At 36.0% G+C, this 72089-nt stretch overlaps 1 protein-coding gene across 1 annotated transcript; it reads right to left on the bottom strand.

Annotated features, from left to right (window-relative positions):
* Positions 1 to 13286: 13286 nt before the first annotated feature.
* On the bottom strand, positions 13287 to 69776 carry LOC140326723 (melanopsin-B-like). Its single transcript, XM_072405572.1, has 10 exons — positions 69610 to 69776; positions 43686 to 43825; positions 40682 to 40815; positions 36744 to 36947; positions 35463 to 35634; positions 34274 to 34429; positions 32998 to 33105; positions 31353 to 31527; positions 19048 to 19191; positions 13287 to 17275 (listed from the first exon to the last, which is right to left on the bottom strand). The coding sequence occupies exons 1-10, from the start codon at positions 69634 to 69636 to the stop codon at positions 16865 to 16867; spliced, it is 1671 nt and encodes a 556-aa protein (XP_072261673.1). The 5' UTR covers positions 69637 to 69776; the 3' UTR covers positions 13287 to 16864.
* Positions 69777 to 72089: the final 2313 nt, after the last annotated feature.

The raw sequence follows: 72089 nt of genomic DNA, 5'->3' as shown, positions 1-72089 counted from the left end.
TTACCCCATCTATAGAATATAGAACTTTAGAGGCAGGTTCATCTTTACTATTTTAATGAAGCTCTTATATAAAGTATGTAAACAAGTCCCTTCCTTGTCAATTTTATGTGTGCAGAAAAGCATATGTAATGGAAAAGTTTTTTTTTAATGATTGTGCTGAGGTTCGAGTGTCTGATTTTAAAGGTGTTTATGAGAATTTTGTTGTGGCATAATAATAACGCATATTTTGTTGTTTCAAGGATTCCGCCTATTCTGTGTAGGCTCAAATTCTAGTAACCTATGTAACTTTTACCCCCCTCACACTTTCAGCACAATGTGTACTGCAGCATGCATAATGTATCTTTTCATTTGAACATTGGAAGAATACTTGGAAATATATTCATTATTCATTATAGTTATGTTTTATATATGTTTTTCATTATAGTTTTATTAACAACTACTGTTTACTTTAGGAATGAAAACAAATAGGATCTATATTTTATTGAAAACAAATATATATAAGTTTACTGTTTCTTTATTTGTTTTATCTTTATTCAGACTTTGTTATAGAGCTGCAGACATATTGGTGAAAATTTTCTTCTTGGGTCCCAGTAAAGCAACAAATTTTTCTGAATTACAAAGTTTGAGAACCTCTACATTAAATGAAATAGAAAGATATCTTCCCTTTAAAACATCTTGACACAATAATTTTTAGGATGTTTTGAACATATGGTGTTGGTAACTAAATGGCACTGCAAATTAGCCAGTTTCCCCCTAAAACCCCATTAGACAGATTTTAGATTTTTTCTTTGATAAGATATCAGAAGTACTGATGTTTGGCAACATTTGCACAGGATTTAGAAATCAGATGCACATAATTATACATTTTCTTATCAGCTAAATGTCTCTAGCAGATTCATTTTCCAAAATGCATTCTCTGGGCATATTTAAATCAAAATAGCTCTACTAAAATGTTAAATGTATAATACAAATGGTGAGGTATCCAGTACATCAGTTTGTTTTACCATTTTTAACAATATTATTTTTACACTTTTCTTCCCAAGGGCATCTTTGCTAATTTGGTGTAAAAGCTGACACATTTTATCAAAAATTCATAAAATAATGAATAAAAATTCATTATTTTACTATTTGCATTGTTTTTTTTCAATAAACATCAAAAGCCTGGTGACATTGTTTTTAACAGCTGTTTAAACAAAACTAGGAAATAACCTAAGGCTAACCTAAGGAACTTCAAAATACTTAGATACAATATCTTCCAATATTTACAGTCTAATAATAAGTTTTGCAAATGTTCTTCTTGACACTTTCTAAGAAAGGCCTTGTGTGTTATGTCTGTGGTCAGAGTTATAGACAATGTAACAGTCAATTGGGCAAGTCATCACCAAATTAACCACAGAAATCTGCTTGAACTGAACTGGTGTCCCTGCAATAGAGAATTATTATTACTTACCTCTTCTGCCACCCATACATTAAATGCTGCTTCGTTAAAGAAAAATATGTGGTCAAGTGTTTGCTAACACTTTTTGAGTGTTGATTTTCTAATTCTTCACTGCACCGACTAGCTCTGATCACTAGATTGCTACAGCAGTCATATAAGGGCTGCAAAAAAAACAACTCTGATGATTGATAGACAAGGAAATTGATACTTTGGGTAGTGTGGATCCAAGTGTCTTGACGGTTCCAACTATCTTGATATTGAGGTTCCAAATTTCTTGGTTGTAGGGTCCCCCTGCCTTGTTTTAGTTGTCCATGTGGCCAAGGGTCTGGCAGAACTCCAACAAGTCAAATTATACTTGTTTTTTAACAGTTTCCCTTAGGATTCATCTATATTTCTAATGTTATCCAATTAAATGTTGAAAACATTTATAAATAAATCCAATGTGTTTTACATTACTGTACAAGACATTATAAATATTCCCTTTCACCTAAACTTGCCAATACTACTAGCAGTTACTAAAAATAATTTCTACTTTTTTGTTCCCGTATCTATATAATCTGATGACGTCTTTACTGCACTGGTAACAGATTGCGGGATTTAGTTCGTGTTGAATATAGCTTTTTAAACTGTTTCCATTTATAGGATTAAATTAAGTTAAAAAAAAAACACAAGTCTCTCTCAGTGACTATGTATAATGGCATTCACCAAGCCATGACCCAGAAATGTTTAAAATATTTGCTTTTAACTATTTGTATAGCGACCACAAATTTTACTAAATCCAGCATAACCGCCAGTGTGGTTGCAGGTTCTCAAATACATTAACTTCACCACTATGGGCTTCCCATTGATATACCAGGCTCTCAGGCACAACCCCACCACCTTGAAAACTATATCAATTACACATACAATCCCCAACAAATTACCACTCACTTTGCTGACAAATTACACTCCTTAGGAGATCCATACCATAGATGGCTCTCCATACCACTTCATCACCTTCTCTACACACTGCCCTCAAGGACCTCGAACTGCCCACACCACCACAACGTCCATAACAGGGAACGAGGTTGGGAATCTTCTTCCCTGATGTCCAGACCTCTGACCTATTCCCTTCACCTCACTTTCCTATATAACCTATTTTCTGCCCTTTATTTATTTTCAACCTATCTCTTACCTTGCCCTCTCTCTGACCTCTCCCACCTTTGCCTTTAGACCCCCACTTGCCCATCTCAACCTTCACACCCAGCCATGATGGCCCTATTTCTAGCTCCCTCCTTTCACAGGCTCGTGGCCTTTCCTATAGCCACATAACTGCATAGATGTATACATGGCTGTAATATACATTAGAAAAACATATCTTTATTATCTAAATGTTTCAGCAAAACCTATTGTATCTCACTGCAAATCATCAACTTCATCCATATATGATTTCTTTAGCGCAACCTCCATTCTCAAAATCAATTTACCATTGGTTTTCAATTTTACCATTTTAAATAGTCCTGAAAAAACCTCTGCAAAACTATATATTTCTCTTTCCCTCTACCCCAACAACTCTACCCAAAAAGACTGATCACCATGTACACATGTTAGTTACTACATGATCAGTTACTACCTTTGAATCTAATGTTTCCTCACCTCTTTAATTGTAAACAGGGTCTCATTTTAGTTTTGTCAAGAGTCTATAATTTAAACCCTTCTATTATTATTATCAAGCACACACAGTGCTCTGTATAACAATGGCACTTTAGAAATAAACAATGTATTTAGGGTCTATTTTGATCTGTCACTTTTTTTCCTGCAGATTATAATATATTGAAAATAAAATTGAAAGCCCAGCACTGAAATACCACACTGATTAACATCTTAGTTAATATGCTGCCCCTGTGAGCCATCATATAGGCAACTAACCTTTACTGAAGGCATATTTGTAATTATATCATACAATGCTAGGTAATTGGGCTAGGCTCCTTTTTTAATATAGTCATTATTTTTACATTGTAATGTTTTTATTTTATAGAAGCAAGGTTAGAAGGAAATAGGAAACATCTTTTTACAACTCAACTTCTACATATTAATTAGGTGTTCTAGCTTGTTGAGAACAGCCAAAACACAATAGAGATTTTGAGATATCGGTTAATTCATATGATACAATAGGTAACTAAGTTGGTAAAATCAAATACAGAATGGTCTGTACAAACTGTTCTTGAGCATAAAATACTTTAGTGGTTAAGTTAAAATTATTACAATGGTGGAATAAGGTCAGGAGCAAATGGGATATTAATCACCACTGAAGAGATAATTTAGAGGTTGGGCTTTTGGTTGAGGAGAAGTGAGGCAGAAGGAAAACAATGACATAAGTTAAGAGGAGAAAAAGAAGACTGAATAAAAAACAAGAAAATAAAGGGGATGATAGAGAGAGGTTTTGGTCAAAGGAAATGTTTAATGCATTGGAAGGATCTCTTTTCCGTGTTCAGGAGAACATACTCATGACCTGGTTTATAGATGGTATATGGTATTTTATTTGGATGAACATAATTTACTCAGGGCTTCAATATATGGATAATTTTTGATAGAGGAATCCTTAAATCAACACTGCCTCTTTACCCATTGGCGTATTTTAAAATTTTCCAGGCCTAGGAATGTTGCTGGACGCCTTCATCAAGTATAATACATTAACAGCCCCAGAGAGAATGACTCTAAGAACCTTCTGTAATATTCCCTGCTATAATTTACTCTGTGTGGTGTTCTCCTGGTATCATTACATTTGAGGCCCCCTGAAAAGCATTTGATTTACCCGGTGACAAGGCAGGGAAGCCGATAGTAGATCCTTGCATACAGCAGAAAATGGAATATTACCAGAAGTGACAGCTCTTCCACTCAACACTTATTACAATCAGCTTTTTTCTTCTTACTGGCACTTCTGTTTAATTGCTTTTTGTGCACACAGATATTGTATATTCTCAAATATAAGCAATCTATATATAATACAGGTAACTGGCTGATTTAGGTATAAACCTTGATTGTTACTGGTAAGATTTAGGTAATCTAAAGTTTAACAGTAATCAACAGAAATTCCAGTAAAATTAACGTGATCCATATGGTGTTATTGGTAAAATATTTATTTAAAAGGGAAAAAAAGAACATCACATAGTCTCAGTCTTTATACTCTTTCCCTTTTATGCTTTAATGTATTTTGTACTTGGTTAGTTGTGATTAGTTCCCTGGCCCTTAAATGTAAAGTGTTTAACAAATTGTTTAATAACTCTCACTTGTTTCTGAAGGCAAGAATTTTGTACACTCTTTACATGAGGACAGAGCACTATCTATTGGTGTGATCCAAGTATAAACTGAGAATCTTTTTTTAATGGAATGTAAGGACAAAACAATGTTGGTATATATCTGAGCACAGTAATAAACCTTTGCCTGTCTTTTTAAGGTTACAACATTTATTAAGTATTTAGCTATGATGGATCAAATACCTTCCCATTACGTAAAAGCAAATAGTTTTGTGCTGAGCTGGTATTCATCGCTGAATATAGGAATGACTACTATCCAGATGTAGTGGATATATGTAGACATATTCATTCAACGTTAGTGATTATGATTATCGGGAATTTTTTCCATGCCATGCAGTGCTTTCAGACCACTGTGTGGTTTTCTCACTAGCATAATATTGCAAATGCTATACAGGAATGAATGTGTTTATTGCTTCTAAACATGTGTGTGACTTGAGCTGTTTATTTGCTGCCTATTTATACTTGTAGGGTAAAGCATGTATCTGAAAAGAAACAAATAGCTCATCCAACACCAACATAGGAGTAGACTTGTGTTCCATTTAGTCATTACAACAATGCTTTATTCCTTTTGTGTTTAGAGGTAAACATTACCTGATGGTAATGAATTTTTAAACATTAGATGTGCTATAAACCCGGGTGATGGCTTGTATTTCTTACTTTAAGTGTCACTAAAGTTAATCACAAAATGTTTATATTTGTTTCAGGTCTTAATAATACATCCCCTTTTTTGTTGTCCAAAAATATATGTTCCAATAGTCCCCCATAGCTGCGAATTCATAATTGCCTATGGCTACAATGTATGCTTCATTCAGCCTGATTTATTAAAGCTCTCCAAGGCTGGAGAGAATACACTTTCATCAGTGAAGCTGTGTGATCTAGCAAACCTGGAATGGATCTGGTCCAGAATTGAAAACAATTGCAAAAAAACAGCAAATTACTTTGACGAAATTCATTTCGGATTTCCTGGATCACCCAGCTTCACCAATGAATGTGTATCCTCTCCAGCCTTGGAGAGCTTTAATAAATCAGGCCCAATGTCTCCATTTGCATGCACTAAAAACATAAATAGCTAAGACTGCACCCACATCAATGATACACGATGAGCATGATTTAATAAAGCTTTACAAGAATTGAGAAAATTTACTATCTTGGGTAAACATGGGTGATCCAGCAAGCCTGAAATGGATTTAGTCCAGGACTGAAAATATTTACCAAATATTAGCAAATGATTTTAAGATAGACTATCATTATCAACCATAATAGTCTATCTTCTTTAGAGCTTTAATAAATCAGGCCCAATGAAAGAAATCATGGGACATGTAATTTTCCTATAGGCAGGAAGCTGGCAGTGCAGGAGCTTTGCTGCCCTCTAGTGTTTAGTTAGACACTACCACTAGCATTAGCACTGCCATCTACAAAGATTGACTGCATAAATGAACACAAAAAAGACAGGCTATGTTCCCTCTACAATGACCCTCCTACCTGTCCGATCGTGACATGGAACTTTAAAAAAAACCTTCGCATGTGCAGTTCAGCTTTGGTTACCAGGATATCAAGAAATCCTGGCTTGCCAGGACTGAATCAATTCCTGTTCCCCTGCGCAGGACTTTCACCATCCCAGTCTGGCCAATTAAGATGGCCAAAGAAAATTTTGCAGAAGAGGACTAATGATCTGCGATGGAACAAAGAAAGGTGAATATAACAGGATTATGTTCCCATTTACATTTCTGTTCTTAATATGTAAAAGATTAGTACTGCTTCAACTCCTAAATACTGGAATAGGTTTACATAACTAGGAATAGTAACAACTATTCAATAAACAAAATAGAAAAAGCAATGGTATATCAATAAAGAATAACCAAAATAGAAATATGAGTATCAAAAGCAAACAAAAATAAAGAAAAGAAGGGAGGGGAAAATAGGGAAAGGTAAAGCCAGGGAAAGGGCAAAAAGAAAGGGGAATGTTACATGTTTGCCAATGTAGGGTAGGTAACAGTATGGGTATTATTCTTAATGGGATTACCACACGGAAATATATGGTTAGTTCTGTGTCTGGAAACTTTTTGATCATGTGTTTTTTTCTTGATTTTAGGCTTTTATAGGTACTGTACTTCAGATTATTAAAATATAAAGCTCATGTGGGACATCTAGTGGTGTTTTTAGGAAAGGCATTTTCCTTTCCCTTTTTTATCCATAAGAACAGTAGACTTTTCAGTGCTCTTAGAAAGACAGATGAAAGACATCAACTTTCTGTACATGAATAACTGAATAAATGTCACATGTTTGCCATTGGATTGCTCATCGCAGTACAAAAAAGAGTGAGCCTCATTTAACTGACATCTGAATTTTACATTTTTCAAGGTAAATTTGGGGTCTCACTAAGCTTATTAGTATAGAATATGCTACAAAACCCTCCAACCAACAGGTTTTAGTGTATTTTGCACATTTATTATCTGTAAATGGAAAATTAGTGATGTTATCTGTGATTTGACATTGATTTCCACTGACGCCCCTTTACACTACCTCCTTCTCTAAACATTACCATATCATTATTAAAATAATCTAATAGAATTTTACCCATCCATCGTTTATGCCTATTGTAAGGATAGTTCAGAAGTTCTCCTAAAGGAAAGTTCCTGTAAAGGATAGCTAAAGTAGACATGTTGTAATTTGTACTTTATGCGACATTGGGATTCAGTTTTAAGGCTTACTGCCCTTGTGCAGCATGCTTTACCCTTAGGTATTTTTAAAATCTATGTGGAAGTACCATATTGGCTAATTCACAAATGCATTAGAGTCCTGGACACACTTATATTTAAATTTCCTGTGGTCCTGTGCTGCTTGTTTGTGCTGGTGGAGCCGCTGCATAATACCCTCCACTGCTGAGTATGGAGGAGTTTATGACCTTTCCAAGCAAAAACCTGGCCAAGCCTAAAAACTGTCCTGAGGTAGAAGGGGTGACCAGGAGATCGATAGCTGACATGAAGTTTGCAATGGGTTTAAACTGCAGTGCATTGGAGTAGTGGGGTAGTATGTAAAAAACAAAAAAATAACAAGTGGATATGGTGAGCACAGGTTTGAAAAATCTTTTTACACTTCTGTTAACAGTGCACATTTTATACAGTATTTCATCAGATCAAGTCATGTTTGTCAGGGTAAGTTAACCAAAGTACAAGCAATCATTAGGGAAATATACATCTTGCCATTGTTGACCATGTTCTAGAAATGCTAGTTATCTGGCTTATGTTGATCAACTGGCTGCAATATTTTCTGATTCATTTCCCAGAACAAAAAACATGTCAAACAAGAGAAGTGAAAGTCAAGGCCTCATTTAGACATGAAGTCTAAAACCTTGGTCACTCGTGGACCCCTCTATATGCACCCAGTTTGACAAACACTTTTTTTATGTGGTTCAGTTAAGTCTTAGCACACTTCACTGCACAGTGAAGAATTATGGGCCATCTCCAGTTCTCTAGCAACAAACGCAATGCAACTGCATTCAACCTCAGCTCACTGCGAATAAAACACAACCTCCATGATCAGTGGAAGTATCTGTGTGCTCCATGTTGTGCCCAGGAACTGCCCCACAAAATCCCACAATATAAATACAACCATATACAAATGTGTTCACAATAGCCTCTTCACCAGCACTGGCTATTTAGTTAGCTCACAGACTTGACCCCTTGCGTGTGACCTGACCTCTCTTGCTTGCTTCCTGCCTCGACCCCGGCTTTCCTTGACTATCCTTCTGCTTAATGATTTGGTACTGTGCTTTGCCCACCTTGGTGTGCCCAAGGACCGCAACCTGGCAGTAACCAGTGGCGCAACATCCTCACCATCAGAGGCTCTGGAGAAATCCTGGTTACTACCTAGACTCTCCGCCATGGCCCTTCTCAGGGCTCACACCTCCTCTGTGCAAGCCGTAGCACTCCCTAGTGGTCCTGTCTCTCCTTGCGTGACAGGTATGTCTAAATAAAAACATTTTTTATTTGACCTTGCTATCTCCCAGGAGCTCGGTTATTATTTTGTCTTTTGAAATGAAACTGTACAGTTCATGTATTCATGTTAAAATATAAGTAACATCAGTACAAACCTAAATACAAAAAATGTCAGCATCGTAAAGGTAGCACTTAGACAAAATGCCTGTGATGTCGGATAGATGTCAGATCACTGTTGCAAAAACATTTTTCCATGATTGTTCCCAGTAACTGATGAATTAACAAGTGCTGTACAAGCAGTGTTGTTCTGTTCTATGAAGAGGACGAGCAAGCGGCATTTAAAAGGATGGCTGTTCATCTCAGGAGACAGTCATCTGACGTATACATATCTAAGGCTCAGCACGCACAATACATAAAGGTCATTGAAAATGAACAATTACTGATGACTGAATGTTCTCTGCCAATGACTGCATAGCACACAACTACATACATGCAGTAAAAAAAAAAAAGAAGAGAGGACATTGCAGCGGCAGAACAGATAGCAATTAAAAAGAACACTGGCCGATTATAGACGAGTTGTCCTGCTATAGATTCTGACATGACACCAGACAGAGGCAAAGTTGTTACATGAAAAGAAAAATAGACACCTCTTGAAGAACATACACAAAACATGGCATCATCAAAAGAGGAAAACACTAACACTACCAAATGTCCTAGAACTGTTTTGGGTAATGACTATTAGTACAGCCATACATCATACGTATGTGCCCTTAAGTGTCCAACTGTTCACAGACTACACACGCTAGATACCAACAGATCATCGCATAAACAAATGGGTAAAATAATCATTCATTGTAAGCAAAATTTATTGTTTATTATTTTTTTTGGCTGTGGTTTTATATATTTGTTGCAAATTATTATCTAATGATATGTAGGTAATCATTCCTCTTCAACTACTTTTACCTAATGTGTGTATGTAGCCTGGGAGAAGTAAGAACAGAACTAAAAGCCAATTTGATTTTTCTGCAGAACTAATGCACTGACAGTAAATATGATGACAGTGGGAGGCAGCAGAAAAAGCAGAGAGTTAACCTTATCAGTGTGCTGCTGATTTTCTATTGTCCAATAAGCTGACAAAGTGCCTACTGGACAATAATGGTTGCCTAGTAGTACTTAGGGAAATACGTAGTAGTAGTTAGTGACATTTAACTTGATTTGTTCTGTACAGCTAAATTATAGAACAAGTACAGGTAAATAAGGATTAAATGAGGACTTTTACTTCCATTTGGAGTTTAACTGTATTTAGCCGGGGTTCTAAATTAGATCTGTTTATGCACAAAAAAATCTTTTTAATCACTTGTCAACATTGTTGAATATTTTGGGCTCTATTCATAAAACAGGGAATCAGACATTCCCTCAAACATTCCCTTGTGGGAATCTTCCAGGTCCATGCGTTTCATTGTCAGTAATTGATTCCCTCCAGTGAATGCCAGATTCCCTGTTTTATAAATAGAGCCCTTTATGTTGATGCAAATGTTTTTTTTGTGTGCTAATTGTAAAAATCTTGTCGATTATATGTATAAAGAGTAGCAGTTCAACAGCTCAGACAGAGAGATCCAGACAGCCTAGCTTAGCAGCAACATGTCCCCAGAATTTTCAAAAAAGTGACAACTTTGTCATATCTGAATATAGTAGGGTTATAATTTTAAAATAAATGGCTTGGAGCCAAAAATAGGATGTTTTAGATGTTTTGTTGTCAGTACTATTTATGTAACTGTAACCATCTGTATGTTGGAAACGTGTATCAGTTCATGGAGTTGACTTTTTATAGCTTTTTTATGTTTCTTTTACAGTCGATGAAATCATCTATCACATAGCTACATAGTAGGTTAGGTTGAAAACATAAATCCATCAAGTTCAACCACTAGGGAAATGATCATATCCCAGATATAATTCCAGATCTATTATTATTAGTGGCTTTACCTTTCTTTTACAGCTTCTTACAGCACATACTGAGAGCTATTTTTGAAAAAGGCAGTAAAATTTTACCATCGATTTTTACTTGTTTATTTTCGGGTTTGTACTTATTTTTGTAGGAGAAGAAAGCTGGAAAAAACTAGAAGTAAAAAAATCTATATGCAGTATCAACATATTACCTCTATGCGATGTATGCTTGTAACAAATTTTATAATTAAACAAATAAAAAAAAGGAGCATTTGACATCGTATTAGCTATGCCTTTCATTGTATAGGTCAGCTAATTATCTCTTTAATTATTAACTCGCAACTTTACAACTCCTGACTCTTAAGTTAGCCATACTGAATAACAAACACAAATCCCTTCTTATACTTATAGATCAAATTGGAGGCTGTTATAAGGAAATATACGCAGTAATGTAAAACTATTGAGCTACTTTTGTTCCATCTCATTATATTTAACTGCTGTAACATAAACAGTAATTAACATCAAATTTCAAGAGCAGAGCTATCATTCATAGGCACTTTAAAGTTGTTTTATGTATTATGCAAGTCTAATTAGATTATCCCCAAACTTACAAAAATAAATGAAACGTATCTGTGAAAATAAACTGCAGATGTGAATGCAATATTGTTAGCTTTACGATCACTGTGGTTGTCTTTCTTTCTGGTACTTCCACAGATGTTTAGCTAACCTATCATTACTAATCTAGCTTGAGCTGATATATCTATTATGGGTAAGCCAAACTATCATATATATGTTTTTACATTATTTACAGGAAATTTATGGTATAAATCTTCATTATTAACATAACTATTTTTTTCTTGAAAGTGTACATTACTAGTTTACCACATGTACAAATTTTGTGGTGTTTTATAGCAGGAACATACCTTTTTCCCATTAGAATAAGATTGTGCATTGCCTCTTTCTTCCAGTTTTTGAATAATGAAAAACATTAGCATTGGAGTAAATGTTTACATAGATAGATTTGATGATAGTTTTTTATATGTTTTTATTACTTTACTTCAAAATATAAGCCGGTGGCCTCCGAACACTTGTTTTCTTATTTTCATAAAGGAGGTCAAAACAGTGTGTGAACTAAATTAAAAAAAAATTAAAAATTAAAATAAAAAACTGCAAACTTTAGCCCCAGACAGATGTCCGATGGACATCAGAGAATTATTTTTGTAAACTATTTTTCGTGATCATTTCGAGTAACAGATGAACAAATGAGTGCTGTACACACAGCTGTGTTCTGGTCAATAGAGAGGAAGTGAAAGGAGCAAGCTATACTGTCCTCCATAGGAGTGTGAGGTCAACAGAGGTCATTCCCAATCAGTCATTTATCAATATGCCTTGGCAGATATATTTGAAAGTTAAAAAAAATGATTTGACATGTGTATGTAGCTTTTGACTGTGACTTTGATTATCTTAATTATCACTATTCATCAAATGACTGCTTTAGTTCTGATGTATTGAAGTAGCTTATATTATTTGTCTAAGAGTACATATGCAGTGTAAAATTTCATCAAGTATTGCAAAGAAGTATACTGCACTATCCAATCAAATTCAAATTACCTATTCTAGAACAGCCTGTATGTAGCACCCTTCTAGTAAAGAGGCCACCTTAAGGAGTAATTTTTTTGTTACGTTTGTTCTTGACTCTGTTCTTCCTGGGGTAAGATGGTTGGCTACCTTCTGTGGCAGAGGAGGAACCCAACCTTAGCAAGGTGGGGACCAATGACTACTTTGGTGCATTCCTCTGTTGGACCTATGGTGACGTTTGCCTCTTTTTTAGGTGGACACTAAGAACAGGTTAAATGTGTGGGAAACTAAGATGGGGGGGATCATGGACAACTAGGCTAGGTGAGACAGGGCAGTTTGGACCCAGTGCCTGGCTACCCATGTGTTGTCTGTGTTTAAATGTAAATATTTACCTTTTTGACATGTGCCGACATGGAAGGAAGACTGCACACTGACAGGAGAACAGCCGTGGGACTCCTGAAAGTGTGGGATCCCCTGACACCAGAGGGCAAATGGGGACAGGTGTCTCCAATTACCTCTAGTGCTGATTGGCTCAGAAAAGACTTGAGCAGTCATCAGTGTTTACCTTTATTCATACAATCAAGGTAGATGAGGTATGAGGACACTGCTCCCTGCAGCCTTAGCAGAGCATTCACACATGTTCTGCACCCAGGTGGGCGTAACATATGCTCTGTTAGTGCTGAAATATTTGGTAAAATAAAGGATTACACTATACAAAAGTTCCCATTTCACTGTGGGTCTCATGGCTCCAGGTATGTGATTTACAGTGCCCAAGGTGGGTGACACACAAAGTGACAGTGCACTACGAAGGAAGGCTGCAGTTTCTATAGATGTGGTTATTATTCTACTTGTTATACATTATATTGCAATACATTGCAAATTAAATATACATTTCAAAGTGAACATTCAATTTGCTAGGTTACCAGCTTGTACTTCTTGTGTAATAGGATGGCAATGAAGAAGCACAATTAGGAAAAAGTTGTCACCCCATAACAAGAGGCAACTGAACAAAGACTTTCATGATCACAATTGTTAATGAACATGTTTGAGATGTAGTGATCGAATTTTCAGACAGAACCACAGTAATCAATATAATGAAAAGTATATTAAGATTTATTAGAATTTGGCAAATCTAGTTGACAGAATATATGAACTTAAATACACTCTACAAATAAACAAAATATGCATGGAAGTGGCTAGTGCACACTAAAGTCAAATGCCACCTTACCATTCAATCCTGTCTTTGAAATAATAAATAAATAATGAATAAATTACATCTTTTAAACAACATTGTTTCAATAAATATGCGCTTGCTGGCAATCAGTTTGCTGGCTCATAACATTTCTATTCAAAAAACTATTCAGAAAAAGGACAAAAACCTGAGCATTTATTTTTCCAAGTAATTTTTTGAAAGGGTCAGTGATTTGTACATGAAAGTTCTATTACATACAAGGGATCAGACACCATGATGAATTTGTTATATATTAGAGCTGCAGGCTAAATAAAAGTATATAAAGAAAAATATCAGTTTAAGAGGGGGGTACGGTGTTTTATTACCAATGCACATACATTCAAGTGTTTAATTCATATAATGTGACATATTCATAAATATCTGTTTATTCTAACTTTTGATTTAATTCACAGATGTGTAGCTATTAGCCATTAGAGCCATGTGTCTGCTCATTGAGGTTGATTTACTAAAGGACTGTTACATTATTAAAATTAAGTGTTTACTTTGAAGAAGAATTAGGTTTAAGAGAAAAATAGAAAGTTTTCTTGCCATGATTAGATGATTTATGTGAACACAGCTTAATCTGATTTAATTATCAGTGAACATTCACTGTAGTAAGGAAACATTCCTTTAAACAATCAATCCCATAGACTTGCTTGGTAATAAGAAGCAGTAAAACAAAACAGTACAAAGCAGTAAGGAAAGCCTGCATTACATGTAATGAACAAGTATTGTATATGGGCTGGCTTGACACTATCTTAACTAATTAATCTACTTTGGCTAAATTGATTTTTCTTGTGTCTGTAGTTAGCTTTATAGTGTTCATACAGTAATAAGGCCAAAAGTAAGATTGGTCATATATACAATAAGGCTAACAGATTTGTTCCTTATCCCGCAGGGCCACAAGTGTCTCAAACTGATGCCATCAACACAAGCCCAAAGCTCATCTACACAGGCCCTCTAAACTGAATGTTTTAGGACCTTCTCTAAAATGTAATTATTTCTTAAAAAGAAACTAAACTCAATCAGCAAAAAAACCAATTCACCTACCTTCAATCTTGCAGGGCAGTCCGATCCCTCCAGGGGTGTCCCGCGTCGCCCCGGCATGCGTCCCAGAGCTAGCACTCCAGGCGCTGCCATCTCCTCCTCTTCTTCTCGTTCTTCATCAAACATCCCCCAACCCAGGCACGAAATTGGGTGATGTAGGATAAAAAAAAAAAATTATCTTTGCGCAAAAAGATCTTTAGATGCTCGGGCATGTGCAGAAGGAGCACCCAAGAGCCTCCTGGGATGACATAGGTATCCCGGGAGGCTTTGCGCTCCCATTCATTAGGGGGCGGTGCTGCATCCTTTTTTTTTTTTTTTTTTTTGAAAAGGAGTGTTGCACTTAAAAAAAACAGAACAAACGAACCAAATTTTTACTTTGCATAAAAGGGTTGCCTACCTTTTTATGTAAAGTGAAAAAAAGTGAGTTTAGGTACGCTTTAATGTGTTGAATTCTGAGCACCAATACCGATAAGGCATTACAAATAGCAATTGCTATAAAAGCAATTTTAATGTGTAAAGTACAGTAAACTATAGCAACATCCCCCAACTGTTTTTACTATGTACTGTATATTGTACAACACCATGGAAAACATTGGTGCTATATACATTTTTATCATTGTTTTTTATAATTATAATAATGAACTGTTAGACTGTTGGGCAGTATTAGGCTTGTAGTACCAAGTTTGCCTGCAGTGAAAGACAGTAATATACACAATACAATGCTAGTATACATGCTCTTCTAGCTCACTGTAGAAACATCGGAATTAAAAAGTGATCAGAAATTATCTCTGCACCACAGGCTTTGGAATGGCCTTATGGTATAGCTAAGGCCTGAAAATGTAGCAGAATTTCTGATGACAAAAAAGTAGCCAATATATATTTTGGATGTGTTGGGCGGTGGTTGATGTTTGAAGAGATATTTATAGGGTTTCAGTTATTATTAAATTATTCTTAATGCATGTAAGTGCACAGGCACTGCCTATTAGGCCCTATTTGGATGACTGCCGCCCTCATCCCCAAAACCACAACGTTACAGGCAACCACAGTACAATTTCATCTGTGCCTGGCTTCTCAAACAACGTGGTATAACTGTTAAGCAAGACACCAAAACATTGAAGGGTTTGTTAGTATAAAGAACTGAAGACTACATTACAGTATTAATGTTGAAGATAAGAGATTACATTGAGGATTTATTGCCACACCACTATCTTACTGTAGAAAGTCAAAACAATATTAACTGGAAATTTTCACACCCAAATAGCCTCTCCACCAGACAACTAGGAGAAGCACGTACATGCATTAGGAATTTGTTTATTATTAATTGAAACCCTAAAAAAATCTGTTCAAACATCTACCACCACCCAATATGTCCAAAATATATGTTGACTATTTTTTTGTCATCAGGAATTCTGCTTCTGACTAACAGAAACCATTAATTTCATGTTCTTTACAATCAAATCATCAGTAATGCATTAAGTCTTGCAATCCCCTGAGGAAGCCATGTTGGGCAAAACACGTTGGGTATTGAGACACTACTGATACCTCATGACATGATTCATTATTATTTGATTTCACTCAAGAACAGAGAAACTGTGTTAGCTTTAGGTCTAGCGCAGAAGATCTTTGTTTAGTTTAGTTTATTGATTAGTTTAGTTTATTGATGTACAATAAAGTACAATGATTTTATGAAACATAAATCTTGCCTACAAAAGCTTGTCTTTTCCCTCCTCTCTTCTCTTTCATGATTTACTGCAACTTATCAGGCTAAGCAACCAATACCTTCTGATTAATACAGGGTTTATCCCTCTGCTGTACCTTTGTCTTTATCATTATAAATGAATGTTAAAATACAGACATCATTGCATGTTCATATAAGAGCTGAACTGCAGGTGTATTCTTGTTTGTTTGATCTTAATTCTGTAGAGTACTAAACCATACTTAATGCCCTAAATAACAATGACACTGTCCTCTTAAAAAATATGTTTGTCGCTGCTATAATCTGTTCACAAATTTGCATTTCCCAAAATTTCCACCAATATTTTTCCCTGGTAAGATAAGCTAGCTTTTTACTTTGTCACCTGTATTTTTTTTTTACTGTTAATGATGACAAGACCTAAACATCAAGTCAGCATCTGTGTTAGAAGCACAGCTCTGCTAATAATGTTATTATTGATGTATCCCTTGCAAATAGTTCAGCACAGGCATACTGGACTTAATTATAAGGACTGGGATCATCATTAGCCACTTTAAATTGCCAGGATGTCTCCTTTTCCCAGTGCTTCCCCTGGTAAATCCTTACCGAGCATATTAAAATTTATACCAATGTGCTATTGCATATAAACTATTTATGGCAGTTGAAAATATTAGAACCATAATGAGTTTTATAATTTACCTATGACAAAAACTTTTCGACCACTTCATAAAGGTCTGCATTTGAAGAAAGTCCTTCAAAGTCCAGTAAACTGGTGTCAATATTAAAGTTGAAGAAGTCATCGTCGTCCAAATCTTTTTCATACTTCTCATCTAAGTCATTGTCTGCTGATTGCTCTGGACCCTCAGAAATGCTGCTTTCTGAGGTAGGAATGATGACAATACGTGGGATTGTGGCATTAATTATCCAGTCTAGTCCTCCACCTACATCAACTCCATTTACTTTTTGAGTATTTGCCATATGGTTTTTAACAATTGATTCTAAACCAATGGGATAGGTAACCGCATTCAGGGAATTTGACAGAAGAGTCTCTTTAGCGCTTGCTTTCTCTTTTTTTGATGGGCGCCCCAATGAGCGTATTGCAGGTAAAACCTAATAAAAAAAGGAAGAAATGGAATTAACTTTATGTTTTTCATTTTCAAGGCTTGCACAGAAATCTTGTGCAGAGGCGCAGAGTCTAAGCAGTAACCAGGTCTTCTCCAGAGCCTCTAGTGGTGAGGATGTTGCGCAGCTGGTCACTGCCAGGTTACGGTACTTGGGCACACCAGGGTGGGCAGGAAGGTACACTGTACCAAATTACTAAGCAGAAGAATTGTCAAGGAAGGCTGGGGTCAAGGCAGGCAGCAAGCAAGGGAGGTCAGGTCACAAGCCAGGGGTCGAATACCAGGGAACCAGGAAATGGACACCAGTGACACGAGGCCACTGCAGACAAAGGGAACACAGGAGGCACTGGAAGCAACAGGAGGCACAGGTGACACGGGAATATCCACAGACAGGGAGAAACACTAGAACAGAAGAAGGATATTTGGCAGGAAACAACAGACTGAGCAACAGGGGGTTAACACAGGAGCTGGACAGAGTAAACACTGAATTACCCAACAGGTGTACAGGAACTAGCTCAGCAGAGCTAGGGGCTCGGCACTAGAGGAGACACGTTGCACTAACGCTGAGTGCTGTGTCTGAGCTAGCTAAATAGCCAGGGATGATTAAGAGGCTATTTCCTGACAGGCCATCGGGATGGGCAAAACTGATAAAGTTTGGGAGTGCAGGTACGCCCGGAGTAAGAACTGGGGAGAGGCACCTGCGTTTTAGTAAGGAAGAGGTAAGTGTGACACAAACGGTATAGTTTAAAACACATTTTTAGATTTCAGAACATTTAACATCACCAAATCAGAAACATAAACATCTTCAGGACTTGTGACTCCAAATATTTGTAAAGTAAAGTAATGTGTCAACAAATAGAATTAACTTATAGTCATCACCAATGACTAGTTGACATGTATCTTTAACAACACCCAATGTTTGATGGTAATTACAACCCCTGGATTACTGACTTCATTTATGTCAGTGGTCCCCAACCTTTTGGAGCTCGCAGAGTACTAAATGCACGTACCTTGAACTGCGCAGAAACTTCCCCCAGAGTGATGTCATGATGCCAGAGCCCACCCACTCTCCCATTACAGGTCTGAGCTTGCGATGGGAGAGTGGGCCGGTTGTGTCCAGAGACAACCTGCCCACCGCCCTGAGCCTTCAATGCATACCGGAGACGTGGTTTGTGCCTCTGGCCGGTGCAACCCCCCAAGCAGGGTCCTTCTCCTGACCCCGCTGGGGGGTGCACTGGCCAGAGCCACGGCTTACCTGTCAAACGGCTATGGCCCACTAGTGGGCTGCGGACAGGGGGTTGGGGAGCCCTGATTTATGTCATGATATCTACTGTTCTTAATTGTTTCTCTCTTCACCCCTGGTTTTCCTATCTCTTCCCCTATTTCTTCCTTTACTGGCCCCTACTTGTCGCAAGTAAGGTCCTTATTTGAAATTGATATATGTCATACTCAACTTGTATTTTATCTCCTTAATGGCTTTTGTAATCTTGTTTACTCCACAACTACCTTTAATTTAATTCACATATTATTTGTATAATGGAAATGAAGTCAATTTGAATAGCTTCAGATTTTTCAGTTAATGGGCTTTTTTTGAATCTGGATTATAAAGGGAAATGCTTTAAGTATTTTATCTATGTTCTGTCTTTGTTTTTTCTTATTTACATTTTACCAATAAAACTATTAAGATAAAAAAATCTAGCCACCATACATTTTTGTATTTAGCCATAATTTAGGCATATTGTATATATAAACATACTGTACCTTCTCCTCTGGCAAAGCATTGCAGCTTAAAGCCTTTAACAGCATTTCACCCTTCTGTTCTCGTTTTTGGCTCAGGCAAAAAGAACTGCTTCTTTGAAAGCATGCATTCTTGTAAATTGCCTCTTGTTCTACATCACTGAGTATCTAAATAGAAAGCAAAATGTTGTGTTTATAGACAATAATAATTTACTTTTGATTAGGAAACAATAACAGAAGCTGAACAGAAGCTTCTATTTTAAGGAAGACATTGGGTGCTCTAAAATCCCTACAGGCAGACCCTGGCTGGCCAATCTAGGTGGGAGGAATTAATAGACCAACTGGATCCAACTGGATTGCTATTGTTCCCAAGACAGACTGTCTGCTCCACTATTTGCTGACATAAGCATTCATAATTATGCCATGAATATATTCTAAAAAGTTTGTTTGGGATTTGGATCTTCTTAACATCATCTGGTGTATTTGGGAACCTATATATTATTATATGTTTCAACATGAAAAAAAAAGCTTCTAATTATTCTAGTCAAAATAATAAAGAGAACTAATAGGGGAATGTGAACTATAATCACATACACTTCCTATGTGTGACTATGGTATGGTCTACCAAGTATAAAGCACCAACTTTACAGGTCAATACACAAAATTTGCAAACAAAAACACAATATCAACTTTGCATATCCTGCTAACTTGAAATATTACATAAGGGATGAAGTAACCAAAGTTCACACTTATCAAAAAACTGTCATATTTTGTGTCCATAATAGCAATCATTTTTTCATATGCACAACAAAGGTTGAGATCTGCAATAACATCATTATGATTAGGAATTTGGGTGGTCCTCCAAAGCTTGGTAATGTGCATTTTCGCTAATAATAAGATATGAATAGTGATCAATCTAATCTTAATGGGAAGTTTTCCAACATCTAAATGAATAATAGCCAATGCAGGTGTGGGTGATATTTGTGTGAGTGTAATTTCAGATATCAATTTAAATATTAGATTCCAGTAAGACCTAAGAGGTTTACAGAACCAAAGAATATGCGGTAATGATCCTATCACACTGCAGTTCCTCCAACAATATGGGAATCAGAAAATTTGGATAATTTATAAGGGGTCAGATACCAATAATTAAGTACCCGCTGAAAAAGATCCCAGTGGCTTTCTACATCTAGTAGCTCTATAGGTGTCTCTGATAGCTCTGGACCATTCCATAGAAGTAATATTTTTATGTAAATCTTTGGCCCATTTTTGCATATTAGTGGATAGAGAAAATTCCAAAGTATATTATAATATTTAGAAATGCTATTCTTTTGCGATATAGGTTCTTGAAAGTATTTTCTCAACGATATGTGCAAGTGAAACTTGTCTCCAGTAAGTATACCATTCATTATCAGGTAGCTGATATTCTGTCTGTAAATAAAAAAAGGCTTGATACCAGTTGAAGTGAACATATCTTTAAAATCACAAATACCACAGTCCACCCATCTTGATAAATCTAGTGGAATAAATACATCTAAGACTTTTAAATCAGGGTGTATTTCTTCACCTTTTTAACATGGTGGAATGCTTGAAATAACGTTCAGGTCTTCAGGGAACCCCTTCTATTTTTTTTATACCATATCCACAGCTCACAGTCCGTTATTGTGGTGGTCAGTAGGAGGAATGCTTCTTACATTGCTTGTCATTACAGCCAAATAAATCATTGTTGTCACTTAAACCGACCTAAGAGGCACTAACTGCTCATTGCTCAACCTCTGGAGGAACCCTGGTAGAGAAATTTAACTCTCTCTTTAGGATATTCATTTGGTTTGGCCTTGGATAATCCAATAACTATGAGCGACTAGTAAATAAATCAAGTATTGTTGGACAAAAAACTTGTGGACAGAGGCTACAGAGGCTCTCCATAGGCCAAACACTTCACTCTCAACATTTGAAGAGAATCTGTATTTTATAATTCAATATATCATTGTCCACCACATTTATGAACCATGCTAGAGGTACTCAACCTAAAATTCTGATGAGCAAAATGCGCATGTAAACATGTTCATTTTTCTTCAAGTAAGTGTTTACTAGGCTTATTAAATAAAGTTACATGCTGTCAAAAATAATGTTTTACCATCCCTTGAACTTAATTTAATATTTAATGTGAATATAGCTTTACATTAGTTACTAAGCTAATAGCCTCTACCACTTTAGTAAATCAACTCAACTTGTAACTAAACTAATATTTAGGCAATGTGTAAAAATGTCCTTAAAAACCAAATTTTCATTTAAATGAAATTATTCTAAATAAGTCAAAGTAAGCTTATTTAGTAAACATGTGTATAATATACAAAATGAGGTTGAGTTATTAAAGGAACGGAGACCTTGACAAGCTTTTGGCTAATTTAGAAAGTAAATATTCACATAGTTTAGTGAAAAGGGTGTTAAGTACAATTATCTAATCACTTGCAAGTAAAAGAATCCTATTTCTATGTAGCATGTTTAGTAAGTTAGGTAAGTAAACATAGCTTACCATGCTCACTAAGGTTACAGAACAACTATGCTAGGAGAATAGTTCTTATTAAGGTAAATCTATTATATATAATACACTCCTTATAAAGTAGTGTACTATCAATAAAAACACACACTACATTTATCTAAAAGCTTAAGTCATAAAAAAAAACCTTTAGATTTTGAACGATATTGACCAAAGAAATAAAGGGTAAACAAAAAAACAGGGTGCAATCTAACAAAAGACAACAATGCATGAAGAAATGCTCACCTTTGTGCAAACCTCACATTATAAAATGAAAAGAGAGAAAAATAAAAGGGCATAAGACAAAAAACATTTGGTGGTACATAGAACAAAATATTGGAAAAAATATTCATTCTGGTAGACAAATAACAAAGATCAGAGCAGCACACATTTTCTGTAAACATGTACAAAATGAAATGGAGTAAAGGAAAAAGAAAAAAAAAAACATTTCTTTTTCTATTTTGCTTGTTAAAGCCCTATTTTGGCATCACATTTTCAGTAGAACTTGTCCTTCCCATATAAAAAAAAAAAATAATATATATTTTTTTTTAATAGCAAAACTAGCACTCTCCATTCCCAGTGCTACTGCATGCATATTCATGCATGGTTCAGGGTCAGTCCTCTTCTAGTGTGAATGAAACCCAGCATCATGCAACACCATTGCTCACCATCTCCCCATTTATTCACAGACATGGTTCACAGGCATGAGGAAGATGTTACTACACTGCAACCTCCCTGTCCATCTGAGATTAGCTTTAAACTACCTTCTACTCCAGTAGTCCCATAGTCACCCTAGATGTGATGTCTCCGCTCAGCCTGGCTAAATACATAGCACTTGAGAAAAGGAATGAAAAGAGCCTGTAAAGTCTTATGACCACTGAGAAAAGCAATATTTGGCACCTTTTTCAACTTTTCAGTGGTGTTTGACATATAGAAAGCATCCTATTTATGACAGATGACTGATGTATTTGTGATTGGTTCATCTTGTTATGTAGTCAGAAATAAACATGGAACTCCAGAGTGTCAAATTGATAAAATGGCCCTTAATTATTAAAGTTCTCCACGGCTGGAGAAAATACACTTTCATCAGGGAAGCTGGGTGATCCAGCAAACCTAGAATGAATCTGGTCCAGGATTGAAAACCTTTGTTATCAAATAGCCTAATGACTTTTCAGAAATCCATTCCAGGTTTGCTGGATTACCCAGGTTCACTGATGAAAGTGTATTCTCTCCACCCCTAGAGAGCTTTACCAAATCAGGGCCAATGTGTGCTGAAACAATATTTGTTCATGGTATTTCTCAGAACTAAAGAGAAGGTATATTTTTCTGAAGACAGAGAATGAAATGAGAACAGACTGATTGTCAATGCCTCAGAAAAAGTTATCGGACAGGAAGAAAAAGCAAAAGAAATTCAAGTAAAAAAACCTAAATATTATTTTTCATTCTCTTTGACCCCTGGATGTCTATATTTATTTCCCTCTTCTGTCCACTTGCTTCTATCAGGAATTTACACATAGATAGACCCATTCACAGTAATATTTCATCAAAAGTTAGTTTTCCTAAATGTTTCTATGAGCTGTTTATTGTTCGATGGCTGAATTGGCTGAGCCCCACTATACCTGTCAGTGTTTGTCCTGGTATATCTTCAGTATTGTTCCTGCTTTCCTACTCAGCTCTCAAGAAGGAAATAAATAAAATAGAAACAATTATGTATTTTCAGTAAGGGACTGTTGTGTTATTTACCCGAAAATAGTTTGTATGTCTCTTTCTTAATATATATTCTTGCCGTTCCATTATTGAAATACAACATTTTATATACAGAATATGTTTCCTCCAATGGCTGTGTGCTTATTAGGGAAGGTGCCTAACATCCCTGCCAAAAGTGATTTAAAAAAAATGTTCCCCGGTGTCATTGGCATCTTAAGTAGGGCTTAGTCACTGTCAGGCATGACAGCTGTTATCATCCGGTGGCCTACTATACCTTTAATGACAAGAATAGAACTGTCAGATCAGATCTCAGAGCTAAGATCCAAATTGGGACCAACTATGGAACTATCCAACCACCCCTAGTCATAACAAGCATGTCAACATGCTCATACAGATACAGGCTTCAAAGATGTTGCCAAGTCCCAGGTACACACTACCAAACCTCCATTACGACCAACAAACCAACCACCCTCCATGTTCACTTTCACCCTAGTTTTATTTAAGCCCACTACTGAACCAGCCTTGCACCACAGAGTGCAGGCAACATTATCAGATTGATCATAACAGGTGTCACGGCTCCACAGGGCAAATGGTGGACCCTCTGTGTCACCCACCCAGTGGGTGAAGACGTGCACGGGGCACAGAGTCTAAGCAGTAGCTTGGTCTTCTCCAGAGCCTCTAGAGGTGGGGTTGCCAGTCACTTCCTTACATAGGGAGGGTCAGGTAATGAATTGAAGCCATGTGGCCTGCTGGCACCTTTCCCTACCACCAGAGGGAGTGCTGGAGACAAGAATTAGGTGACGTCCACATCTCCCCCAGCAGGGGGAGCACGCCTGCGGAACACTCTAGTCCTCTGAGGTAAGAGACCAGATGACTGGGAGTCACATGATCTGGACCAGGAAGTGAGCCGAGGAGAAGATCCCTGAGCAGAGTTGGTATAGGCAGCGGGGGAGCGCAAGGTGGGTGACACTGAAGGGTTACAGATCCCCTGGTCCTACAGGGATCTGTGACAACAGGTAAGGCAGTGCATAAATGAAAGAAATCTTACTTTAGGTCCCTTATCATCTCCCTCACGGATCACCTACTCAAATCATTATCTCCTGCACACAGGACTACAATATCCAGTGGCCTGTCCAACCGATCAAAACATTAGCCCTCCTTGTGCCCCCATAAACATAGGAATGTTCTACAATCCAGATCAGACAAAAACTAGTTCCTGCAAACAAGTAACCACAGAAAATACCTTAACAAAAACCCCCACACTCCCCCCCCCCCCTACCCCATTCTAGCCTCTGTAACGGTCTCCAAACAATTCCAACTGCCCAAACCTCATGACAAGTGAGGCAGAATCAACAATTTGACAGGATCAAACTACCATCTTCTCAGCTGTTGAATGAAGCAATCCCCCAAGCCCCACTGAGATGACTCAGCCCCTATCCAGAATGATTTGGAGACATACTCTTCAGGATCCAATTTTCCCACATCCAACTAATTCAGAAAGGAGCTAAACCTTCCATCTTCCTGTTCAACGAAGGAGGCGACACCCTTGAGCAAATCCCTGACAAACCACATACAAAACCAGGGAGACATAATTAGTGTCACTATGTGGCCTCCCAAACTCTTCACGACACCCACCACTCCCACCATACCACTGAATAGGCTGACCAGGTAAATACACTCACAGATCTTCCACAACTCCGGCAGGCAAGAGACTGCACTCGGATAAAAACATTCAACTGAAAACGCGATGAAACCAAATATAGCATCAATCTAATCATAGGGGCTTCGTGAAGCAGCACCTGCAAATTATCATCTGGCAACCTACATTCCACTGCCTCGTCAGTTCAGATACCCCAGAATGTCAAAGAAGTCACCCTCTTCTCCTTTGCCAAAGGGACCCAAAAAAAGCTCCATGACATATTGCAGCGTAACAAGCAACACCTCACAAATTCTTGAATCTGGGGAGCCAATGCATAGAAAATTATCAAATAATGTATCACTGAAGGCACCCCTGTCTTGAACAAAGCTCTGGATTGATCACTTCCCCAGTTCCACTTTGCTGATCACATCCACCTGTGCCCACGTCGCCACCCGCAGTCTTCGAGGTACTCGCCTCTGACATGACACCTCAACCATTCACTTCATGACACAAAACCCCCTGAAACACACTACTTCTTGTACCACCAGTGCTCCCTTCCCCTAAAGAGTTCCCAGAAGAACCTGAATCAACACTTCTTCTGACCTGCAAGTGGCAGCTATGCTGCTACCAGAGATGGCTTACCAAGGTCCCACCCTTTCATTCCCTGAAACAGCACCCTAAGACCCTCCAACAAAACATTGCCCGCTTGGTGGAAATACCCCATCCAGACACCCCCTAAAAGCGGGTTCCCCACCGTGCATCTCTGCCTGTGTATTCTGCACCACTGACCCAAATCCCACAGCCCATACAATGTCCTTTACCCTGTCACCCAAGACCCTAGCACTCTTACCTTAACTCCAAGGATCTCCTGACCCTGCAGCCATCACTCACATCCATCCAGTTGCCTGTTGCCCTCTCTGCTCCCACTCCTCCTGGAGTGCAGCTGCAGACTCTTCGCCTGAAGGGACAGCCTCCACCTCAGAGGATGTCAGCTCTTCCATTTTAGCCTATCCACAAAGCTTCTCTCTCCCTGACACCGCTGCCTCCTCCTGCTGCCCTTTGACGTTATCTGCTTGTGGCAGGCTGCTGACGGCACCTGCTGCAGCTACATCCCCATACCCTTGGGATTACACCACCAGCCACAGCTCTTTAGAAATCTGCTCAACTTCACTCATGCTGGTAAATCAAAGCAACATCTTTACTAAATTTCCCTAAACTGTTCTCTTCCCTGAACTTCTCTCTCTGAAACTTCTCTCTGACCTCCCCATTTACCCATGGCTTTTACATCACCTCTCTTACTCCACCCTACTACCACCAACCAATCCAACCTCTGACCTCTTTCTCACCTCATTGTCTCACCCTTAACCCCTCACCTAACCTCCTGCCATGCCGGCCCTCCAACTAAACTCCTTTGTTGCTCAGTTACGGGCTTAAATGTTTTCAATCCGGGACCGATCTATTCCAGGTTTGCTGGATCACCCAGCTTCACTGCTGAAAGTTTATCCTCTTCAGCCTTGGAGAGCTTTAAAAATTCAGGCCCATTGTATCGATGTAAGTTTATAGGTTAATATTAGGTATTTATGTGTATGTGTACCTGTTTTGCCCATAATGGGCTGATCATACATTCCATTGTAAGATGTTTATTTTTATATTTATTTTTTAATATTTACCTATTTTATATTATGAGGTGATGGAACGCACAAAGGTGAACAGTCACACTCAAAAGGTTCATTTCTAGAGGAAAAAAGGGAATGATTGCAGGGAATTCTTCTTAGAGGTTAGCACTCTGGCTTTTGCAGCACTAGGTCTCAGGCTCAACTCTCGGCCAGGGCACTATATGCATAAAGTTTGCAGGTTCTCCCCGTGTTGACGTGGGTTTCCTACCACATTCCAAAAACATGCAGTTAGGTTATTGGCTTCCCTTCCAACAAAAAAAAAATGTGAACTCCTTTGAGGGACAGCTAGTGACAAGACTGTGATCTTTGTAAAGCACTGTGTATTATGCTGGTGCTATATAAATACCGTGTAATAGTAATATTAATGAGGAAACAGATTTTCACATACATGGGCCTGCTTTGACCCAAGGATGCACATCATCATCTAATATGTTAAAGAACTTTCATACATGTGACAGGAATAGTGTAAAGTATCTTTCTATATTCCAGAATATATTACACCAGCGGTTTTACATCTTGTTTCACACCCGAAGGCATTCCTACTGACTATCAAGGATAAATGCAGTGCATAGTATTTATACTCCGCATTAACTAAAACAAAGTAATATGAGGCTAACATCTGGAATAAGTGGAGTACTTATCTTGAATAAGTGAGAATACAGCAACAGCAAAACATAACATTTTAATTAGATTTGACTTGGTGTCCTCTCTTATAAATCCAAAAATATCTCCACAATCTGTCTACACTATAACATGTTTTTTTCTAGCACATCTTTGGTTGGATGTCACAATATCCACTGTTTTAGCTTAGAGCAAGCGGCTGTTGATTAATTGCAATAGACAGAAGCTTTCTCAAGAAAGCAGTGCCTCCAAAAATTGAGTAACATGACTTATTCTCCTGAAAAAACTAATGCATCTGTATTTTAGTCTTAGGGGGACCATTGAAAAAACATCTACATACATAAATTTATTTAATCAGGGGCTTCATGGTCAGAAGCTGTAAATCAAGTCTTATGAAGATTTTACACTTAGTTTTACAATATTGGATATTAAGATACCATACTTTTATTATTAGTAAACAGTATATAGCACCAACATATTACACCGTGCAGTACAACAAATAGGGATTGTAAATGACAAACAGATACCGACAGTGACAAAGGAAGAGGAGAGGACCCAGCCCAGAGGAACTTGCAAATAATTCAAATGGGTAACTGCAGGAGTAGCGTTTTTAAATCTGTATCTCTTTGAAATGTGCTTCTTTTAGGGATATTGGTCCATAAAATGTAACTGTAAGGCCCCATATTTGCAGAGCAAATCTGCACAACAAACTGCTGCTATTTTCCCAGACGCTGTAAACCACACCAAAGGTTTAGTTGTGGCTGTCAGCAATTCTTTCTCCAGAGGAGGAAAAAAAACGTGGCCAAAAACAATTTCTTGCTTTCTGGAACCGGACCCCAAGTCACCCCAACTGCAGCCACAACTGCATGCAGATGTATGCTCAAAATGGTTCTCACTGCTATTCACTTTAAGGAGAGCAGTTCTGATAACAGTTTAGCTTGTGGCTGAATGATGTGGTCAACTGTTGTTTTGAAATGGTTTTAGGAGACCTGCTGAACATTTAGAGGGTCTGTTTCCCTGTGTACCACACAATAGATTAAAATGGAGGCTTAAAGGTCTGTTTATGGCAATACTTGTATATGAACAAAACAATAAAATAATATTTTTTATGCATTATCTTCTCTGCACTATCTGAAATCTGACTGATTTTTATAATAAATATCTGATCTTACATATCACATATTATGAAAAAAAAACGTGTAACTTAGTGAATAAATGTAAATAATCCTATTATAAGCAAATATTTATAATAGTAACCAAAAATAGTGCCTCAATAAATGTGCCTAAAAGTAAACAACTCAGATGCAGTTGAACTGCAGACTTTCAGCTTTAATTCAGTGTGTTGAACAAAAAGATTGCATAAAAATGTGAGGAACTAAAGCCTTTTTTTTACACAATCACTTCATTTCAGGGGCTCAAAAGTAATTGGACAATTGACTCAAAGACCTGGACCTGCATGAAAGTAAATACAGAGGGTGCACTGCAAGGTGCAAGCCACTCATAAGCCTCAAGAATAGAAAGGCTAGATTGGACTTTGCTCAAAAACATTTAAAAAAGCCAGCACAGTTCTGGAAAAACATTCTTTGGACAGATGAAACAGAAGCAGCCGAATGAATTCTGAGGTGTTCAGAGACATACTGTCTGCCCAAATCCAGCTAAATCCAGTCACATTGATTGGGAGGCGTTTCATAATACAGATGGACAATGACCCAAAACATACAGCCAAAGCAACCCAGGAGTTTATTAAAGCAAAGAAGTGGAACATTCTTGAATGGTCAAGTCAGTCACCTGATCTGAACCCAATTGAGCATGCATTTCACTTGTTGAAGACTAAACTTCAGACAGAAAGGCCCACAAACAAACAGCAACTGAAAGCCGCTTCAGTAAAGGCCTGGCAAAGCATTAAAAAGGAAATCTAGCATCTGGTGATGCCCATGAGTTCAAGACTACAGGCTGTCATTGCCAGCAAAGGGTTTTTAACCAAGTATTAGAAATGAATATTTTATTTTCAGCTTTTTAATTTGTCCAATTACTTTTGAGCCCCTGAAATAAAGTGATTGTGTTCAACCACATGAGTTGTTTCGTTCAAAATTAATTGTGGTAATGTACAGAACCAAAATTAGAAAAAAGTTGTCTCTGTCTAAAACTTTATGGACCTAACTGTATATATATATATATATATATATATATATATGCATAAAAGCATATCTAGATATATACAAAATTGCACCAAAGCATATATGTGCAAATAGAATAACCAATTATAAAAAAAATGTGACCTTATTACAACAATTTTACAATAAAAAATCCAATATTTCATCATAAACTTTATAGTTCAAAATTGGCTAAACATATATATGTAACAAAAAAAATCCAAAAAGATGTTATACTGTGAACATCCTAAAACAAGTAAAAAAACCCTTTCATATCTTAAATGTAATACCACTCCCTACTAAAGTTGTCTATCAAAGGTTAAATATACCTGATAGGACAACTTGAGTATCCATATATCAATGTTACATTGCTGCTTGATATATTAAATAAATCTAATAACAAATATTCAATTCCATCTCCCCACTGAACTTTCAATAAATAAGATTCACTTATCCCAAGAAATAGAGAAAGCAGCAAATAGGTAACTCCACTAATGTTACTTAGTTGTATAAATAAAAAGATGTCTGATAATAAATTGTTCTTAAGCTATTTATGAGTAAATATTTTTTCTTGATGCCTTGAAAGTCCCGCTATATTTGCTAAAAATTGTGACACACAATGTAATTGTATTATAAGATCTTCTATACCATGAAATATTAAGGGAATTTTAGACAGGTTTATTAGATACTCTGCACACACATATAACTGATATAATACATAAAAATGGGTAATAAAATGTATTAATAATATTACCTATTAATATCACTTTTTATAAATGTATAGCAGGGTAACATTATACATTGTAGGTAAAGGAGGTGACACGCACTGAGGCTGATGCGATTTGGGTACTCTATTAAAAATATTTAGAGTACAATAAAAGATGACTAAAAATATTAGGAGATGCATTTAAGGGATTGTTACAGAAGGTGTAAGTGAAGCAAAAACCTTGTATTATTGTTTTGGATAGAGTTTCTATTTGTGTCCCCAATGAGGGTATTTCTCAGTTTTGCAGATTTTGCTAGAACAGCATGCTTTTCATCCCTAATCTGCTCCTATTCTTGTGATAGCTGTATGTTGTCATAATTACACAGGGAGAACCACATTCTGACTATGTAAACTGCAGGACTGGGCTAACAGCCAAGGTCTAGTATTCACTGATGAATGAAACATGCTATTGTAACTTTTGTTTATACATTATGTTTATGTGAAAAAGAAAATGTTTTTTAATCCCCCTTATAATATATTTCAGATTTTCTGAAAAGATTTGTATGTAAACTTTTCAAAATAACGCTCTTTTACCAGAGACATAAATCTAGCACCTTTTTCAAAAAGAGAGAAGAAATGCAGAATTAAATTTGTAGCTAATTTAATTGTTTTAACCCTAAATTATATAGCTGCAATTGTATGAAACCTTTATTATTTTTATTACTTCATTTTTCATTATTCATTTTTAAAATTTGTTTTGTGTTTTTGTACCACTGAATTAAAGAGTTTGAGAAATTTGTAGGTTCACACTTTGGGATCATTGACTTGGGTACCAGAGGACTTTGTCCCAGCACCCATAGTATAATTGATATAATCCAATGGGTACAGTAAATGTAGGTTCTGATTTGGCCAGCAGAAATTGATGGCTGGGCAGTCAACCTTCAGCTTTTTATTTCCTTTCCCTGTCACACACTTGACAGCAATGGGGAGGGAAAGTTTCTTCTGTTAAAGACATGTGAACACAACCCATTTAAAGGTTTCCTCTCACCTCCTAAACCATTTAATAATTTTAAATTAGGATGAACCACAGCTTTGACAAAGTTTACCAGACAATAGAGAGGATGAATTTCTATAAATAACAATAAAAGCCACACAGGATTTGACTTTCGATAGGCCAAATATATATATATATATATATATATATATATATATATATTTATTTATTTATATCTGTTCATTCTAGTAAACCTACCGGTACCTACACAGTCCACAAAAAATGTAAACTCACTGTTTCTGCTGTAGAAACTGTAGATATGCAGCTGTTTTTTTTCCTTGATATTGTTGGCTGTCGACTGTAGACAGAACCCCTAAATGAAGACTCAAAATTTGATGTTGTCATACTGTCTTTTTTTGGTAGTCTGATGAAGAAACGAAGACAAGGTACCCTCTTGTGGATAGTTTCCCTGGAAAAGTGAATATTTTTAAATGCAATGTACAAATACAATTTGACTCCTTTTTCTATACAGTATATATACCGTGTTTCCCCGAAAGTAAGACCTACCCCGAAAATAAGACCTAGCACTTTTCCCCCAACCTGCCCTAATATAAGACCTACCCCGAAAATAAGACCTAGTAGAAAAATAAAAAAAATAAATAAAAAAATAAAAGCAAACATAAATTAAAACAGTACTCACCGAGCGGGAGACAGCGGGCGTACACACAGCGGGCTAACACACAGCCGCACAAGCCGATGCTTTCCTTGTAGTTCCGGCTCCTGTCACAGGCGGAGTGATATTACATGCACTTCGCCTGTCAGAAGCTGAAGTGCATGTAACCAGGCTTGTTCTAGTGAGCCCTTAAAAATGTGTTAAAAAAAAAAAATTAAAATAATATACTCACCTGATACGCGATCCTGCGTGTGTTTCTGGCTGCAGCAGCGTCTCTCTTCTCTCCTCTGCCAGCATCGTGTCTTTTCCTGTTTGTAAAGCAGAGTGAAAGAAACCGGCACAGCGCCACCTGCTGTTCCATGTCCTAACTGCCGAACAGTGGAAAAAAAGCACAGAGTGATCAGAAGGGGAATTTGTAAGGGGAATTTGGGAATATGGTGTTTTTTTTCATTAAAAAAAGTATATAAGACCTACCCTGAATATAAGACCTAGTGTGTTTTTGGAAGCCCAAAAAAATATAAGACAGTGTCTTATTTTCGGGGAAACACGGTAGTATATGGCAAATCAGGTGCTAAACACATTTAAATACCATTTAATCTACATCAGTGTCATCATTAAATGTATCCAAATGTAACTTATGCAAGTTTCTAGTTCTATCTTGATATCAGAATCTTGCAACTCTCTTTTGCAAAGTAGCAGATGGAGGGTCAGTATATTGAGCAACTGAATATAGTCCAAACTACAAATCCAATTTTAATGGTGTTGGAAATATAGTTGTGTTCTTCGACACACTATGTCACATTTTTAATTTGTCAATATGAAATGCTTTACAATCACAAGACATGAAATAAAAAAACTGCTTTAGTAAATCTTTTTGCAAAGTACTTTAATGAATGTCATTTTCTATTAAAAGATATAATTCCTTTAGATCAAAGAACATATTTCCATTAATTAACATGTGTCCTTCCTATTTGTAGGAAGTATTTTTCCTAATGTCTCTAAAATGGATGTATACTGAATGAATAGCTTCTCTTACCAATAACCTCTGTTAAAGCTCATCCTGGTTGTGCTTGGTTCAGCTTTGACTCCCCCCCCCCCCCCCAATATTTTCCATGCAATGCTTAGCCTACCCTATAACAAAATCTCAAGACATGGCATTCTTTAAAGGACGTGCATTGAAAGCATGATAGGAAGCTGGTGCTCCATCCTACTCCCACTGCCCATCTCCTTAATATTAGTTAGCGTAGAATAGCTGCATTTACTTACCTGTACTTTGGATGAATTATTCCATAGATAATAGGATTATATATTGCAGAAGCTTTAGCAATAACTGCAGGAACTGTCTTGGAATATGGGGTTAATGACTTCCCATGTCTAAAATAAAGAAAATAAAAGAACATTTACATAAAACATATGTAACATACGTATCTCAATATGAATTCATCTTGCTGACTATCATGGGCTCTCAGTAATTTACTAAAGTAAAACAGTCTTGTTAGGGTTATTGAAGTAAATTAGAAATGGATATTGAATATTGTCAATACTTAGATTGAAACAGAGTGTATAATCTAACTGAGACATGTGAAAGTCAAGATGTTCAATCAAATCAAATATCAAATATCAAATATGCTCCGCCACCCGAATAAAATAATTTTTCAAGCCCATAGTACCTATTAGGTGCAATAAGTGGTTAAAAATTACATGCTGGCATGTAGTCTTACACTGTCAGTTTTTAGTAATACATTTATTGCTGCATCATTGTTGTACTGCAATACATTGATTGCTGTGCTCTGCATTGTGAAGCAGTGCAAAAATAATGCAGATTCATAAATAATGCTACCCCAATGCAATGCACATTAAAATGCACTATTAGGTGTACACAAGACGATGAGCCTGATTTAATAAAGCTGTAAGGCTGGAGAGGATACATTTTCATCAGTGAGTCTGGGTGGTCCAGCAAACTTGGCATGGATTTCTTCAAATCCTGGACCAGATCCATTCCAAGTTTGCTGGATCACTCAGCTTCACTGATGAAAATGTATCCTCTTCAGCCTTGGAGAGTTTTAATAAATCAGGCACAAAGTGATAATGTGATGTTAATGGGCCCCTCATTAGATATTCTGGTGTTCTAAATTTCTTGTACTGTACACTTCCACCTAACATTCAACAGCTGCCATATCTACATCGTTTCATATTGTATTATGGACAGCAAGAGTGTAGCCAAGAGAGCCTTGCCAGTTAATGTCAGTCTGAAGGGCTGTGGGCAATACCTAGGCTGTTAAGAAGCAATCAAGCTCTATGAGCTGGCTGTACAATGGCAAATATAGTTATAGGCCAATCAACATTCTATGGTTGCATATTTATTTTTCTATGCTATATTCGAATAATAAAATAATAAGTCTTATCTTCCGCAGTATTTATTAGGGGAGTAATACAGCTTAGACATTTTTAAAAAAACATAACAGGGACCCGGGAATGATAATGACATAACTCAGAACATAAAGCATCAAAAGCCCTATCTTTAGATAAATTAGCTACTTACCCAGCCCATGCAATCAGAGTAACACAGGCATAAGGTGACCAAGACAGAACATAGACTGTGATGATAACAAAGGCAATTTTTGCCATTTTCCATTCATTTCTAATAGTTGAAGTCAGGTAGGATTGGCGTCCACATGATCCAAGCTTCTGAACATTCCTGAAGAAAACAACATTGTAACTTATAGTCCAATCTTATGATCTACTATTGAAGTTTTTAGGTTGGGGTATGATAATGTAACTATTAAAATTAAGCAATTTTCTTTTTTTTAATTAGCTTTACTAATTGTAATGACATTTAAATCTCTGTTATTATTTATATGTACAAATCTTAAGTATACCCAGTGAGGGTACGTTTTTCAATTTCAATTTTTGCTTTATACTGTATCTAACAAATTATTTCTAAATATGATTTTAAATAATTCATCATCTTAATAGAAGTTGTGAGATGTTTTTCACACTTACATGCATCAGACACTTTGCATATATACTTGAAACATAATCTATACCCCTATTTATATGCTCAATAAAAATGTAAGCTATTACTATTTTATTTGTACATTGAAAAAATAACAATCATATTGGGTACAATTTTAAAATAATTTCCAAATTTTAAAATCTCAGTTTTTTCACATCTTTATTTTTGGCTATTACTTTCCTGCTGATCCTTTTGACAAGTAAATATCCTATTAAAATGGATTGGTTTGGCATCATGCTCAGCTGGCCATGAAGACTCATGATACAACAAATAATGAATTACAATTTTACAACTGGTGTTATCAAGCATCTCACTTACATTTTATAACACGTTTTAGATTTATAAAAATTTCATAAATAGTATTTTCAGAGATAGACTCATGCTGAACAGAAATACAGTATGTAGAAAACTTGGGCATGGCCATATAATGGCAAATTTGTTCAAAGCCACGTACAGTATGTCTTGTAATGGCCATAACAGTTCTACTCATTTTTTTTTCTTATATAGTGTTGAAGCTTTTAAAAAACTATGGGCTCTATTTATAAAACAGGGAATCTGACATTCCCTCATACATTCCCTGGTAGGAAATAGAAATGTTTGGGAGAACATAGTAAAACCAGGTCCTAAATATTGTACGCATAAAATAAGACCCAGCTCATGTGGGTATAAGTAATTAATATACTGCAGTGGCATTTAATAAGGAGATGTCTCTTACCTGCTTGTACTTCTAATTGCCAGAAACATTAGTAAATAACACTGTGAAATCACCAGCAGCGGAATAAAGAACACAAAACAGCATAACATCATAGTGTACATTTTGTTTGCTGTTGTGGCTGATGTATAGTCCCATGTACATGATATCATTAAACCCTCTGGTACGTACGAACCTAAAGGAAAGAAGATGTTAGGTCTTGTTTTCCAAAGAAACTATATTTATTATCCTTCAACTGTATTTGTAATAGACAGAAAATAACTGTTTAAATGAAATTGACTGTTGAGTACCTACAATATTATGACAGGTTGAAAATAATGAATTGTCAACCCCACATTTTCCTCTCCTAATTGAGTTAAAAGATATACGTGCGCAGAAACTTCCCCTAGAGTAACCCCAAAGAAATTGATCTAATTTTTTTTATCAACAGTTGAATCAAGGGCTTATGTTTTTTATAGCTTTCCTAAGCATATTCTTAGCTTGTCTAAAGAGTACCAGATTTATCTAGCCTTTACAAAGTATTTCATACATGTTTTTGAAACCTTTAAAAATAACATCCAGCTCCATTACATTATTTTACACACAACCACTGTAGAAGGTTGCTTAACACTTGCTTGCTTAACACTTTTAAAAAACTGATCATGTCAGAGGAAGAAAAGAAATCTAATGGAAAATGAATTGATAGAATCCCCCTGCGCCCCATTTGTGCTTCCTCCTGCCAACGTCTATGTCACAGAAAGACACAGTAGTAACTGGATGGAGGGAACCGCACTACGCAATGGGCCTGATTTATTAAAGCTTTCCAAGGTTGGATAGAATACACTTTCATCAGTAAAGCTGTGTGATCCATCAAACCTGGAATACATTTCTTAAAAAGGTGAAGGTGTATCCTTTCCAGCCTTTGGAGAGCTTTAATAAATCAGGGCCAATGAGAGGACATCTGTCACACCAGAATTGTCTGGTAGTTGAGTCTTAACTGTTTCAGCATTGCAAGACATGATTTTTCAACATGAATAACTAACATTGTCATGAACATTTAAAACTGTCTAAAAGTAGGCATGGGTTTCCATTTATAGTCCATGTTAAGGCAGAAGATATTCATGAATAATCCCTTGACAGAATTCAAAGGTTTTGTAAGTAATGCAATATGTCAAACAGATGGTCTACTTATCGTCAATAACATTAGACAAAATAAATCTCCTCCTAAATTATATCTGGTTTATCTATGGGAACTAATCAGTCTGAGTGCCTTTTTAATGCTACTTGTAAAATTATTTTACTTACTCCAGCCAAGTAATGGTGCCATGCTCCACATTAATGAATACAGCCAAACAAGAGCAATGACTTGTAGTGTTCGTTTCTTGGACGACCATTGTATAGACTGTAGAGGTTTGGTGATTACCAGGTACCGGTCAACAGCAATAGCCAGTAAAGTCATCATAGATGTTATTCCAAACAGTGCTCCGCAGAATGCATAGATGTTACAAGCTAGGCATGAAATCAGAACACAAATAAAAATCAAGCAAAGTATTAGATTTTATTAGTAACAAAGAAAAACACAGGATTAAAGAGAAGAAGTAAATACCCTTGCCTGTGACAGTAATTGGGTGGCCTGACGCCTCACTTATGCATATAAGAAATGAACAAAAAGCAGAGAATGGGTTTTTTTGGCCTTTGATGTCAAATATAGTATTCAAAAACAAATTGTGATAACAATATATACACTTACATTTGGCAATATACACAAAATAAACCATATTCAACAGTGCCTTGTCCCATTAAATGTGATAAGAGTTAAAGGCCATCTGTTTTTGAATAATATATTTGACATCACTGGCCAAAAAACCCTCTCTGTTTTTTGTTATTTTATTATAATTTAATGCCAATTAAATGTTTTGTAATTTAACTAACACTGATATTTGTACCCAACATTCCTGAAGCTACTGCTCCTGACCCACGAGCTAATGGGAAAGCAGGATCTCATTGGGCAACTTAACCCAATAAGATATTTCATGTTTGGAATGGTTGTTAAAAAAGTGCTAGCTGTCTTTAAAGACTGCTATCTTTAGAAGTAAATCCTCCTATCCTAGTGCAATCTTAGCTTCTATTTAGATCTGCCATTGCCATTATGAGGGATGTGTAATCAGCTAAAACACCAGCCATTTTAGGATTTACATTCTCAGATGAGAGCTGATATAAGCACACTGGTAACTCTCAGTTATCACCAGAGGCATGATTTGAATGGAACTGTAACGGTAAACTGTTATATAAGAGGGTTTATTTCTGCTTTAAGACTCTACTTTGAAAATAAAGGTGACCTAAAAAAACAATTTGTAAATATAATATGCTATTCATTTTTCCAGAATAGAAATGGTAGATTAGATCTATCATTGCCCTTAGGTGGTATGGAAAATTGTTATCCTTTTCTGTACTGTACATTCACTGAAAAAATCAATTATATTGACTTCATTTCAGGATTGTTTTTTGCATGGGAACACACAGCACCAACCAACTGCATTAAACCAGAAAGAAGCAGCTTTTTCTGAATGTTTCAAATTACTGTAAAGTTTGCATTTGTCTCAGCTGGACTGAAGTTTGAGCTTAAGGGGGATGTTTGTAAAGCCCCATTATCATTTCATACAGTACAACAAAATGCAAACTTAAATGGAAATATTTTTGGATAAATGGTTTACAGTGTAAAAACAATGTATTGTAATGTAATATTTGATGCAACAAAAATCACATTAAGTGATTTCAACTTGGAAGAAAGAATAACTATGATGTTAGTATACTTTATGGTCACATTTAAACTAAGTATAAGAATATTTTAAATAAAAAGATGATTTTCTCAAACAAGTTCTTAAATAATAACAAGACCACAGACAGTGAGACAAGTACCAGTCTTCATACCTATTGGAACCCCCCCAATCTGTAGCTTGAGGGTCAGTTAATAAGCAATGGTTTAGCAGATAATAAGTAACATGATTACCATCAGGACAGCGAAGTAATAATATCCTAGGTGATTTAGGTACAACCTGGGGTCTGACCCCTACAACACCTAGTCATGTACCAATACTGATAACAAAAGAAAGAGCTATAGATACAGGCTGCGGCTCCACTCACTGCTGCTGTGTCTCTGCGGATCACCTACCCTATGCATTACACTATGTATTAAAAGATTGTGGACCACTTCATGAACAAAATCATAGATTGCATTGTTATCGTTATACTATTGCTTTTGAAAAATATGAACAGTGGGGATGCATTTCTCTACAGTTTCAGTGGTTTTATATTTAGCGTTTCCCTGCTCAAAAAAACAGTTATGCCCATTGGGGTGCATACCAGTGCTGTCTCTACACCGTTGGGACATGTTAATTTACAGTGAAGGATATTGATCTGTACTTTGAAGATGTGCCAAAGATGAGTTATCTTTAAACAATAGTATAATGATAGTTATCTTTAAAAGCAGTATAAATCGATGTACATGTGGTCAATAATTGAGCTGGGACGATTGTTAATGATTGCTTTGCTTTGATTTATGCTTTGCCAGATGATGAGTTTTATCTGATTCCTATTGGTCTGGCCAGTTTGTTTATATAGAAATGCTTTTACAGAAATCCCACAACAAAAAAACTGTAAAAAAAAACCTCACTGTTAGATACATGTATAAATAATGTCCTCATCACACCATTAGCTATCTATACACTGACATAAGAATAATACCGAAGTTCCACTTGCTTCTAAAGATGGTGTGACAGTTCATGTTCACAGCATTTTGAAATTAGGAATGCTGTCCAAGGAAAATGTTTTAAAATTAATATTTTATTAACCTTGAAACTTCCTGGCCTCCATTTAGCCATAGTGAGAATCACTAGCTTAAATATCAATAAACTTACATTTTTAGAAAAAATACATAAAAAATTAAATGTATTTAACTAAAACAAAATATGTAAATATTCTATTATCAAAGGTGTGCAAAGCAAAGCTGGTATTAAAAATATAAAAGGTTTGTTTTTTCACTGGCTTCCATTTCACCTGAATCAAATTAAGGCTGCTGTGCTTTGCTTTTATATCACTCCACAGCTCTTGTCCCACCTACATTTCTGACCTGATAGAAAAATACATGTATAGCCACGTTCTCCACTCCTCTAGTGACCTAATGACTTCTTCACTCATAGCCTCTTTCATTGTGCAGCTCCTAGACTTAGGCCCTAGAGCTACCTCACCCTCCGGTTTCAACCTATTAGGGTTGCATCTACTTTCAAAACATTAAAAAAAACTTAAAACCCACTCTTTCAAATCTGCTCACCCGAATTTGTCTCTTAATCACTAATTAGCTACCATTCCATATTCCCCTCCAATTGTGTAATACTCTCTCTCATCTCTTAAATGGTAAACTCTATTGGGCAGGGTTGTTTTCTTCTCCTGTGTCATTGTTTGTGCATGTCTATATGTCGGTTGTTCAGCTGAATCCCCCATTTTTGTACAGTTTTGTCTAAATCATTGGCACTAAATAAAGGTTGATAATAAGAATAATAAGCAGGGTAAGAAGAGGTAAGCCAAAGTTTGGCTATGGAGTTTGTCATTAGTTTTTTCTTCTGTCCCCAGATACCAGTATGAACCTAGAGTTGTCTGCTCTATGGTTCATGGACTGTTTTAGATGGTAAGTTAAGCTAGGTTTTCTTATGAATAGTGAAAAAATCTGAAAATAAATAGAAAATATACCATATACAGCAAAACTGAACCATTACATATATTTTAACTTATTATGATGTTTAGAAAAACATGAAGCTAACATACCTCTTTTATTTCATCTAGGTGGAAATGTCTTCCGCCATCTTCATGACGTCACATTCAGAAGCAGCTTTTGGTTGCTGACAAATGGATGGAGTACCAGTGGCAGTCCAAGAAGCTGCCAAAGAAGAAAGGAGTGACGTCAGAAGATGTCGGCAAGATAGGTATTTACAGAATAAAAATAATTGACTTTTATTAAATGGTTGACACGTGATCAATAATTTCACAAGCAGTATAGTAGGAAGTACAATATGCAGATAGCTAAATGGATTTATATGAGGAACATAGCGTATGGAATAAGATATGACTGTAATAATATAATTCACTGAAAAAAGGTGCAGATGGCTTATTTTATTTGTTTGTTTGTAATTCAACTGTCAAAATGTGTTTAATGAGAAAGAGATATAAATTACAAACTGACTTAGTACCTATTTCTCCCAGAATCCATTGGCGGTTGAAGCTGTTTAGAAAACATATGGGTGCTTGGGTAGATGACATGAGCAAGTCACTCACAGCTAAATTCATTATGAAGTAGTTTGCAGCTGTTCTTAACTTCTTGTTACTGAAAGTAGAATGAGGAAAACTAAGAAAATACTTTAATTATTTGAAACATAGACAGCAGAGTTTAATAAAATGTAAAGCCTCCTTTCTGAAATTGAATGTGGCTTCAAAGATATGTCCCTGTGAAGAGGAGTGTACACTAAAGAACTAAAACAACTTCCTAGAAGAATTGGAATAGTAAAGTAATAAAGCAAGCACACTTACCCTGCCTTTGCAAATTGGCAGTTCAGTAAGCGTAAGCAGTCCTAACACATTCTGATATGTTATTTTATATGCTAAAAAGACAGTAATATGAAGGGATCTATAATTCATTTTTTTCAGTTTGCTGATAATGTGGAATACGCCAAAATCTCTACTTCCAGATCTGGGTGAATGTTTAGGCAGAACTCCAGATAATACAACTAGCTATGAGTACATTAGTATCTGTCATTAAAAATCACTTTTAGGGTCTGTATTGTTAAATTTTTGCATTTGAGTTGATGATCAAATGCAGCTTGCTCTTGCATTTAACATCAGTTTAGGTTCTTGCATTTAAGGTTTATTGATAGATTAATTTTACCTCCAACTCTTCAGTATTTTTTCAGCTTTCTTTGCCATAAGTAACCTGCTTCAAGCTGCTCTTACAGCAAACAGTATATGAGAGTGGAAAGCAGTTCTGAAGTAATCAAAAACCTTCCTGGATGCCTCAAACTGTATGTATGTCATTGAGAGTGATTCCATGAATGGAAAACTTGTTAAAAAGCAGACCAGTATAAGTGATTTGTCAATTTAGGGTGCTCATGTAACACTCTACATTGTACCAATGTCACCTTTTCTAGCCATTACTTTTATAATAATCCTGGAGTTTAGCTTTAACAGCAAAGCAATGTGGAAATCACTTCTAGTAAAACCATTATTCAAAGTCCAATGTAACGGATAATACACAACATACATTAAGAATAGACATGTATGCACATATAAATATAAAAGACTGGTCAGATTATGGACCTTGGACCTGACATCTTACATTTTTGTAAACTTTATTAGGGGTGCATTATCTGGTTTATTATAATGAGCAATATATTGCTTAAAGAAAAGAGAAGTGGACTAGAGGAAATTCATTAGAAGAGTCACTGTGATAAAGAGGAACTGTAAGGCACCAAAAGATCACCATACTGACCCATATGACAAATGTGTTTGGACCAAATGATTGAAATGCATCCTTGGAGAGCAGGTGATTTCCAACTCCCTATCTTTAGTTTTGCTAAGTGCCATCCATTCGAAGCACTACAAGCACATCTAAAATCGTATACAGTCCAGCACTATGAAACTCTCAGCATATCAAGCTATGCAGCTCTATACAAGACTTGAATAGGTAAACAGACATTGCAGGCAATACACCTTCCCTAGGTGATTTCTCAGGTTACATTAAAAAGAAAATTTACATTTTAATTCACATTGGACATTATCATTTTAAATAAAAGAGTGACTCTGTGTGCTGTAAATAAAACATTACCGTTTCTCATAAATAATGTATCTGGAAATTGTTAACTATATAAACATTTTTTACTAGGGAAACATTGGATCTTCATTCAAACATTGTGTACAGAAAAAGGTTGTATACTTGAACATATGATACGCATTGACATGGTGTATTTATTCTCATATTCTAAATAATTAAAATGCAGATTTATAACATGGAAAAAGTGAATGCACCCCTACTTTTACCTCCACTTCGGATTTAAATAATTAGAATATGGTTATCCAGATAAGGTGCCAAAGGCTCTTGAGGCTCTTGTGACCTCTTTGATCTCCACCTGTGCTGTGTTATCATTTCAAGATCAAAAAAACTAAGGCCCTATGAAAGAAGTTTGTAGATGCTAGGAGTCTGGTAAATGACTTAAAAATTGCCTACAGCATAGACGTCAAACCACTCCTAATTTATCAAGGACTTACTGGCCCAGCAAATTCAGCTGATAATTGACGCTAAAAAGGAATCTTCAAGAACTTTAAAATTACACTGTGGGATCCTTAGGCAACTGTTGTGCATGCATCTATATTCAGAAAGAGACTGTAACAATTTATATTGCATCGGAGGTGTGCCAGGAAAAAGTCTGCTGTCTAGACCAGTGGTCACCAACCGGTGGTCTGTGAGAAAATTTTGGTGGCCTGCGCCTCTGGCTAGTGCTCCCCTGTGGAGTCAGGAGTAGGACCACGTAGGGATCGCAGGCTCGGGGTGGTACGCGGGTTGTGTCTCTGGTCTGAGCCTGCGATGGGAGAGTGGGCGGGTTCTGGCATCATGATGTCACTCAGGGGGAAGTTTCCCCGGAGGTCCGGAGCACGTAGGTTTAGTGGTCCCTAGGTTCGAAAAGGTTGGCGACTACTAGTCCAGACTGCAGCAAAACTATAGTTAGCCATTGAACATATAGACAAAGATTAGACCTTCCTAATTTTTTTTTTTCATAAAAATAAATTAGAAACTACAGTAACAGAAGAAATATTAGGTGCAACCAGAAACAGCATTTCAGGCAATGAACCTTATATGAACCGTAATGAACAGTGTGCAAATATTATGGTTATGGTGTAGCTTGTAGTCACAAATTCCAATATGTTTTTATTCACAAACACCACTTTGACTATAAACCATGTTTGAATGAAGAGCAAATGTTTGCCTGGTTTCCGAATGCTTTTCTGGTTTATTAACTGGTTGCCAAACACTAGTACAGAAGCTATTTTGTTTTTCTTTTGCAGTAAGAGGATTAAAAAGCTCTTCCCATATATATAGAAAAATATATCCTATGTACAGTGGCTTTTAATTCATTAATGCACAGTTGTAGGATTGTTTCCAATAATCTGATCCCTTTACATTACTCTAATGATGTTCTGATGTACCTGTAAAACGCATAGAGGACAAGCAAGTTTCCAGCCACACCAACTGAGCCAATAATGAGAATGCAGCTTCCAAATATGTGGAGTATTTGATCAGGAACATCTGGCAGTAAGATCTCTCTTTTTGATGAAAGCTCCAGTGCCTACAGTATAAAGAGAGGTGAAAAAATAAAATTAGATAATCATGTGTTAACTGTAATACTTGGGGGTATAGCTATAAACAATTATCTGTGCAAGTCAAGACAAGAAAATTACCTCTACAAATATATACTTTTTTATTTTTCTTATATAGTCAAATGTAGCATTATCAAATGTCAAATCGCAGTAATATTTATTATACAGTTTGGTGTTTTGGTTTCCCTGTCAAGTGTTCTTAGATAATGATGGTCTTTGTATTATACTAGAGATTGACAAATGTTCTTAGGTGGTTTAACAGGGTTAAACAGTTGTGAATGTAGGCTGAGCAGCTGATGTAAAACAACACTGATGATCTACCTACTGCAGCCTTTCCTTCAGTACAGGCTGTTTCTGGGTTACATACGAGATAGGGACTGTAGGTGTGTTCTTCAGGTACAGGACAGGTTCATTATTTTAATAAATGCAATTAGGACAGATGTTTGTCTCAATGTATTATAAGGCAGCATAGTGTCAGTTACTGTATAAAATCCTTACTGTGAGTTAACTACAAGCAAAGCAAAAAAAAATTATGGAGCCTAGACATTCATTAACTTCTGGAGCAAGCTGTGCATTGATTTGCAAAAAGAACCAACTGCAGAGTTTGTCTTGGTCATTAAAGAGTTACAAGAGCCTGCAGAAAGAGCTTACCCCCCTAAGGTCAACCACAACTTCAGCTGTGTTTAGCAAAAAATTTCCACTGGAAGTCATCCAAACCACCCCTCCCCCCTTCAAGCCTCCATTCTGCACACAGCAAGCAGGGAAGCCCCGTTCGTATCTAGGAGGTGTCCGTATGTTGGATGTTCTTAACCAGGGACTACCTCTAATCCCTGGTTGCTCTATTTCTCTGACTGCTCTCAGGGTCTATAAAACAGTAGAGGAAAAGCAGGGAGAAGATGATCTGTGGCCAGAACTAACACAAATTGAAATCTGACTCCCCAGAGATTAATGGATCTAAAAGAAAATGTATTTTTTTTTTTTTTTTTTAGAAAAAAGGAAACACTCTGCAAATATGTATGTACATAATATGCACTAGTGCTGCAAGTGTTCAAAATAATATTTAATTCTAATGATAGGCTCTCTTTAAAAGTGTAATCACACAAATCGCTGTCAGAGATTTATTAGATGGATGCCTTCTGTTGAAGCTGTCAATTTTAGGAAAACATTTACAAACCCTTACAAACATTTTGTTTAAACCTCTTTGGACATTAGAGCATTGTGAACTACAGTATTTTTTCATTACTATATGCAATTGTCTGTGCATAGGCCTTGAAGATTTAAACCCTCTGTTTTTATAATCTATGTAACAGAGACAAGTGAGTCGAAATCTAAGAATTTTAAATTAGATATTGGAGAAGTTGTTAAAGGAACATTTTGCAGTGGAGATCTTTTCTTTTAAAAACTCTTTAATACTGAAATTCAGTTCACTTTAAAGAGACCTATTATGTTTTGTCTCTATAACAGGAAGTGAAGGGAAAGTTCAATAGCTGGACGCTTCTTTATTAAAAGAATTTAGGATAGTTGAGGAATTATCACTTTGCAAAGGAAACTTTACTTAGATTACTAAAAATTCACTCTGAAAAGAACACCAATTCACATGCAAGAAAATGTACAAAACAATGATTTTTGCTTGCACAATTCAATGGTTGCAAAGGCACAAGGGCATCAAAGCTTTATTTCATTCACTATGCAAATTTGGAGGTGATAATTCATATATTTCCTTGGTCAATATTCCCCATACCATCATTTCAGAGCCTAGCGGGTCTTTCCTCATCAAGGTGACTAAGTAACAAAAGACACACTGCTAACATGCTAAATCCCCACTGTCTTCAATAGACATTATAATGATAGCATATTGAATAATGCACAATACATCTTAATGCATTAAATCAGTGTTATGTACAATAAAAATTCAGAAAGAACTGGATACTACGGTATCAGTATTGTTACACCTACATCTTCATTATGTATAACAAAATCAAAGAAAGATAAGTTACTGATCCACAAAAAAACATGTATATATAAGAAAAAATATATATATATTTAAGGCATTGACCATGTCCAGTGTTGAAATCATGCATGTTTCTCTCAATATTTAATTGTACCAATTGCTACTAAAATCTGTTTTTGTAATATTAAGAGCTCATAATTCATGGATCGGGTAAGGGTTTATGGTAAGTATATTGCCACTGGTTTGTTTAGATCTAAATCTTCACAATTTTTTTAAAATTATAATCCTTATTCAAAAGAAGAGAGATAACAGCGACAACAGCAACTAAGAGCAAATCCAATGGACAAGAAACAGAAATTTTATCTGGGAACTTTCCGGGATTTAGCTTTGTGTTTCAGTAATGGAAATCATAAGACCAATAAACAACTGAATATCCTGTCTAGGTCTTGCCCAGCCTGAAAGATAGGCCTACAACCCAAAAGACTACACAAACTGAAGTAAAGGCTGATTCAGGTACCGACAGGCATTGCAAGATAATACCTAAAAGCTACCTTAGGTACCTTTTCAGCCAGATAAGGTTCACTTTACATTCATCTCCTATCAGATAGGAAACTGACACTTGATACTAATAAGTCCTCTAGAGAAGCCATCAAATAAACTAACTAGAATGTTAGGAAAAGGTAGGCCTTCCTGTCTTCAGCAGACTTGAATTGGTGTTTTTTCTTTCAGAAATGTATTGCTGTATGCTGAAGGTTACCATGTAAACATTACATTTATACCTCATATATCACTTTGTGACTGTGGAAACAATTTTACATTTTTTATTCAATTCTAGATTGGAAGCTCTTTGGGGCAGGGTCCTCTCCTCCTGTGTCACTGTGTCTGTATTCGCATGTCATTTGCAACCCCTATTTAATGTACAGCACTGTGTACTGTGTTGGCGCTTTATAAATCCTGTTTATTATTATTATTATTATTATTATTATTAATAATAATAATAATTAAATACTGAAGGTCGAGCAATTGTGTTTATTCAATTAGTTCACAACGATATGTACTTAGATGTTATATCAAAAAAAAAAGTTACAGTATGTAAATTATAAAGTAAACTATAGCCACAGAAATGTGGTAGAAAACTGCACAAAGTAATTATTTGTTAGCAAAAAATTATGCAGTATATTGAGTAGAATAAAGTCCTTTCTGTATTATTTGAACCTTGCAATGCAAATTATTTATTTATATGTAGTGCAAACACATACAAACCTCTATCCATCATCTACCTAAAGCAACCTACAAACACCATATGTCTCTCACTGAAGAAAAAACGCTATGTTGGTTTTGGGCAAAAATCTGACATATGTACAGCGGTTTCTGGATGTAGTTTATTAATCCACCACGACAGAAAATATGAAAATATTCAAATAAATAAAAACATAATTTTTCATTTTGTCTATTTTTTACTTCTCTTTAAATAATTCATCATTCTATTTTGTCATAAAACCACTTAATAATGATGACTAACTAATATGGTAAATCGTATTACTTGTAAAGCAAGGTATATGAAAGAGGCTCATTAAAGTAAAGGATGCTTAATAAAGATTATGGTTGATTAAAACTGTACCTCAATTAGAACATATTAAAATTCTCCTTCATTCTACAAGCACAGTAATCCTCTTTTGAAATTCTTTTTTTAAGTGGCTAATTCCATATCTTCTAATAAGGACTTAAAGAAGTTCATGTGGAACTTTTTAAAATAGTAAGCTTATAAAAAAAAAAAAAGGATTGAATTCTGTAAACCAAATTTACCAATATATAGATTGTTTTATTTGACATCTATATTGATAGGGGGAAATATTGCCCATTCAATGAACAAGATACATTTTTTCTATGTATTTATTTATTTAAATATTCACTGCCTGGTCCATTAATATGAGTGGAGAAAGACTTTCCAGATAGGAGCTCAATGTTTTCCCATTTGCAAACAGATATGTTACCTTCAATGGCTGTCAGTAAAAGGGTTGAGGAAGGGAGGTAGTTTTTAGGCATGTGTGTGCAGTAAAAGCAGGACTATGGGAATCTTTCCAACTTCCACTGTTGCTTACAGAGATGTGCAGTAGAGAAAATCAAGGAGATCAAGTAATTAGTGTGCGCCTAAGTTTGTAGATCTCAGTATCCCTTTCGCCATACAGTCTCCGGAAGACTCTGCATACCCTGCACACTGTGTTTAGCTCAAGGGAATTAGAGAGTATGACCTGCAGCCAATAACAGATTAGTTCCTGGAACCTTGGTGTGCTACTTGTGGCTTTAACCAACTAAACTCTGCATGATTGCCTTTGATTTTGGCATGACTTCAACCCTGCTTCTTGTCTTCAGCCTGCTATGACCTCAGATTGTACTGACCTAATTATTGTCTGTTACCTGCCCTGACCTATTGTCTGACACTTATTCTTACCCCACACAGTCCAGACCTCACATAGGTAGATTGTAAAAATACATAAATATAAATAAAACATATAAACAAACATATCCCAGATAAAAACAAACCTATAGACATAGTGGATCCAGAAGTAGGAAAAATCCCTTTAAGCAATCATGTAATTCAGTACTCCGTTTATACCTCTTTCTAAAGGGTGAAGTATTGTGTACTTAATTTGGTTTTGGTGGGCCCATGGCTCTTAAATGTTTATTTGTTTTTAATTGTTGGCCACTAGCGGATGTGCCCTTTTTTAAAGTGTGTAAAAAACACTAATAATGTCTCAGACAGCAGGAGTTTGTTAGACACTTTACATGAGAACACAGTTTTATCTAGTGGGATAACCTAAGTATAAACCACGATTCTTATTCTATTGGTATGGTGAAAAAAATCTCAGTTTATGTTGAAGTATATATATGGTAATTTTTGGTTTTAATGTCAAATCTGTAGATAGTGGAAACATTTTGCAATTTTCAGCTCAGAAGCCTGAATTTTCTTCAGAATTGGAGAGACAGTCTTTCATGTGATCTATTTGCTGTATGTATTTTCAAATGGTTTAAATGGAAAATCTATCATTAATATTCATCAATTAATAAAATCTTTATCTGCCAGAGTCTCTCCCTCTGTCAATGATGAAGTACGGTTTACAGCATTTTATATGTATTAGTTTTATATTTAGTCAAGCAGGTTTGGATATCTTTTTTAAAACTTCACATGACTTTGAATGTTAAATTGTGTCACTCTCTTTCTAATTTGTGAATTTGTGAATTACATAATGATTAAGATTTAAATATAAATATCATCAACAACATAAACACATAGTGGGATAGTATCATTGCCATAGGGGAGCGTCTGCTTTAAGACTAAGCTACAATACAATAATTGAGTAATAAGGAAAACAAGAAAAGATGACATAGAGAACATAAGCAAGAGAATGCTTTGAAATGTTATTTTTATTCGTCGATAACTTAGAATTCTTTGTGGCACTGCAGTATAAGCCAATACCACAATGATGTTCACTGTCAGTTATCTCACTCCAGGCTAGGTCTAACCTTTTTTTATTTGTAAAATCTCTAGGATTGTGTTTGCCCTCTGGGCATACCTGGATTATTTTATTTCTCTATCATGCTAAAGCTTTGACAGTGAGGTTTTTAGCCAGATGTAATAGTTGCATATGAATCATTAACTGTTCATAATTTATAAAGCTGCTGTAAATGATAAAACTAAACAAGCATTTTTATAAAGAAAAGATAGACATATACTAGTTAGATTTTCTTTTATTCTAACGTTTTGTTTTCATTTTTATCTGTTGATATTTTTTCAGGTGCCATTATTTACCTGGAAATGGGCTTTTTTCATTACTTTGTTACATAAGCATAACAAACGTCATTGAATATTTTTTTGAAGCTCTCATTTCCTTTTTTATTAGAATGTGTTAGTTTATAGGGTGGTAAATCCTACTGATAGTGAGATACAAGTAACAAGTGCTATGTAATAAGAATGACTTATTTTTGTATTATTAACAGTAAATTCAATTCAATAGATCACAAAACAATTATTATATATAAAACATTTTAAACATTGATTCTAAATCTCAGCAATTTTTGCAAAAAATCACAACTTATATGGAAAACAATGACTGTTACAGCTTAGCCAATTGAATTGAATCCATTACATCTTGGTTTATTGGCCCTGATTTATTAAAGCTTTCCAAGGTTGGAAAGGACACACTTTCATCAGTAAAGCTGAGTGATCCAGCAAACCTGGAATGGATCTGGTCCAGGATTGAAAACATTTGCTAACAAATAGCAAATGACTTTTAGGTAATCCATTCCACCTTTGCTTGATCACCAAGCTTCACTGATGAAAGTGTATCCTCTCCAGCCTTGGAGATCTTTCATAAATCAGGCCCAATATCAATCAGAAATAGAATCAATATTACCATTTCAAAACTACCTATATTTTCTTAATATTCCCTAATAAAGGCATGAACAGAGTTAAAGAGTTAAGAGTTAAGATGATCATTTTCTTTTACATTTTAGTACATTAAGTTCTCCATAAGTATTCTGCAATCACATCTAGGAAATGAACAGCTCTATTCTTAAAGTGAAACTTCTAAAAATTGATTTCAAATGACTAAATTATATTTTTCAAATGTGTTCTTATGGCTTTTGGTATTTTGACCGGGAACTTTTGTCATTTTGGGAAATCTAATTCAAGCGGTCTATTTAAAAATGTATTTAAGGATATTGAACAATATTTTATGGTATACCAATACTTCTAGCTTGTTAGCCTGTCAAACTTTAGGCTAAGTTATGACTATGTCTATGGCTTTTACACACAGTTTGAGCGATTGTACCACTCAAAACCTATTACAAAAATGGTTAACATTGGACCAAAAGGGATCATACACTATTTATTTCCTTTATTTGACATATGACAAGCAGTAGAAGGTGGTAGTATTTCCTCAAGGTTTTTGTTTTTGTGGACTTCTAGGGGTGATTATTTTGCCTCTAGTACCCCTTTAGACTTGAAATGGTTTTAAAATGTACGTGCAAGCATTTTGAAGCACAAAAACAGTAATTGTTTTTTGAGCTTCTGTCTCAGTCCTAACTTTGGACATGTTGAAAATGTACATAGATATTAATATCTGGTGTGATAGAATGCTAGGGGTTAATATATATTTACTATGGACTTTTAGACTTAAGCTGAGCTGTGCATGCGCAACAGAAGAGAATGGTGATCAGGCAGATAAAAAGGTAAGAGACATCACTAAACTTTGAAAGTGGAACCATAATTCTAATTATTGAAATAGTAATGGATTTGTGCTATCTTCAAATATACACACATTTTCCATGTTTATTATACTTTTACAGTCGCTCTAGTGGAGCCTCCTCCCACACCAGGCTATAGTTATTCGACTGCACTCTGCTATGGAATCCAGAAGGATCGTCCACAATGCTAAAAACAAGCTTCTTTATACACTAAAGACAGCTGGATATAAATAAAACAATATTTACACTATGAAGCTTGGTCTCCTTGAAAAAGAAAAGGTAGAAGTAATACAAAATAAACGGGTAATGCAGTGCAATATTATCACAGAGATCTAAAAATTGGTTGAGAGGTGTTCCCACCTAAAAACATTTGTGGAGCACTAGTCTAAAGGATAGGCAGATTTCTATTTCATGCTTTAAACATTCTCTCTCTGTATTTTCCTTTTTATATTAGGAATATCATTTCAAACTTTAGTTTCAGTCATTTGTACTTTTCTAAAGTGTCATTCTTTGTAATACTGAGACATTATTAGGGGAAATCCACATTTATTGTCCCCTGAGATTTAAAATGTGTTGCTCTGTCTGAAATGATTTTCGCTATGGGCACCTTGTTTGTTCTACAGATGAGAGCTTAATCATGAGAAATAAATAATCTAAGAAAACAAACTGAGGAATAAAATTAACACTATAATCTAAAAATTTGAGAAACCACAAACATCAACAATAAATATGATTTTCACCTTGACATGACTAATGTGCTAAGGTATCTAGCCATGATCCAGAAACATAGGAAATCAAATATGTTTGCTCTGTTGTCTGTGTGGGGTTTTTAACATTCTGTTCTAAATAAGTAAAACTTATCTGCAATAAAAAGAATCAGTTTCATAATTCCCAAAACACTTGGCTTGATTTACATAAAGTATTTCTAAACTGAAGGATAAACATGCAAGGTATTGCAAACTAATTGGGAAATCAAACTAAGAAGAAACAGAAATAAAAAACTGTCCTGTCTTAGGGAATGTTCAGACCTGCTTCTGGAGAAGGTGTCTGGTAAACGCGTTTGGAAGCCTACTTTGCACAGATAAGCTTCCAGGATCATTTCAAGGCAAAACATCCCTGTGTTTGCAAATGTCTGTACAAGCTTTTATAGGCATTTGTTCTGGCGTTTCAGATGCCTGAAAAAGCTGTGTTTTTTAAAATTTAGCAAGCAATTCTCTGGCTTTAAAAACTCCTATAAATTCCAATAACAGCCTGCAGCAAAAGCTCATAAATGCTTGCACATGAGTGCATGCAAGTCTATGGAGACCTTTGGATGTCAAAACGACAGTAGAAGCTACATCGGGCTTCTGAACCAATACTTTTAGAAGCCTAAAGCCTGCACAAAACAACAGACCCAATTGTTTATATTTAAAACTATTTTACAAGGCTTTTGTAAGCGTTTGCAGGCTGTAAAAATGCCTGAAAAAACAGAGGTCTGAGCATGCCCATTACTATACTTTGTCTATTCCAAAACAAAAACAAATAATGGGTTTAACATATACTAAACTATTTAAGTAAGGGTACACGTCACTAGAAATTATTTAATTCATAGGCTTCCCAAAATGTTTTAACCCACACACGAAGATGTAGGGTATATTCTCTCTGGTGTTGACACACAATATGTAAGTGCTTCTTTTAATGTTCTTGCTTTTAAAAGCAGAGAAAGAAGAGCTAGATAAGCACACTCAAAATCATTGATTTCTGTAAACGGATATAGCTCTCTGCACATTAATTTTTCAAGAATGATGAATCCCCCTTCAGCAAAATAGTAAACATAATATTTCCATTTCCTCAGTCATCTTTGTTTCATAACTGAATGCCCCACAAAAAAACCAAAAAGTAACTGAAAGGGTGAGATACCAATCCCATGTGTACAGGTTCTAAATCTGGATACAGATGGCACACAGAAATGCACAGAACACCATTGCATATCAACTCTAAACACAAACTTTTTTTTGCTTTCATATGCAGGTAGTCCCCAGGTTACATACGGGGGATAGGGACTGTAGGGTTTTTCTTAAGTTGAGTTTGCATGTAAGTCAGAACAGGTACATTATTTTAATAAAAAGTCAATTAGGACAGATGATTGTCTCAACATATTATTTGGCAGTGTGGTGTCAGTTACTGTATAAAATCCTCACTGAGAGTTAAACACAAAGCAAAAAAAAAAAAAAACTTGACGGAGCCTAAATATTCATTAACTTCTGGAGCAAGCTGCATATTAATGCAAAAAGAAACAACTGCTGAGTTTGTCTTGGTTAATAAAGAGTTACAACCAAAAGATTTCTTCTGGAAGTCATGCAAACCGCCCCCATCAAGCCTCTGTCTCGCACACTGAACGAGCAGGGAAGCCCTGTTCGTATCTAGGGAGTTGTCCGTATGTCGGACGTCTTTAACTTGGGGATTACCTGTACAATCATAATCTTCATTGATGAATCATTCTGAATTCTGTATGTCATGCTAGATTTTGTCTGACATAATATTAAGTGGTCATGCTCGGGCAACAATTATCTAGTGCTTGTACAAATGCAGGACCTTTCTTGCACTGAACAATGAAAAAATAATTTGTTTCTCTATAACCTAAACTGTTGATATGTTTGTCCAACTGATAAATATCGCTACAAAGAAACTTAGCCTAACGGTAAAATATTTAACATCGTCATTTAACACTTACTGAATACACAACCTCATACGTTATTGATTTGCTCATTTACTTTGGGATTCGGTAATGACATTATTTTGCAGTGAGATTTTTTTTTTAATTCAGAACAGCTACCATGCTTCCGAAGAGTGAGTATCTCATGATTAAATATTTCAAGATGATATTTCGGTCTAAGATAATGTACTATTTGTAAAACTCAGGGAATTATAGGCTTGTTAGAATCTACTAAATATTGAAAATCAAAACCCTGCTATGAGAGAAGATGGAACAAGAAGACAAGATGCCTGTAGTGATTACATTTGCAAAGTTGAATTTAAAATAACCAACACACTTTTAAAAAGCCACAATGTAGACGTGTATACGTGTAATTGGCAAGTTATAATATTGACATTATTCTGCAGCTATCAGACCTAGATGTTTTACTTTTAATAAATTATTTAGAAACTTCTCCAGGATATCAGAACATTCTAAATGAAAAATATGAGACGGTCTGACAACTATATTTCAAAATAAAATGAAAAATTAGTGAGCCAAGGATCCTAGGGATTCCTACAAGAATAATTTTCAAGTATATAGAAAGGTCAAATCCTCTTCCAAATAAAACCACGAAGGAATATGTTTTAGACTTTTTCTCATCATTTATTCAGAATGAAATACTTGATACTATAATAAAAGTATGTCACCTTTCTACCCTGTTTCTATTAACAAGGTTGAATTATGAAACCTGGAGATAGTGACTTGACAATTGAAAGTAAAGTTGCTGTTAATGACAACCAATCCAGGATTACCATTTATTACATGGAACAAATGTATAAATGGTTGTTAGGTAGGATTCAGCTTTAATAACTGTTAGCATAGCATCATGTCATGTCTATAGGACATTACAACCCTAAGCTTCATCTTCAATAAGATTTTTTTTTTAATGAAAGAAAACCACTCTTTTCTGCTTACTGTTACTCCCCAAGCATAGGCAAAAAAAACTTCGGTTAAAAAAACTCCCCAAGCATAGGCAAAAAAAGAATCGGTTATACACTTACACTTTACATAAGCACACATAACCATCTAGTGCCCCAAGTACGATCCAAAATTCTTTTACTAAAGGCATTTTGGTTTATATTTGAGTATATATGGTAACTCCCAGGTAGAAAAAAAGTGATTCTGTGCTGATATATCAAAGGAAACATTATTAACTGTGTAATGTTTTGGTACTAAGCAAGCAGAATTAAAACTGTTCATTGCTCACTGCTCTCTGAAAAGTTAATCAAAAATTAACCATAGAAAATATACTGGAAGTAAAGTTTTACCTCTATTACTTGCTCTAGATGTTTCTATATAAATCAATACTCCATCCTCCCTTCTTTTTGTGTATATTTCTTTGTTGCCTTTGAGTGTTTTTGTTAACAATGATGACAGCTGTTCCTTGATATAGAGTTTTGTCTGTAGATTGTTCTTGATTTACTGTGATGTGTCTGTCATCTCATATTACATCTCCTGTCCTGTCCTGTCCTATCTGGCTCAGGTGCACATGTCTAACATATGTGCAAGAAAAGGGTGATCCAGTGGTAATTCCTGAAAGTTGGATAGCACATGTAAAGCTTTCCAAGCATGTAATGCTCCTTATAGCCACGTCTCCTTATTTTATGGATAGGTACCTGGTTTATCCTTCTATATCTCACTATTGCCCCAAAGTTAGCTCCTTAAAGATCTCTCCATATAAAACTGACCGATAAAAAAAAAATGGAAAAAGTACTGTGGAACAGCTCAAGTATAGGATTTGGAAATCATTATGCTTCCTATTGTTAAAATAACTTATCACTAATGAATGATACAAATACGCTACCCACTGTTGCAATAAATCTGTACTCTAGGGGGAACCCAGCTGCTAAATGCTCCTTCACATGGTCACAAACCATCCAGCCTGGCCTTACATGTGAACATAACTGAGAAATATGTCTCAAAAGTAGGCAACACATTTGTGATAACAGCCTAGTGTGAAATAAATAGCTATAAGCCAAATGACCCAGAAATAAAAGCAGTTAAAGATATGGAAAGTGTAGAGTTAAATGCCTTTTATTTGCTGAATAGAACATTGTAAGCATTTTTGACAACTCCAGTCTCTACTGCAGAAATCAGAAGTATAGACATCTGACATTTCTCATCATTCATACACACTGACAAGAAAATTAACATGTTATTTTTTGATATCTTGGTGTACAACATAATAATACACATAAAATGGTCTTCCAGAATTTAAATTAATTGGCCAAATATATAGAAAACTAATCACGAATACCTTGTTTAAAGCAAAAAACCATCTGTCTTATTTTTAATTAAAGACTTTGTAGTATAGTTTTGCTACTAGTAGAACCAATACTTGTATTAGGTGACAAAATATTTTTTAAAATTTTTACATAAGAAGGCTAAACTATTTCTCTATTAGTTGGCTCTCATAAAATCTACATAACATAAAGTTCACTAAGGAACCCCCAAATTATATATTTTTGAGAGCAAATGATTTACAAATAATAAAAATCTCCATAAAAATAAAAAAGTAGGTTAGTTATTGGATTACATTATTATGTAGTCATTTGCTTTAATATGCTACTTGTCACATACTTTTGCTTTATTGAGTTGCAATAAACCACTCCAGCATCCAGCTGTGCAGCAGCTTGCAGACAATGGCCCTGATTTATAAAAGCTCTCCAAGGCTTAAGAGGATACACTTTCACCAGTGAAGCTGGGTGATCCAGCAAACCTGGAATGGATCTGGTTCAGGATTCAAAATATTTGCTAGCAAATTATTTTGAAGAAATTGATTCAATGTTTGATGGAACACCCAACTTCACTGATGAAAGTGTATCCTCTCCAGGCTTGGAGAGCTTTAATAAATCAGACCCAATACATCTGTCTCTATGCAGATCCTTTATGCTGTACTGGCCACTATCCTTGGTGGTAAGGGTAGTGCAGATCACGGTAAGATGGTGGTAAGACATAACACTTCTGGATGGGAAGACAGGTGGCAACAGTATCCAAATGGGACAAACATTGTTATAATTATTATTTTTACAGAATTGTTGTAAAACCCTTTTTGGCATTGGATACGCTACTTCATTGGAAGCAATGTACAGAGAAAAAAAATTGCCGAATAGCAGCTGTGTGAGCTTTCAGTGGCTGCAGTTTTCTACAGTTCTTTATACTACAGACTCTTTTTGCGAGACTGCAAAAGTGATTAGTCTGCTTCTGAGTATGTGAAAGCCATGCTAAAATAGAAACAAGCTTTTTGCAACTGCACCCATGAGCTTTTAGGTGAGTTTCAACACTTTAAGTGACAGGATGCATTTTATGTCACTGACTACCAGGGAGATCATTGTGTAAAGCATACGTCTTTGACAGTTAAAATGAGTTATTCATAACAAACAGATATAAAACTTATATCATTGTTCACGCTGCATGTCCAGGTTTTAAACTTCTTCTACTTTAAATTCACATTTTTCCACACCTGCTGTGTTTTGGAATTGCACATCAGTTCAGTGATCCCAATGTACTGAATGCTGCGGTCACTGCTACAGAAGTCTGCTGCCACAGAACATCTCTGTTTTCATTAGCAATGTTACCCTGTGCAAGGTTATTCACTAGCTCAATGTTTGTCCCAGAGAGTCCTATAGTGGTGCATCACATAGGCATTATTAGATAGACAAAAACAAATAATTTGCAGTAAACTGATACCAATACTTAGTGTCCCTGGTACACAATCTGTTATATAAAGGTATTCATGGGATTCATACTTCCACCACTATTAGTTGTTTTAGGTTCAATGACTGAATAAATAACAAAGAAGAATAGGTTCATTTCTACCTCAGAAAATACTTTTTGGAAGTGTCAAGTGCCAACCCCTAAATATTGTTAAAACAACAAGCAAAAGTAAAAAGCAGTGCTCGACTATTCACTTTTGCTTATGTTGTTTCAATGACTGAATGCCATAAGGGGACATTCTGACTATATATACCACAGCATGTCGTCTTTAGGCTGGACAGCTTGAAGTTCATGATTTTAGGCAGTACCCCCAGATATCTGAAATGGTATTGAGTACAAGACACAATTATTTACAAAACTGTATTCAAGGAGGCTGCTTCTGGGTATGGTGATAGCTATTTCAATATTCTGTTTGGGAATTTGATTTATCTTTGATGAAAACACTTCTGAGCTCTTGTATATGTTTATATCTATGGGCAATAGCCTACTTGACAATAAATGATGGATCTTCATACAGATTTGGGATAAAAACAGACATATGAGATAAATATTTTATGATGATATAATGTCTGATTATATAAATCATATAAATATAAATAATATAATATAAATAATATAAATAAATAAATGGAAATACCTGATGTCTCACCTGACCTCTACCCTAACAGATGAGCAAATAAACTTTGAAACCTGAAGTAGATAGAACTGAGCACTTTCTGGTTCATATATTTCAGGGATGAACAGTGATTGAATTGCTGATCATGCCCAGCCCTATTTATGGAAGGAATATTACCAGTCCCAGGGTGGCAGGGAGCTGAAATTGGGCCAGCGGTCAGTGCAGGGGGTGGGAATGGCACTTGGGGAGGGACACCACCTTCTACAGCTGCTGGAGATGTGATTACTGGCTATACTGCTGATGATTAACATTTCTTTAAAAACAGGAGAATGTCAAACAATCTGATACCAGTTAACTCCTGGCTCTGATTAACAGTGTATTGGCACAAGCAGTGTTCTGATCCACCATTAATTTTTAATATGAGTTTTTTTTAACCCCTATTTTAATCTATAGTTATGAACAATTAATAATTTACTGTATGATACCAATTAATTCCTGGTTCTGATAACCAATGTATCAGTACAAACAGTTTCCTGATCCACTATTTACCATTACCATTTAGTTGCTGCTAGTAATAGGTAGCCATATCAAAGTGTACCTATACTGTAATGTCGAAGACAATTTATAGTTATCCAAATCACTTCTTGAGTTTTCATGGGTCATTTATTATTTTACCTCGGATAATTGAGAGCACTTTATCATGCAGACACCAAGAGATAGTTCCCAGTTCAAAAAAGTTGTAAAAAGCATTTCACGACTGTGGGATACCTAAAGACAAGCCATAAACTAAATTTAACTTTCACATGATATGAAAGAGTTGTGGTTTTTACCCCAAGAAATGGCGCTGAATTACCGACTCCATTCAGAACTTTCTGATTCTACCACCAACAACTTCTACTGCTCTCCTTCTGTTAATGCTAGTTCCATGGTTTAGCTAGAATTATTCATTTTTAACCATGAGTAAGTGTGCCATAAAAATGCGTAAAAAATATAAAAATCACTTATCCCTATACCTGTTCAGGCTTAGAGACTCAAATGGGTCTTTTTTATAAACCACTGAATCTGACATTTACCATTCTACAATGGAGAATCTTCCAGGTCAGTGTGTTTCAATGGCAGTGATTAATTCTACACTGAAAAATCAAGAGTGAATGTCAGATTTACTGTTTTATTACTAGACTTCAAAGAGTGTTAACCAAAGAAATAGCATGAAATGTAGAGATATAATGAGACATTCTAGTATGACAGGTGTATTTTTATGTATTAGTTTAAAATAAAATATTGTACAGTGTTGAATAATTTGCTATTAAAGCGGAAGTCTTATTTTTGCAGAGCCTTTGTTCCCTCCAGAGGTTTTCTGGATCAGGTCTCATGCCATTCTGGGATCCTCCTTCGTCCTGGGACTTCTATCTTCTTTGCCCTTCATCCACTTTCTGCTTATGTCTAGCGATCTCACACTGCGCAGGTGCGAGATCGGGTGACGTAGCCTACGGTGGATAGGGAAAAAAACAGTGCCGATCTTACTGTGCATATGTAAAAAGCATTTTTTTCCCCATTGAAGAGATCAGGCATGCATAGAAGGGGCAACCAGAGGCCTCCTGGGATGCATGATGAATGTATCCCAGGAGGCTCTCTGCTCCTATTTTCGGCTTCACCGTTTTTTTTAAAAGGGTTTTAAACCCCCTAAACAAAAGAAGGAAATTTGTACCTTATATAAAGGGGTTGTCTATCGTTTTATGTAGGAAAAAAAAATAAGTTTAGGTCTCCTACTTGTGGATCATTTTTCTTTTTTTTTTTTGTGTAGAGAATAGAATTACAATTTTATTCTATGTGCTCCATCCATCTATCATTTATATTGGGAAGAAGATCACCAGAATAAAGGGAAACATCTCATTGAATTGCATTCTTTGTAAATAATTTTGATGGTTGGTGGCTACCTTTCTAGCCTTTCTAATACTTGCAAACATGTAAAAATGTTTTAATCTATGCAGAATTGCTACATACCCAAGAAACTCTCATCTATTGGAATCAGAATGACTTATGCTAAGAATTCAATAAGTTGTATTAAAGAACCTCCTGGGAGATTCACGATGATAATAACTGACCCTGCCCACAGTTAAGCATCATAAGTATAATTGCTCTTGAATCTGAGATGTCACTGTGATTTTGTCCAGATACAGTATTTATCAACTATGGCACAATGCTCCAGAACAAGCCATTACATCTTATATCAAATGCACCATATGTGTCAAATACATCTAATGAATGTATGGATTATAAAATGTTTTATTAGCACAGCAGATGCTTGAAGGGTAAGTACATCCAACCACATGGGAAAAAATTCTAATTAAAAAAATATTACAAATATGTAAAAGTGAAATCTTGAATTTATTTAACTCTTAGGTATGTGCTGCAAATAAAATTTACAACAGAGGACAGGAAGTAAGTAGAATTGGTGGAATCCACATCATTACACAAAATTAAGAAGAATATTTACTATCTGTTTGGTTCACTAGCTTTCATATCAAGCAATGCAGAAAACAATAAAACACATGAATACTTTTATTCATTTTATGAGAATATGGTAATACATTCTGAAAAGATTGAGCTAAGCAATTTGCTTATATAAACTACTGAGACAGCTTTAATTGATGATGTTTTTATATTTAATATTTATATTTATTATAAGACAGAATATACCTAATTCCCATCCTCAAACTATAAAAGGAAATTATATCATGTCTTCAGTTTAAGAAGTTTATATAAAACATTTTTGACTGCTGCAGCTATTGGAATATTTTTATTCTTTTCTAGTGACATGTCACTTAGGATTGAAATAAAGGAACATTGCCAACGGCAGCAATGAAAATCTCTCTTGGCAGTAGTAGTAGTAATTGTTTTGCTTTCTTTGACTTGTTAGGGGAGTTTTCACTTTCAGTGTCAATACCTGTGGCAAGCTTTGATAGAAGTAAAAAAAACCCAACAGGGACATGGAAGTAGGTGGGTGTTGTACTTTTACTGTACATACCAAATGAAAACCTAGTGCTGACTGGACAGCTCCAATATTCTTTGTTTTCAAAAATTGTAGCTTGCTGCATCTAGGCACATTTCAACACAGCTGGGAGAAAATGATCTGTTAGGAAAGCTTAATTCTCAATGGACCCCTAATTGCCAATAATGACCATCTACTTTTATTTTTCAAGTGGGCATGTCATTTTAATTAGAAATAGTTCAGGAACAGAGAAGGGTAGGGGAAATACAAACTATTTATTTCCTGTTATGAAAGCAATAATAAATTTAATAAGTGTAACATTTACAGCATGGCATGTATTTATATGTTAAATTTATAGAATGAATACATTCACTTATAATATGAAGTGTTATCAGTATCAGTATTCTTCTAAAAAGCTGGAAAAACAGAGGAGAAACAGTCAGAATGTGATTTGATAATTGTTCACATATTTTTCTCTCGCTATTTATTATACCTTTTAAAGTATTTTGTATTCCTAGAGGGTTCCAGGATGTAAATAATAGAGAGAAGAGTTAAACATTTAGACTGAGCTTTACAATAAAATACTACTACTTGAATACATATATATCAGAAATCATTTTATTTATTCTTGCATAAATCTGGCAAAAGTACCCATGTTTATCTGAAAGCATACGCTTGAACAGTAGAGAGGAAAAGGAATTCTAGTCTTGGTATACAATCATAGGTCTCTTGCACTGCATAGTGCTGTCCACTTATCCAAGCTGCCCAAGTGGCAATCTAATCTCTGTGCTGCTTTACCTTCATTGTCTAACCAAAACCTTGGGCAAGAACTTGAGCTGATATGCCAAGCTGTGATAAAGCTTGCTGGAGGGTCTGAGGCATTACTATTTGGCTAATACACCTCTTACATAGTTACATGTCAATTAGGTTGAAAAAAAGAAAAAGTCCATCACGTTCAAACACTAGGAAAATAAACATACCCCAGATAAAACCCTATAGACACCAGAGGAAGGCAAAAAAACCCTGGTACAATTTGCTCCAACAGAGTGAAAAAAATCCTTATTGATCTCATAAAGCAATTAGGTGTTTCCTGGATCAACAGTCTCTGTTATCGTTACTTTAAAGCTCTAATACCCAGTTATGTTCTGTACTTCTAGAAAATCATCAGGCTTTTTCTTAAAGCAATCTATAGTACTTGCTAAAACTATTTCCTGAAGGGGTCTATTCCACATTTTCATCTCTGTAATAGAATTAAAAATAACATTTTGCAGGCAAACCAGTTTTCACATTTACTTAGCTTTTGTTGAGCTTAACTTTACCAAATTACACTCAACATGCATCATAGAAAACACATCATTTTCTTTGTACTGCATAATGCTTTAAGGAAATGTATGATTTAAAATAAGAAGTCATTTTTACTTTTATTTGTTTTTTTCACCTGTAAGCTGCAAACTTAAAAAATATATAGATTTGGTCACTTGATCAGAGTGAAAAGAAATTACCTGTTAGACCCGCAACATAAAAAGGTAAAAAGCTAATCTCAAAATAAAGAATTCAACTGTCAACAGGTGACCTGAACAAATCTTGGGATTTTGCATCATTAATAGTCATCACTAGTATTTATAGAACTTGCTAGTAAGAGTAGGTTGTTGTAACACATCCTTTATTAATTGCTAAAACACAAGAGGTTTTGTAATTACCTGCCTTACAATATTTATATAGTAGAAACCTATCCAATTTACTGCGGCATTATCCAACAGAGGCTTGATAAGAGGGAGGGAGGAAGTTTTCATGATTTGCAGAAGAAATCTTTTGCTAAACAGCTGAGGTTGTCGGTGATCTTAAGAGCTGAGCTGATCTGTAACATCTTGTAACTCTTTAATGTGCAAGTCAAACTCTGTAACGGTTCCATTTTGCATATTAAAGCACAACTTACTCCAGAAGTTACTGAATGTCTAGGCTACATAATGTTTTTTTTTTTGCTTTGTGATTAGCTCACAGTGAGGATTTTATGCAGTAACTGACACCATGCTGCCTAAAAATATGTTGAGACAAACATCTGTCCTTATTGCATTTATTAAAATAATGTACATGTTCGGACTTACATACAAATTCAACTTAAGAACAAATCTACAGTCCTATCTCATATGTAACCCGGGGACTACTTGTATTGATGTTGTAATGACATAATTTTAGAAAGTTTAGTAAGTACCTAATCAGGTGCAGACTATATTTAATCTATTGTCACTATCCTCCAAATGAATGGGTTTAGATCAATGCAGTAGTAAAAGAATGGAGAGCTTACTTCCAGTTCTAAATAGTGGGGTTCTGTACCAACTCACCAGCAATGAGCATTCAGTAATAAAAATGTATCTTCAGCATATTCATGGGAAGTAGCCTCCAGAGACTCCTTCCTTAGCAGTAATAAAGAATACTATTGCACAAGTAAGGAGTCCCTATGAGGCTCTAAAATGTTGACATATTATCAAAAGGTAATGAATCAGGTAGAAATTTTACTGGGAGATGTGCTGATGACAACTCTGTATTGCAAATTTTGGTACAAAAAGGATCATCTATCAGATTCAAAACTAGAAAACAACTCTTTCAACTCTTTATATCATGAGCTTTAAGACAATGTGGCCTTAAAAATTTTTGTGAGTAGGTAGTGATGTAAAAAATTCCTAATTTTGTTTACTGATGAAAATTGAAGAAACATATTGCTGGTATAAAACTTAGTCATGTTTAGTTTTCCAATTTGTAACAAAATGGATGTATATTTTAATAAAACCAGAGGTGTAATCAGTGGGCCCTCGCAAACACTTTGCACACTCCACGAAGAATAAAAATAAGGCTGTAACTACTACAAGGAATAATGTTTATTACCTGGTTCATGGTATGAGCACGGTACAGTACCTAGGAGTTCAGTACAATACAGGTCACAGAGCACCATATATACGAGGGCAATACAAGATAAAGGACAGCAAGCACCATATATAGGAGTGCAGTACAATACATGGCGGGGAGCCCTATACATAGGAGCACAGTTCACTACAGAATGAAAAGCACCACTGGTAGAAGTGTAGTACACAACACATGGTCAGGAGCCAGTGAACTACACCCCTCAGCATGCTATACATCCCCCAGGCTCCCTTCAGGCCTCAGCTCAGCTGTTTTTTTTTTTTGTTGCAGAACCACCTCTTTACATAGTTTACTCACACTCATCCATCTTGTCTGTCTCAGAGTCAACTCCGCTGGGAGAAACAGGCACTGTCAGGAACCCCACCACCACCACCCTGCTGCCTTTAAAATTTAAGAATTGGGCTTCCCCCTTCTAGATATAACCAACCTTCTACAGCAGACATGTTGGCTGGTATTCCAATGGCAAGAGGACAACAAAAGTGCAGCTCTCTGATGCCAATCAAACGTGCATGCCCGTTGTCAATGTGATGGGGGATGTTTAAAGAGTTCCCAAAGAAAATGTTAAATCCCTCCCAAACAATGAATACTTAGTGTTGAGAGACATTGGTTATTTAGCTGTTCTGGTATTGATGGAATATTAAAATGGAAGCACATGGTTAGCTGACTGCTTTGTGTCAATATGCCTGTCAAAATGTGGGAGAACACTTTTCAGACCCCATTCATTATCCAAGAATCAAAATTACACCCATGAACTGCAACATTACTAACGAAAAATATTACCTTCATATGGGCCAGTATTTTTTACCTCTTGTAAAACACATACATCTTGAATAGCATTTCATGTAAAACCCCCACTTCTATCTGGCCAAGTTACATCTATACCTTGCAATTTAGTATGTTTTAGGCTGAAAATATGATGATATGATTCACACCAAAGCTGGGCTACCATATTCTCTACAACATGTACATATAGATGAATTGTCCCTTCAAGAAATCTTCAGATTAAATATAAAGACTAAATTACATAACTAAAAAGAAATGTACTTAAGTGACCATGATCTATAATGTTTGTGCCCAGAGTATGTATTTTGTTAAGAAGGGGAAATTAATCATTTTCTATGCTAACTCTGGCTTTTCCTTCTTCTGGCTTTCTATTTTTTGAACCATAGTATACTTTACATATACCGTATTTTTCGGCGTATAAGACGCTCCGGCCTATAAGACGCACCCAATTTTAAACGAGAGAAACCTAGAAAAAAAAGATTCTGAACAAAATACTAAAAAATCACTCTGTGTCAATGTATCGCCTTCTAATCACTCTGTGTCAATGTATCCCCTTCTAATCGCTCTGACACAGGGGATACATTGACACAGAGTGATTAGAAGGGGATACATTGACACAATGTATCCCCTTCTGATCACCCTGTGCCAAAAAATCATACTCACCCAATACCGCGATCCCGCGATGCTGTGGGCTTCTTCTTCTCCTCGCTCCCCTCCTGGCTGCAGCGCGTGTCCCCTCCTCCTCTGAGCGAGGAGAAGCCGACACGCATACCCCAGCGATCCCATAAGCAGGCTGATCCAGCCTGCTTACCGGATCGCGAGGGCACGTGTGCCGGCTTCTCCTCGCTCAGAGGAGGAGGAGACACGCCGCGCTGCAGCCGGGAGGAGAAGCCGGCACCCGTGCCCTCGCGATCCCGTAAGCAGGCTGATCCAGCCTGCTTATGAGATCGCGGGGGCACGGGTGTCGGCTTCTCCTGGCTCTCCTCCTGGCTGCAGCGCGTGTCTCCTCCTCTGAGAGAGGAGAAGCCGACACGCATACCCCCGCGATCCCATAAGCAGGCTGGATCAGCCTGCTTACCGGATCGCGAGGGCACGTGTGCCGGCTTCTCCTCGCTCAGAGGAGGAGGAGACACGCGCTGCAGCCGGGAGGAGAAGAAGCACGCAGCATCGCGGGATCGCGGTATCGGATGAGTATGATTTTTTTTTTATTATATTTAACATGTATTCGGTGTATAAGACGCACCCACTTTTCCCCCCCAGTTTTGGGGAAGAAAAAGTGCGTCTTATACGCCGAAAAATACGGTACATATTTTATACTGGATACCTTTATATATATATATATATATATATATATATATATATATATTATATATATATTACAATACAACCACCCATGTAAGGAGAAATGTAAAATGGTATGGGCAAATTTACATATTTATATACACATTTTTACAATATAGTTTAGAATAATGAAAACAGAGTACCAAGTTTTACTTCAAACCTTTTAGTGCATTAATTCCGATAGAGTTAAACAGATATTTTCCTCAGATGTGCATTAAAACACAGCATTATAAAGCATAAGGGTAAACAAAACTGCTACTGTGTAGGTGGCTCTGTGAAACAATTGTGTTTGTGAGAATTTTTACTGCATTCACTAAGCTAATGATCTCTAATTTTCACTTTGTAGAAACAGCTGTAATTCCTTCCCATTGTCTTAATAGGCTACAGATCTTGGTAAATGAACAGCTATTTGGTTTAGGTAAAGTGACATGTTTATGATAGTTTTCTAAGCTGTCAGTTTGCACATGAATATTGGAATTCAAAACTAAACTCTATCAGTAGGTTCCTAATAACTTTTTGCTGTGCTCATGTATAAATAAAAGTTGAGTTCTCTTGATGTTATGTACGTTTTTAATGGCAACCAAACTACTCCGTATTGGGCTCTGCCAACACTTTAATAAAGCCCCCCCTCCAAGTGTTGATTAAACAGTCTTAGTAGTTAAGATACTTGTAGTTCCTCCTACAAATAAAAATCTTTATATTATCACAGTGGGATAGGCTAAGTGGTAAATAACCATGCATAACAGGGTGTTTGGGACCCAAAGAACGGTGTTCACTGTCCTCCCTATGGAAATTGTGTTGTCTTTGCCCCGCCAATGTGCTCATTGCAACACTAAAGGGGTTCCTTTTTTCCTGTAAGTCAGCCATATTGTGCAAAACTTTCCACATAAGCCAATCTTTTGCACACCATCTGGCTAGCACACACAGCCGATTTAAGTCCAAGTTATCTGCCTGTGATTTATGTCCCTATCACTTATCTGCCCATAATTCATCCGCTTGTCACAAATCTGATGGCTATTTATGTGCCTACATCTTATTCTCAAGTCACATATTTGCTTGTCACTAAAGCCAGCCTATCATCGGAACCTGCTTGTCACATTATTTACCTGCCATGAATCATTGAGATGCAAGTGTCACTAAAGCTAGGAAATTTTTCAATGATTACCTGCCCATGTCATTAAAATCTCATAAAAACATCTGCCCCAAGTCAGACTGTCTGGTTCCCCAATTGGGGAAGGAGTAGAAATCATGTCGTTTCACGATTACCAAAAAGTGTATATTTTTTTCCAGGCACTGGAAGCTTTTGAAATAAGCTGTATTTCAAATTTATAGATCTTTAACATTTATAATCATATATAAAAAATGCTAAATTTATATATCGGAGGCATACATTTATGAAATCAAATAATTTCAGAGCACTTGGCTGATTTAGGAAACATTTGGACAAAAATTGCTCTTAGAAGGTTCCTTAGAAGATACAACTAACACTTAAAATTTAACTTGTGAGAAGACCATGATGGATATTGAAGTATATTCTTAACAAGCACAACATAGGCTTTAAAACCTCTGACCTCTGTTGCTTTGTGCTTACATTGGAAATTAGTAGACAGGAATGCTTTCAAGTCAACTGGTGGGAGACAAGAGCTTCAGTGCTTTTCATGAGGATTAATTACTCAACAGTATCTGCAGCTAGAGAGGTCAGTGTCGCCTTGTTCTTTTACTGTGTGCTAAGAATATGTAAATGTTTGCTTGTGTCAATGGGATATATTAAAAGTGAACAAGTTATGTAAGAAACATTGAAGTCCCGTTGCTTTGATAATTAGAAAATGAATCCCAAACAAGCATGCATAAAAGTACCTACTGCTTTTCCCTGATGTGGTGTACTCATTTCAAATCTGTGGTTTTATTGTATTGAAATCGATTAGTTTGCAGGGTGGTCAGACAGCTATTATTTTCAAATGAAGGGCAGCAAAACTGACCCCCATTCTTCTCCATGCACAGGTTTCCTTTAGAATATATATTGAAATTTAATATATTCTTGATTACCTACTACCAGGGACTGGAATACATTTTTTAAAAGGTTCTTGTACTGACAGGCTTGCAGCAAATACATATTTTTTCTATTAGAAAACCAGCACTTTGTATAAGTAGGAGCAATTCCATAGCTAATGCTTTTGTCCAACTCCTTGTGTTTCTTAGCTAACCAAGAGGTAAGCTGAAGCATGACTGTTGAAAGACATTGTGTATTTTAAGAGAAATAACATTTTTTCTGAGCTTTTGTTCAGCATTTTGTGAATAAGCAAAAGCCCTTGTTTAATGGTATCTTTAAAAACACATCCACTTTATTTCATTAACATTTCTGCAATGAGATATATGGCACTACTGTAGCCTATCTACACCTCAAATCCCAGAACAAAATACTAAACAATTGTACCAAAAAAGTGTCTGTGAGCTGTATATTATAAAATAATATATATATAATTGAAAACTATGTAACTGAAATCTGCATCTGAATGCTCAGATACCAAATATTTTACAAAACAGTGTGGAGCAACACAAAATTGTATAAATCACAGGACAATTATAATGGGTATTAGGTATGCAACATGTAATGAACCCTTCTAAGTTGGTTGCAACCTTTAGGAACAGGTAGGCTGTTAATTGCATGCAAATCATCCGAGTTCCACAAAAATCAGTATACTGGATAGACTAATCTACATCCCAATGCATAGAGGAAAAATCATCAGCAAAAACTCCTGTATTCCTTGCTGTATAACGTCATGTGCTGGCATTTTTTCTGCCTGTCTTTATGTCTTATCCCCCAACAAATCTCAAATAAAATATTTTTTCTGCTTTTCATAGCAATCTTTGTCTTTAACATTGTCCTCAACTTGCCTTGAGAGTGACAAACTAATTTCATGTATAATAAATCTTCTTAATTAATTTCCTCCAATATGGAAAATGACATTTAATGCACCTTACCAGATCTGCAAATAGCTGCATTATTGAAAAATAAACCTTTGCATTTGAGTTTACAATATCAGAGAACAAAGCGATTTTAAAATAAAAATATTATAAAATAGGACCCACGCTGTATCAACAGGTAATTATAAAATAAATGTTATTATTTCACAATGAGTAATGCCACACACAAAATAGTTTGTAAACATAGTACAAGACCCCAATAGTAATAAACACAATGCTAAAAACAACCATGATCAATATAAAATATAGAGGGTAGACTGTACTGTACATTTAATTTTACATTGCTGGATGGATCAAAAGTCAATGTCATCTAGCACTAGGGACACTGAAATCAGCAAAGCATTAAGCACATCACAGCTGTATCTGTGTGACATTAGTCTCTTCAATTCATAGATACAGCAAAGCAGCCCAGAGACATAGCTAAATGATCAGAAAGGGTATTACATTGGTACAGCAGGTCCTTACCTCCAGCTCTGCCATGCTCCTGTCCATGAGACTAGTGGACCTATTGTGAATGTGACAGGTTAGCCCTTGGCAGTTTTCAGGGCTCTTTCCCTGTGGGCAGCTGTTGAGAGCTGAGTAAAAGCCACTGTCTCAGCACATGGTTCACAGCTGAGATCTCTCTTCTCCCCCCTCACATCACACAGCACACAGCCCTGTTCATGTCTATGGCTGTTGTGAGACACATCTGCCATCCATGACTGAGCAGGAGGAGGAGTAGGATGGGAGACAGGTGGATTATTTTAATTGTGTGACATTCTGGACATGTGCCTCTGGTCACTGATTTTACTAATTATACAACTGTAGTAGTTTGCATTTCATCGCCTGATAATTCATCATACAGAAATGTTTTATGGGATAACACAACATTTGCATAGCCTATCCACATAGAAATCCAATTTCATATATATTTCAGAGGATAAGTAATTAGTTAAAAGAAAACTGTACCATCAGAAATCTATCTATCTATCTATCTATATATCTATCTATCTATTTATATATGATGCAAGGGGAGAGGATCCTACTAATTATACAAATGTCTACCCCCCAAAGCCACTAGGGGAGAGCTGGGGGTTAAATGAAAGGGCCTGGGGGGAGGGAAGGTTAATTAACACTTTTAAAAAAAGGACTTTTTTTGGAGGTGACTTTGAAGCACCAAACTAGTGCTGTAACACTGTTTAGTCCTTTGGTCCTTAAATTGTTACTTATGCTGCTTGTGTAAAATACAGATTAAAAACGTATTATTTTCTTTTTACATAAAATATATCAGATTTTCGACTAGCAAAACTGTTGATATTTGAATACTTCTTTATCTCAGAAATATAATAAATCTTTATCCAACTAAACCCTTACCCTTAAATACTCTTCCTCCCCTACTTCCTTTAGCTACATATTTTTTTTATGTATATATTTTTTTAATAACTTTTATGTATTTTAAAACTGCACAGCATAGGTGGTACTGTGCATTGAGGTGCAAAGCATTGTAATCCGCTAAGGTGTAAATCTGAGTAACTGTAAAATTTTAATAAGGGTTTGTACAGTATCAAACTTTAAATTATTTATCATTAACATTACCTCTTAAATGTTACTGTATGCTTGCTGACTACTGTTAGGTGCTTTATATGTTTCTGTGTTCCATCTAAAAAAGTTCTGTTCATCACAAGCAAATTCTGTAACCAAACCTAGAATAGGCCTTAAACGTTTGTCTATATAATGGAGGCTTTTAGTAATTCAGGATAATTGCCATTGTGCAAAGACAAGCAGAGAAAACAAAATACTGTGCTATTTGACAAAATCTCTAAATATGTGTAATTGATGCCAACATGCATTGGCATATTAAATGGCATTACAGAAACAAACCCACAATGTAGCATATCTCATTGCCATATTTCACCACATATGGGACTTGAGTCACTGTTTAGATCACTAACATTTTACTGAAATAAATACATTATTCTATTTTACCCTATAATCCAAATTGGTACATAAAGTACCTGTCACACTATTTCAATAATATAATTACTGTTAATCCATTTCCGTATGAGCAGCCACATTAATGGCTCTCCCTTTTTTAGAATATTTATGTTACTAAGGAGACAGAACGTAGGTGATACACAAGCACCACTGACTAGCAAAAAATTTGGAATATTCTGAAGGGCTTTTCCATTTTACTCAAAGATTCATACAATCCCACAGTTTTGAAATTCTTAACAGTAAAATATAAAGATAGACTGGACTGAAATCAGATTTGGTATTTTATTATTTGACCTTATATTTAAACAGAGTTGTTATTAATGCTAGTTAGCTAGAGTTTACTTGATGATTACTACGATGAGCTGTATTTTGCATATTCTTTTAAAATAGGGGTCAGCAAACTTTTTTGGCCACTAGGCCATTTCAAGGGTAGGCAGGAGCACACTAGAGTGGACTCTCTCTCAAGTCCTGCACCCCACCAGGAACCCCCCTGAAGGGAAATCCCTCCCCTCCATAATGCATACTATTTACCCCGGCGGCGGAAGTGTTAACGCTGACCACGGTAAATAGGGAAGGGAGCCACAACACGGAGGCTCAAGAGCCACATGTGGATCCAGAGCTCCAGCGGCTCCAGCTCCAGTAGTTTGTTCTGGCTCCGCCGCAGGTTGCCGGCCAGGATTAGGCCGGATTGGCCAAGGGCCGTTATGCTGGAACAAACTACCGGCTAGACCGTATCTGGCTTAAAGGAGTTTCCTGATGTCTTTTTTTAAAATATACAACAAGCAAAACATTTTGTATTTGTATTTTCGTTTTTTACATTTTTGGATAGAGGAAACCACCCCTCCACTACTGTGCTTGACAGTCAGTATGGGGCTTTTGTGCTGTTTGGTTCTCTCTAAACGCAGCACTGTACATTATTGCCAAACATCTCCACATCTTTGGTCTTGTCTGGCCAAAGGGATATTATTACA

This window comes from Pyxicephalus adspersus, chromosome 3 (assembly GCF_032062135.1).
Source record: "Pyxicephalus adspersus chromosome 3, UCB_Pads_2.0, whole genome shotgun sequence".
NCBI lineage: Eukaryota > Metazoa > Chordata > Amphibia > Anura > Pyxicephalidae > Pyxicephalus > Pyxicephalus adspersus.
Note: the sequence above shows the minus strand (reverse complement) of the source record. Positions and strands in the feature narration are given on the sequence as shown.

Coding starts and splice junctions, on each gene's coding strand:
- LOC140326723 (XM_072405572.1), bottom strand. CDS start 69,636: ATGGACAGGAGCATGGCAGAGCTGGAG. Junction 40,816..43,685: donor GTCCTCTATGCGTTTTACAG/GTACATCAGAAC, acceptor TTCTACTTTCAG/TAACAAGAAGTTAAGAACAG. Junction 33,106..34,273: donor ACTCTGATTGCATGGGCTGG/GTAAGTAGCTAA, acceptor TCTTTATTTTAG/ACATGGGAAGTCATTAACCC.